At 34.0% G+C, this 54,817-nt stretch overlaps 1 protein-coding gene across 1 annotated transcript; it reads left to right on the top strand.

Moving 5' to 3' along the window:
* Positions 1 to 17,191: 17,191 nt before the first annotated feature.
* Positions 17,192 to 53,657, top strand: LOC114344844 (2-Hydroxyacid oxidase 1). The gene is made up of 7 exons (XM_028295680.2): positions 17,192 to 17,452; positions 25,232 to 25,383; positions 34,737 to 34,857; positions 35,065 to 35,199; positions 44,268 to 44,502; positions 44,558 to 44,786; positions 53,475 to 53,657. The coding sequence occupies exons 1-7, from the start codon at positions 17,304 to 17,306 to the stop codon at positions 53,540 to 53,542; spliced, it is 1,089 nt and encodes a 362-aa protein (XP_028151481.1). The 5' UTR covers positions 17,192 to 17,303; the 3' UTR covers positions 53,543 to 53,657.
* The last annotated feature ends 1,160 nt before the right edge of the window (positions 53,658 to 54,817 follow it).

Genomic DNA, 54,817 nt, shown 5'->3' with positions numbered 1-54,817 from the left:
TGTAAATTCGGAACTTATATCAAGATTTTCTGCAATTTTATTGACAATAATTTTCATTTAGTCTCTAACCAGATTTTCTGTAACTTTTCATTTTTTCTATAGTTTCCGACAACATTTTTACACAATCTGACAAATTTATAGTTACATGTTATAACACCTTCGAGACTAAATTTATATGAAATACAATATCAAGCCAAAGAACTACACCGCATATAAATTTATAATTTTTAAAATTTTTTGCTAATCCTCGTGCTTGGACTTTAGTTTGTGGATCTTTGTTGATATCTTTTATTATTTCGAATAAGGTATCCTTATTTTCGAAGGATTTCGAAAATTGAAATCGTAAAGATTTCAATGCATGTATTCTACTTGACCATCTAGTAGCACTCAAAGGATTTATAGTTAGTTATGAAACATGTTTTTACAGAACTTCCCAACGTTTTGTAGAACCAGAAAAAAGTGCACAGCTATTGTATAATACAAAAAAGGTTGTTGTTTCTGTAGAAGGAGACTATTATGCGTATTGGCTGCGTCAATTATGACTAAGTTTAAAGAGTGGCAGGCGCAGGTCACGTAAAGCGCCCTCGGATATTTTTCAAGTAGATATTCTATTTTGCAAATCCTTTCTTATTCCTTTCATATTGGTTCCGTTATCATAGCATTGTCCTCTAAGTAATTTTAACTCAAAGCCCAACTTTTCCCAATTTGTCAAAATAACTTCTGTTAAGCCTTCACTGGTTAAATCACTAGCTTCAAAAAAACCAATAAAAAATTCTTCGATATTATATTTGTTCTAACAAGAATTAAATGCGACAACTCTTATCGTCAATGCGAGCTGTTCAATATGACTTAAGTCTTGGGAAGGTACAATCGGCGATTATCGAAAAATATTGTGCGATTTTTGGTATTTCGGCAATTCCGTTTAAAATAATATTACCAGCTAAACTTTTCAAATCATCTTGTCTACTGTTGCTTAAAAATCACAAATCATATATCAGACTCTCTTTGAACTATCCTGATGTGTTCTTCCATTACTGGACCAAACTCAGAGAGCAATATTGTACTAACTTAAAAAAGTTTCCATTATTAGGTTGAAACAAATGATCAGTTGTTCCACAAAAAGCTAAACATTGTGAGGCCAAAATTCTAATTCTTTTCAAAACTTTTCTCCAATAATGTTGAATTATCCATTATTATATTAGATTTTACTGATTATGCCGCCCCCCTAGTGATGCCGCCTGATGCGGCTGCCTCACCGCATCATAGCACGGCACGGCCCTGGACCCAGCTTAGCCCGGGCCTCCTCTTCCAATGGCACTTTAGGTTTTATTACGCCGAAATAACTAATTTCTTAAGTAATAATTTAAATTTTTTATGTTAAGGTCTCGGGGGCCCCGGCTTATCCCCCTCAACTCTATGTTGAGGTCTAGGGTGCCACTGTAAGGTCTTTTTAAAATTGTGGAATCGGCTTTTAAAATACATATTTTTATTTTCTTCGTTAAAATCTATGCACGGCCAACCAAAGGAGGGCCCAGCGGGGGCCCCGGGGCACTGCCCTTTCCAAGACACGTTGAATGTTACGTGGAGCACTCCTGAATCATTATTTACAAAGTATAAACTTTGTAAATCATGATTTGGGATTTACAATCTATACATTTTAGATCATAGTTTGGGAGTGCTCCTTGTAACATTCAACGTGCCTTGGTTTGTTTATTTCTGGTGCATCTTTATTGTGATCTTCATTGGTAACTATATAATATTCCTGGAATTGTTCTATCTTACTGTATTTGTCAGTGTTCTAGGTTTTAAAGAGTTGTTTGTTTTAAAATAAAATGTAAAATTTTATTTATAATATAGTAGGTAAGTATTAGATTAATAATATAAAAGAAATGTATTTCTAAGTTGCTCAACCTCTGTCAATACAGTCTGAATACAAAATCTCTTTTATATAAGCTTTACAAATAAAAGTATTACCAACTTTAGTTGTTATTTGATGTGATTGTATAATTTTTTGTTTTTTTTTGTCAATCATTTTAACATTCTTCTTTGAATCGGTTTTGTATTGTTGATATTTGACTTAGCTATAATAAAGGCATTATTGGCAGCTACATTTAAAAACCTGGGAGGAAACAGCCTACATCCATCTTTTTGTTCAACTACCAAAATTATAGTTAGCACAAAGTTACTCACAATCGTCTACCCCTATTTTTGTACAATGTAAAATGTTATTAATTCTGCTTTCTCCAAATCTTTTGAAGTTTCATCTATTTTGTCGTCGTGAAAAATACTTGCACCTGCCCTAAATCTTCCTTAGATTCACTTTCTTCTTGTTCCGACTAAGAAACGTGGTCACTACATTGATCAACATACTTACTGTCTGTGCCAGCAGTTTCTTGTGGATTCTCTTTATCTTCCTCGTCCCATAGGTACAGTATCGGCGATTGTGTGTGTGTGTGTGTGTGTGTGTGTGTGTGTGTGTGTGTGTGTGTGTGTGTGTGTGTGTGTGTGTGTGTGTGTGTGTGTGTGTGTGTGTGTGTGTGTGTGTGTGTGTGTGTGTGTGTGTGTGTGTGTGTGTGTGTGTGTGTGTGTGTGTGTGTGTGTGTGTGTGTGTGTGTGTGTGTGTGTGTGTGTGTGTGTGTGTGTGTGTGTGTGTGTGTGTGTGTGTGTGTGTGTGTGTGTGTGTGTGTGTGTGTGTGTGTGTGTGTGTGTGTGTGTGTGTGTGTGTGTGTGTGTGTGTGTGTGTGTGTGTGTGTGTGTGTGTGTGTGTGTGTGTGTGTGTGTGTGTGTGTGTGTGTGTGTGTGTGTGTGTGTGTGTGTGTGTGTGTGTGTGTGTGTGTGTGTGTGTGTGTGTGTGTGTGTGTGTGTGTGTGTGTGTGTGTGTGTGTGTGTGTGTGTGTGTGTGTGTGTGTGTGTGTGTGTGTGTGTGTGTGTGTGTGTGTGTGTGTGTGTGTGTGTGTGTGTGTGTGTGTGTGTGTGTGTGTGTGTGTGTGTGTGTGTGTGTGTGTGTGTGTGTGTGTGTGTGTGTGTGTGTGTGTGTGTGTGTGTGTGTGTGTGTGTGTGTGTGTGTGTGTGTGTGTGTGTGTGTGTGTGTGTGTGTGTGTGTGTGTGTGTGTGTGTGTGTGTGTGTGTGTGTGTGTGTGTGTGTGTGTGTGTGTGTGTGTGTGTGTGTGTGTGTGTGTGTGTGTGTGTGTGTGTGTGTGTGTGTGTGTGTGTGTGTGTGTGTGTGTGTGTGTGTGTGTGTGTGTGTGTGTGTGTGTGTGTGTGTGTGTGTGTGTGTGTGTGTGTGTGTGTGTGTGTGTGTGTGTGTGTGTGTGTGTGTGTGTGTGTGTGTGTGTGTGTGTGTGTGTGTGTGTGTGTGTGTGTGTGTGTGTGTGTGTGTGTGTGTGTGTGTGTGTGTGTGTGTGTGTGTGTGTGTGTGTGTGTGTGTGTGTGTGTGTGTGTGTGTGTGTGTGTGTGTGTGTGTGTGTGTGTGTGTGTGTGTGTGTGTGTGTGTGTGTGTGTGTGTGTGTGTGTGTGTGTGTGTGTGTGTGTGTGTGTGTGTGTGTGTGTGTGTGTGTGTGTGTGTGTGTGTGTGTGTGTGTGTGTGTGTGTGTGTGTGTGTGTGTGTGTGTGTGTGTGTGTGTGTGTGTGTGTGTGTGTGTGTGTGTGTGTGTGTGTGTGTGTGTGTGTGTGTGTGTGTGTGTGTGTGTGTGTGTGTGTGTGTGTGTGTGTGTGTGTGTGTGTGTGTGTGTGTGTGTGTGTGTGTGTGTGTGTGTGTGTGTGTGTGTGTGTGTGTGTGTGTGTGTGTGTGTGTGTGTGTGTGTGTGTGTGTGTGTGTGTGTGTGTGTGTGTGTGTGTGTGTGTGTGTGTGTGTGTGTGTGTGTGTGTGTGTGTGTGTGTGTGTGTGTGTGTGTGTGTGTGTGTGTGTGTGTGTGTGTGTGTGTAACTCTTCCTCAGTTAATGATTTGTCAGCCATTCCATATAGTAGAAATAAATGAAAGATTTGTTCAACAAAATAACACAAGCATTAACAAATCGCACTATGAGTGCAATACTATCGTAAGTCTTTTTTTGAGATAATCGGGGAAAATGTTTCATTAATAGCACTTTATATGAGGGCAAAACTATTTTAACAAAAAAATTAATTTTCATGGTATAATTCCCAAGTTAAGATACTATAGTATTCGCGTATAAGGCTTATCCTTTTTTGTGCAAGACTATCACATTGGAAATATGATAGTCTTACATCTAATTGCCGAACGCGGTAATAAATTTGGTTATCTTATATCAAAATGTGATAGTATTACACCCACTTACGAATAACGACATTAGGTCCTAAAACCAAAAAAACTTAAGTAAAATTTTCCATTTTGGTGGGAACTTTTTATTTTTTAATTTAATTCTCCATTTCGCACTATCGTTTTTTCCGATTATAGCGACATCTATCCATAATTAGAAAAAAATGTTTCGAATAAAAGTTGCTTATTTTTAGGTAAATAATCCTAATCTGCAATAAAAATATGGGCTCCTATTTAAGATTTTAAAGTAACCCCCCACCCCACCGCCGCGGGGGTCCTGTTTGATCCCATTCGATAGATTTTTCAAAATATTAAATAAGTATATTTTGCAGTTTTTCGATCTGATGTTTATTTTGCGAAATATCGCGAGATTTGTATATAAAATTACCCCCACCCCTCTCCGTGAGGGGTCATATTTTGAATCATTCGATATATTTTTGAAAAATATTGAACACGTATTTTTTAGTTTTTCGATATGACGTTCATTTCGCGAAATATTCGCTTTTTTTGTGAAACTTTTTGGCCCTCCCATTTCCTTACGCCCCGATCAATTCGTCAGATTTTTGAAATATACACTCTTTTGCATGTACTTAACTTACCTTATCTTAATCTGACAATTTCGAGTGTTTTTAAGGATATAATTTTTTTTCGGGCCCCCTTAACGAACGCCCCTGTGTTAAGAGCCAATATATGGTAGAGGTACATCTGCAGGGTACCAGGTTTCTCCCAATATATAATCTGACGCGCTCGAGTAACTGCAAAAATCTCCGCTTGGGCTCCCCTACCATTAGGATCGTATATGCCAAAATTTGTATTATTACTCGGGTGCAAGAGTATCTTAACTTATTAAATTAGAATCGTATATGGCAAAATGTGTATTATTACTCCGGTGCAAGACTATCTTAACTTCAAATATATCATTATCAGTATATTATGTTATTATTTTAAAAACACTAACTAAAATGAGTCACTCTAAATGTGTTGTTTTAATTCACAATACCATTCTATCATTAATACGGTTGATGTAAAAAAAGATAAAAATTTGAGCCAAACTAAAACATTCATTATCTCCACATTTAGTTTTTTTGAGTTGCAATACTCTTGCACTCATAGTGCGAAATATGTAATTCAATGACTAACTGTGTTACTATAACTAAATTAAGATCTGGTCAAAGTTTTAGCGTAAAGTTCTTATATTTAAACCACAGATTTAATGTACAATTTAGTCTAGTCAGCGACAGACCAAACGAGAGCACTGTTTACAGTTTAAATGTCACTAATTACCACAGGAATCAAGGATGTTTTCTTTAGTATTAATAAACTTGATTAATATAATAAGAGTTTGCGAGAGTTGAAAACACTAAACAAGATGCGTTTAGCTACGATGGCTACAAGTGGATAGGTACTATGAAACTTATACGCGAGAGTTGAAAACTCTAATCAAAAAGTGTCCGCAGCTACGATGGACTGGACTCAAGGGCGCCCATATAAAAATTTTTAGGGGGGGCCAAACGTGAAGATGTTGCACATTACATTTTTATATTTCGGATGCCAATATACATATACAGACGAGGGTTCGCTTATAACGAGGTACATTAGGTGTCCCATGAAATTCCTATTGAACTATAACGCTCTATAACGAGGCATATTTGGTTACAACGAGGAAAATTGAAATCGAAGAATACGTGTCTTTACCTGTTTTTAGCGTTGTAATGGCTAACATCTGTCTTATTATCGAGGCCAGTGCTGTAATAAACTCGGCCACCTGTAATAAACTTCTGCCTGTTTATCGACCGATATTGAATATTATAGGAAATTTACAATTTATGACGGCGAAGTCTCATTGTTTACTGTTCAGGTTGACCATCGACACCTAATAAACTAAATAAATAAATCAAAACAAGGCGTCATATTATTGTTGTTTGATATAACGAGATCCGCTTATAACGAGATAATTAGTCCACCATTTCAGTTCTCGATATAGAGGGAGTCTACTGTAGCTTAAACCATTTAAAAAACCTAGTTTGAACCCTGTTGCGAGAAATTATTCATACATTTAAATCCTAGACCAAGTTTTGAAATGGAAATGTCATGGGTACCACAAAAGTTGCGCTTCTCTTTAAAACCCGTTTGAAAAGAATACAATGCCTGCAAAGCTCTGCCTTCAACTTTGGCGGGTAGACTAACCATGAGTATGTGTCGAACCAAGTTTTTACTTTAAAATCTTAAAAAGGAGCTCCCTTTATTTTTGCTGATTTAGAATCCTTATGAAAAAATAAGTCACATATATTCCAAACATTTTTAGAATCGTTGATAGATGGCGCAAAAAAATCGCATTTTACGATTATAGCGCCATCCGTCAACAATTCTAAAAAAGTTTCGAATAAATGTTACTTATTTTTTGAGGAGGAAACTCAATCTGCAATAAAAAACAGGGATTCCTATTTAAGATTTTAAAGTTAACTCTCACCCCCACCTACAGAGTGTGGAATGAAAAATCCTGTTTGGTGTCATTCTATAGATTTTTGAAAAATATTAAACACGTGTTTTTAGTTTTTCATTTGGAAGTATATTTCTCGAGATATTAAACCGTTTCTATAATTTTGCTATGGTATCACGATATTTTTGGTATTGTTTTTTTCCGATTATAGCGCTCTCTATCCACAATTCGCAAAATGGTTCGAATAAAATTTAAAGACTGAAATAGTTTTGTACACACTTATGACAACAGGTAAAAGGGGGAGAAGTGTACTTTTGAAGTGTGTAAAATAAATAATTCTTAGCTGAGCGCTTTCGGCTTATAAAGCCATCTTCGGAGCTATGGTCAAAACCATAGCTCCGAAGTAGTCAAAACCATTTTAACCATAGCTCCGAAGATGTCTTTATAAGCCGAAAGCGCTCAGCTAAGAATTATTTATTTTACACACTTCAAAAGTACACTTCTCCCCCTTTTACCTGTCGAATAAAATTTGCTTATTTTTACAAGGAAAATCCAATTCTGCAACAAAAATTAGGGGTTCCATTTAAGATTTTAAAGTTACCCACCGCTCCACATACAGGGGTTGAAGTGGTGGACTTGTTTAGTGTCATCGCATAGATTTTTGAGAAATATTTAACACATATTTTTCAGTTTTTCGATCCGATGTTCATTTCGCGAATTATTCGACCTTTCCGCTACTTTTGGGACACCCTGTATATAACACTCATTCGTCATGAAAGATCACCTGTTTTTCATTTAAATAAAATTGTTCTGTTCATCATAATGTACACTTTAAAATAATCTACTTACTAAAAAAATACTTATGCAAAGCAAAATTTGACATGTTCAATCAATTTTTAAAATGATTTTTCAATATGAATTTATTTCTGCTTATGAATAATATGGTTCTATTTGGTGTACAGAAAACTTAATATAGAAAACAAATATAATCACTTCACAGATTTTACACTTTATCTTTATAGTGCCAGTTCTTAACGACAAATGGCTCATTAGTGATTATCGGTCAGAGATCGGATTTCTTGCTGATATGATTTTCTTTGCAGTATTATAAATAATTCATTTAATTTGTAATTTTGGGTGTCGATTACAGTATATATTCTGTTCCCAAGTTTCTAATCTCTTTCAATGTTTTCGTTAATAGCATACCGTGACTGTGCGAAATGTGTATTATGCACATTCCATATACATAGACCGCTGTCGCAGACACACAGATTTTCTGTTAAACTATTAATTACCCAATATGTGAATTTTTTTATTAATAAATATGTTGTTTCCAATTTATCTCTCAAAATTATCCAATAATTTTTTGACAAAAATACGTTTATGTAATATAAATTTAATTTTTGTTCTTTCCCGAAAAGCTAGGGGGGGCCACGGCCCCCCCTGCCCGTGTGTATGGGCGCCTATGACTGGACTTTCATGCCAGCGCCACTGAAATAGTGTGAACTATTATAGCCAATCCAGTGATTGCTTATTACATTAAAGCATTGTCACTACAGTGTTACCGATCTTACAACTTTTGAATGACTGGAATAATGTGAACGATATGATCCAGTCCAGGTCCAGCACTATACGACGTACTGAATTAACTCACTGGATTACTGGACATGAATAATGTGAACCGCACAATGAAGTGGGAATTTTTCAGGTAAGGGGCTGTCGGTTAATCGCGTGAGGCTCGAAAAGGGGGGGGTGGGGTCCATAAAAAATCACGAAACATCACAAGGGGGTGGGGAGTGTAGTAATACCATCACGTGTATTTATTTTTTCGTCGGAGGTGTTCAAAAATCGAAAGCGGCATTGGTGTGACTGATAAAAAAAAAATTGAAGGCACTCGTGGGAGTGCAGACAGAAGTGAAAACTTCTTATAGTATATAAATTACGAGCTCAATGCTTTTACCCCATCCTAAAAGAAGTGCTGTACCTATATCATATACGATATACGCGATGCGTATGCCCTGTGCTATTTATGTATACATACACATAATTTATATATGTACAAAATTTATTTCAGCGAAGTGATGACCATAAAGAAATTTTCAATTCAAAAATTTATTTCGTCGAAGCGATAACGGTCGCTAATTTCATAATTTTCCCCATCCAAAAAGTGCACAACGTCCCTCAAGAAGTTTTCACTTCAAATATTTATTTCGTCGAAGCGATGATAGTTGCTAATTTATTACTTTTTTACATCGAAAAAGTGCACAACGTCCCTAAATAAGTTTCATTTTAAACATTTATTTCGTCGAAGCGATTACGGCCCTAATTCAATACTTTCCTCCATAAAAAAGTGCACAACGTCCCTAAAAAAGTTTTTACTTAAAAAATTTATTTCGTCGAAGCGATGACGGTCGCTAATTTAATAATTTTTTCTTATCCAAAAAGTGCACAACGTCCCTCAAGAAGTTTTCATTTCAAAAATTTATTTCGTCGAAGCGATGAAGGTTCGCTAATATAATATTTTCCCCATCCAAAAAGTGCACAACGTCCCTCAAGAACTTTCCACTTCTAAAATTGATTTCATCGAAGCGATGACGGTCGCTAATTTAATACTTTTTTTCCATCGAAAAAGTGCACAACGTCCATAAAGAAGTTTCACTTCAAATATTTATTTCGTCGAAGCGATGGATGACAGTCCCTAATTCAATACTTTTCCCCCATCCAAAATGTGCACAACGTCCCTAAAGAAGTTTCACTTCAAATATTTATTTCGTCGAAGCGATGACGGTCCCTAATTTAGTAATTTATCCCCATCCAAAAAGTGCATAACGTCCCTAAAGAAATTTTTGACTTCAAACATTTATTTCGTCGAAGCGATAAAGGTCGCTAATTTAATATTTTTCTCCATCCGAAAAGTGCACAACGTCCCTCAAGAAGTTTCCACTTCAAAAATTGATGTCATCGAAACGACGACGATCGCTAATTTAATACTTTTTCCATCGAAAAAGTGCACAACGTCCCTAAAGAAGTTTCACTTCAAATATTTATTTCGTCGAAGCGATGACAGTCTCTAATTTAATATTTTTCCCCATCCAAAAAGTGCACAACGTCCCTCAAGAAGTTTTCACTTTACAAATTTAGTTCATCGAAGCGATGACGGTCGCGATGACGGTCGATAATTAATACGTTTTTCCATCCAAAAAGAGCACAACGTCCCTAAAGAAGTTTTCACTGCAAATGTTTATTTCGTCGAAGCGATGACGGTCGCTTATTTATTACTTTCTCCCCATTCAAATTTAATAATTTTTCCCCATCCAAGAAGTGCACAACGTTCCTAAAGAAGTTTTCACTTCAAAAATTTATTTCGCCGAAGCGATGACGGTCGCTAATTCAATACTTCTTTCCCATCTAAAAAGTGCACAACGTCCCCAAAACAAGTTTTTACTTTAAAAATTTATTTTGCCGAAGCGATGACGGTCGCCATGACGTTCGCTAATTCAATACTTTTTCCCTATCTAAAAAGTGCACAACGTCCCTAAAGAAATTTTCACTTCAAAAAGTTATTTCGTCGAAACGATGACGGTCGCTAATTTAATACTTTTTCCCCATCCAAAAAGTGCACAACGTCTCTAAAGAAGTTTTAACTTCAATACATATACGTACAAAATATTTATTTGGCCGAAGAGATGATGGTCGCGATGACCGGTCGAAAATAAATCCTTTTTCTCTATCGAAAAATAGGTTTTACATTTATTTTAAATTTAAATACTTCTATACAATTTATGTATAGGTACACGTAATATAGAAAAGTACAAAATTTATTTCGGCGAAGAGATGACGGTCGCTATGACCGTCGCGAAATAAATCTTTTTTCGCCATCCTAAAATAGGTTTTACATTTATTTTAAATTTAAATACTTCTATACAATTTACATAAACATACAAATAATATATATAGCATAAGTGATGACGGTCGCAATGACGGTCGCGAATTCAATGCTTTTTCCCCTATCCAAAAATCGCACAACGTCCCTAAAGAAGTTTTCACTTCAACAAGCAATTTACATTTCGTGAGTTCAATCAGAAAATAGATAATATTACTATTATTATACGTATACAGGGTGTAACAAAAATACAGGTCATAAATTAAATCACATATTCTGGGACCAAAAATAGTTCGAATGAACCTAACTTACCTTAGTACTAATATGCACATAAAAAAAGTTACAGCCCTTTGAAGTTACAAAATGAAAATCGATTTTTTCGAATATATCGAAAACTGTTAGAGATTTTTTATTAAAAATGGACATGGGGCATTCTTATGGCAGGAACATCTTAAAACAAAATTATAGTGAAATTTGTACACCCCATAAATATTTTATGAGGGTTTTGTTCCCTTAAACCCCCCAAACTTTTGTGTACGTTCCAATTAAATTATAATTGTGGTACCATTAGTTAAATTAACTATTTTTAAAACTCTTTTGGCTCTTAGTATTTTTTCGATAAGACAGTTTTTATCGAGTTGCGGCTTCTTTTTTAATATGTTTACATAAAAATTTTATGGGGTTTTTTTTCCTTTAAACCCCCCAAATGTTTGTGTATGTTCCAATTAAACTATTACTGCGATACCATTAGTTAAACACAGTGTTTTTAAAACTTTTTTGCCTCTTTGTATTTTTCTGATAAGGCACCTTTTATCGAGATGTGGCTTCTTTTTTAATATGGTTCAAAATATACCTAAAAATGTAAATAAATAAATTTTCATATTATTACAAAGTCTCCATAATCGTACTTAACCATATACAAATATGTGGTGGATTTGACAAATATTCAAAATATCTCGATAAAAACTCGACTTTTCGAAAAAGTACTAAGAGGCAAAAAAGTTTTTAAAACATTGTGTTTAACCAATGGTACTACAATAATAATTAAATTGGAACGTGCACAAAAGTTTGGGAGGGTTTAAAGGAACAAAACCCCCATACAATTTTTATGGGATGTCTAAATTTCACTATAATATTTTCTTAAGATACTACTGCCATAAGAATGCCACATTGCCATTTTCAATGAAATATCTCATATAGTTTTCGATATATTGGAAAAAATTGATTTTTATTTTGTAACTTCAAAGGGCTGTAACTTTTTTTATGTGCACATTTGGACTAAGGTAAGTTAGGTTCAATCGAACTATTTTTGGTCCCAGAATATGTGATTAAATTTATGACCTGTATTTTTGTTACACCCTGTATTATGATAATATACGTACAAAATTTATTTCGTCGAAGCGATGTCGCGATGCCAATCGCGAAATCAATCCTTCTTCCCCCTTCTACACAATTTATGTATACATACAGATAATAAATACACGTACAAAATTTATTTCGCCTAAGAGATGACGGTCGCTATGACGGTCGCGAAATAAATCCTTTTTCACCATCCAAAAATAGGTTTCACATTTATTTTAAATTTTAATACTTCTACACAATTTATATATACATACACATAAAATATATATTGTACCTACAAAATTTATTTCGCCGGACAGATGACGGTCGCTATGATGGTCGCGAAATTAATCTTGTTTCCCCATCGTAAAATAGGTTTTATATTTATTTTAAATTTAATACTTCTGTACAATTTATATACATACACATAATAAATTAATATACTCGTATATATACAAAATTTATTTCGTCGAAGAGATGACGGTCGCTATGATGGTCGCGAAATTAATCTTTTTTCCCCATCGTAAAATAGGTTTTACATTTATTATAAATTTAAATACGTCTACACAATGTATATATGCATACACATAATATATAGCATGAGCGATGACGGTCGCAATGACGGTCGCGATGAGGGTCGCGATGACGGTCGCGAGTTCAATGCTTTTTCCCCTATCCAAAGAAAGTGCACAACGTCCCTAAAGAAGTTTTCACTTCAAAAAGAATGTGTGTGTACTTTGTACGCACGTAAGAAGTTACTTATATTATATGATTATATGATTATAAACGAAATTAATATACTTTTTATTTATATTTTATTTAAATATTAGACTAATTTATACTTACTACTTCTCAAACATTTTTATTAAAACTGTGCCAAAAATTAAAATAATAAAAGAATAAAACACACACAAACACATTAAAAATGCCACAAATGATTTCTGAACATTAATTGTCGGAAAAATTTTTAATTAAATACGTATTTTCTGAAAATAAAATTATATAATAAATATACTTACAATCATAAAATGTATAAAAAAAATAAAAAAATAAAAGTTTCTATTGGGATTCGAACCAACTTAACACGCGGCTGGTATTTGCGTTGTATTGGGGTTCACTCGCATTAAAAGCTTCGCCACAGAGACAGTTTGTCATTATGTGCGAAGATCGACTAACTAAACGGATTAAACTTTTGACATTTTTAACTTATGTAAATCAAATTATTTTGATTTTGAATTGAAATGATTTAGAATTGAAAAAATACAACAAAACATAGAGTAAGAAAACAATACATTAGGTGAATATTGATAGAAATTTTAATGGTAATCAAATTATGTAAATAAAAGTATTACATACTACTTATGTATTTTGGTATGTTCAAATAGGTAGGTATCGGAGCCCGTATAACGACTAATAAATTTCGCAATCACTTGCATCGTGCAAAGTGGCTATGTTCAAATATCATAACAAAATTTGATCAACTATTTATAAAACACTTACCAGTGTAAGATTCTTTAGCTTTGAATAAGCGAGATCTGCGGCACTCATACTAGTCACAGTTTGATGGGCTTTCACATTGGCATGCAACAATCATCTCTTCTATGTAAATAAGTCCAAAAATATAATATGAAAACTATTTAAAAAGGCAGTATAACCATAACAAATTTTAAAACGCAACAACCATACATTATAACCAAACCACAGTCCCACAGCTGTGCCACAGCTGCCATATTGGATAATTTTTGTCATGTCATTTGAACATCCAATCAGAACAAAGTTATAATGCGCATGCGCCCGGTCGCTAGGTTTTACCATATAAAAATTCACCGTCATTACGCCCGTAAAGAAGTATAACTTCAAAAATTAATTTTTCATTCACAATATTTTACAATACTACAACACATTAATTTTCTTTCCTTACACCTAAATTTCTATAATAAATAGTTTTATTAATATTGGATGCTAATGTTAAAAGCGACATGAGATACCTACTCTTCATGGTAAATTATCTTAAATTCTTAAGATAAGAAGGGACGCTTGCGAAGTGTCTTGTTTCTTACCATGTGTTTCCAATAGGAATACTGACCCTGTCGCCGTCTCCTATTATTTATGAGGTTTTAGTCTGTACATGATGTAATAAATTATCTGATGAATTGGTACTTGGTAGTCTTGTCAGTTATTCTGTTTTGGCACTGAATACATGGGTAAACAGGGTTGCTAGGTCAGTTTTAATTCTTCAGTACCTAGTGTTAATTTTGTATACTAAGATTAGATGATACTTACAGATACGTGTATTTTATAAATACCTAAAAATAGATTTTTTGTAGATACTAAAAAATACACGTGATATAGGGGTGTGGGGGTGGTTGGCGCCTTAAACCTCACCATGTATCACCAAGGGGGTGGGGGGTTAAAAAATGCCAAAAAAGACATCACGTGATTAATGAACCCTAAGTTGATGGAAATAGCTTGCTTGAAGGTTGGCAACACTGCTCAAACACTCACTAGCCACGTGTCCTTGAGATTATATCTATTGGACGGCCCCACTATCTATAAAGCGCAACCTCCAGGCAACAGGCGACAGAAGTTTTCGTTTGTTTTTATTATAATCACCATTATCAGTGGCGTAGCTAGGGTGGGGCGGGGGGGGCGGTCCGCCCCGGGTGTCACCCCTTCAGGGGTGACACCCGAGAGACCCGATCACAAAAGAATAATGATTTAAATCATTAATGATTTAAATAATTAATTTGTGACTTTACTCACGTATCAATCTAAAGTTCGATATTATTTTGTGAACACACGAAACCACAGTATAAATAGGGACACTAGAACTGCTCTGAGAAAAATTGGAAGTAAAATCGTAAAAAGAAGTAAAGAAGTAAGAAGTAAAAAAGGCGCATGGCGAACGCGCAAGGTTCCCAGTCGCTAGACCGCTAGAGTACCACTCTCGCATTGCTACGTACCGGTTAACTTTCGGTAGTACTTCTTGAGATCAAAGTGCCTACATGTAGAAGAAATTTTACTGTTCCTCTTTATTCTGTGACGAAACCGAGAGAAGTCGAGGTCTAAGAAGCATTTCTTGGATTTTTTTCAGTTAAAAGGAAAAAAGCAGTTAATCTAAGTAACGAAATTCTCAAGAAGCTTGAAATTGATGGTGTAGAAATATTATGAAATACCGTTCACAGGGATACGATAATGCAGCTGTTATGAGCGGCGTACATGGAGGAATACAAGCTATTATTAAAGCAAAAATCAAAAAGGCCATTTTCCTCGGATCTATTGATCATTTAATTCATTTATGTGGTCAGCACTCTTTTGCACAAAACACATCTTGTGTAACATTTTCCAGAACTGAAGAAGCAATTTTTAAGTTTTTTATGTGTTTCCATTAGCTGCTAGGAAGTGCTTATTAAACACAGCAAAACATCTGTTAAGCGACTTTCCACAACGCGTTGGAGTTCTCAGTCACTGCGCACTATGCTGGCTGCAGTTAAAGTATTGGCAGAACATTTTATAGTGTTGTTCCTTCAATTTACAAATTCTCTCATCAACAAGAAAATTTATACACCAGAGGTGCTGCACATAGCCTTATGCCCGCTTTGTATAATTAAAGGCATTGATCAATCAGCGACCAAAATAGGGGCACTTCGTCTTTATATTGAAAAAAAAAACGTAATCATATTATAAAATAAAGTAATACATAGATTTTGCAACGACAAAATATGAGGACGACGACATTTCTACCTAAAAACTCTACACTTCGAGCCGAACTTCAAAAAGATAATATTATGTTGAAATGTTTTGACATTCAATGTTGAACTCGAAACCAGATCAGTACATTCATATGGCTTCATTGTTCGAGGCTGTGCAGACACACACTTTGCTTTTCCACGAACAGTAAACAGTTGAAATCAGCTGTTTCAACATTTTGTGACTTTTACCATGAAGAGGTATCAGAAGAAGACCTCCTTCTAGAAATACCAAGGCTTAGAAGACTTTTACAAGCGGCCAATATTACAGCATCTAAAAGGTTAGCTGTAGACTTTTTAAAATTCATTGTGGAATGCGATTTTATGGAATCTCTCCCAAATTTGGTCGCCTTAAAATTGTTTATGACCATTTTTGCATCGGTTGCTTCATGTGAGAGAAGTTTTGGGAAGCTAAAATCAATCAAGAATTACTTGCGAGAAACAATGACGTCAACAAGGCTAAATAACCTCGGTTTATTAACTATCGAACGGAGCAATTAATGTTAGGAGAATGGAGCGGTCAATGTTAGGAATAACAATGCGAGACAAAATCAAAAACGAAGAAATTAGCAGAAGAACAAAGGTGACTAACGTCATCGAAAGGATAGCCAGGTTGAAGTGGAGATGGGCAGGACACATAGCCAGAACGACAGATGGGCGATGGACGAAGAGGTTACTGGAATGGAGGTCAAGAGAAGACAAGAGAAGCGTCGGTCGACCGCCTATAAGATGGACTGACGACTTAAGAAAGCTAAAAAAAACTGGATCAGAGCGGCGCAGGATAGATGGAGATGGAAACGAGGGGAGGAGGCCTATGTTCAGCAGTGGACTTTTGAGGCTGGATGATGATGATTAACTATCGAACATGAAGCAACACAAAACATAAATATAGAAAATGTGATTTCAGAACTTTTCGCTAGTAAAGCTAAAAAAATATTTTAATTCATTCACATAGTGTAAAACAAAAAAGAAAATAAACTATTATATAGAACTGCCGGGAACTAGGTAGTGGTAGCTCGAGATAGGAGACATGCAGAAACTTAAAAGAGGCCTATGTTCAGCAGTGGACGATAGCGGTTAGACGACGACGATGATATACTATTTACTGCAGTTTCGTTAACTATAATTCTTAATTTTTTCATTATTCAAAACATACGGTTATCGGATTTTCGTTGATTTTAACAATCTTTATTTTTAGGATTTGGGGTGACACCATCGATTACCGCCCCGGGTGTCACCCACGCTAGCTACGCCACTGACCATTATACATATTATTTATTATTTTCTTATAAGTACATTGACTTCCATATTTCATATTTAAATTGTTTCGGTCTAGAAATTAACTATTGTTTCATGTAATTAATTTTCAAATCATTCATGAAATTTACATAAAATTTGAAGTACCTAACAAAAATTATTTCTGTCCAAGTTTCCCCTACACAAATTAATAAATTATTTACCATAAACGTGACAATTGCAATGCAAAATAAATAATCATTAAGATAACTGCTAATGTACAGATTGTTTTTAAGATAAGGCAACAAGCGGTATAAAACCTAACGTAAATATTCCAAATTTAGTTGTTGTCGAGAGAATTGATTGCTTACTTAAAAATGTCTAACTCTGTTGTATCAAATCTTGTGTGTGTAAACGATTATGAAGAATATGCTAAGAAGAAATTACCAAACATGTACTTTGAGTTCTATTACAGTGGAGCTGGACAACAAAAAACTTTGAAATGGAATAAAAATGATTTTAACAAGTACGTAGTTTATTTGTTTTTACAATTAAATAAATTAATATTCAAGAGTTTTATTTATGCAACGGCTTCGGTCTTCTATTAATACGGCCGATGCCGATAGTATAGTGGTATTTAAATTGTTGTCAGATCTTCAGTTTTTCTGGGAATCTAACGAAGTTTCTTATTTAACCCTTATCCGGGCAACACATTTTACTTACGTAACCGGGCAACTCGGGTCCGTTGGGCCCACCGCTGTTCTTTAATGTACTATTCATATTTACCCATATATTATGCCTAATATTCATTTTTGATTTTTTATTAAAGTTAAATTTAAATTCTCTAGATTAAAAAAAAGGTGCTACTCTAGTACCTATGTGGTCTGCCTTGAGGGTGCGATCTACCTGAAGGATTTGCACAAAATAATGAAATGCAAAAAAACTTTTGTAGAAAAAATATTTAAAAATATTTTATTAAAATCTAATAGGCCATTTTATTTGAAAAGAGGGATTGGTATTTACGCATACCCTGGAAAAGGATTACGGTGTTGTTGCCCTTCATTATTGTGTGAAAACCCTTCTGAGAAAAGAGTATAAAAGAGAAAATATAGTAGGGCCATAAAACTTACTCCAAAGTATATCTACATTATGATTGTTGACAATCAGGTGCCCTGCAGTTAGTAGGAGTCCAATAAAGGCATATATCTCTGTAGAGTCGCAATATGTCCAGTTCTCTATCCCCAGGACTTTTTCGGCTTCTTTATTTGTACACTTCACTATTTCGTTCACAATTTTTTCGTCCACAAACAAACAAAAGGAATCAACAGTATTATCCACACTTTGACCAGGGGCTAGCATTACTTTGTGCACTTTGCTTTTTATTATGTCGCAGGATCGCATACGTCCTGTCGGTTGTGGTTGACTCTTCCAGTTAGTTCCATCCGTAGTTTCAAAAATTACACACTCTGAAATCTGGGAACTGGTAGTTACACATTCTTCTTCATTATCACTCAATACTACTTGCTGATCATCCTCTTCACTTGCTTCCGAAAGATGATCTTCAATTTCAGAATCACTTTCAATGCCAACTACTTCAGGAGATTCTTCATCATCGGAATCCCATAAATTATTAGCAATATCTTGCAGTTCTGCAGCTGATAATGGTTTTCGGGACTTTTTATTCGCACTATCTACTTTCACTGTAATTCAATATAATTTTACTGGCTTAGTAGTTGTCGACACTAACATCGGTATCAAACGACTGATATCAGATGCATTATTTATTTCAAAATATGTATAGGTACCTACTTAAAAATACTTTTACATTACAACAATCATTATCAGTTTTTACAATTCATTTAGAATATATATAACACCTATTGTAAGCATCTCTTTGATGTTCACATCTAAAATTGAACACCTCAGTAATATTCAGCTTGCTCGTATGATTTTTAGATTTAATAATATTTATTTCCACTATTGAATTTGATGGTACATCCTCAATCCATGTCGTTTAGCTTCGACTCATTTAGGCTGGCTGCTTTCGTTTTTTCCTGCTTTTATATTTGACTTCCTAATGTATGCTTTATAATATTTTTCATGCGCTTCGATACTTGTAACTAACACTTAACACCACTTATTATTTCGTGTTTTCGATCAACTCTTTCAATACTAGTATCAATCAAAGTTTGGATACTTCGCGCTTTTAAAACTCTCCATGATTCAGTTTTCAAATCCTTAGTACGTTCAATAAAATACTTCTTTTCCATTTTTAATACTTGAGTTAATTTAAAAATTAACCGCAAGAAGAATACGATATTATAAAGATTTCACGACCTCCCCCTCTCCTCGTACTTTCAAAAAATGTTTATGCAGCAGATGTTTGAAAACAAATAACAGCAGATTAAACGTAGAAAAGCTTCTGAACTAGTTTAAGTATAAGTAAGGTAGGTATTTTGAAATAAATTTCTCAATTCGAATATATATCTTCAAGTCCCATTTTACTTTGTCTGCAGCGGGTCTATAGAGTTCTATTGTTGTTTTTCCATTCCACTGCTTTAAATTTTCCAACCAGGAGGGGCGTGGTCTCCACGGTCCTTTTTTGTTCCTTTCGCTTTCCCTTGTATAACCAATCACATCAACTCATATTTTTCATTTCTTAGTATGTGACTAAATTACGCACACTTTGCACCTCGCTCTTTAAGGGGGTATGTTCACGCCGCAGTTGGCGTGGCTCCATTTTTTATTGCAGATTTTGTTTCCCTACGTAAAAATAAGTAATTTTTATTCGAGACATTTTTTCGAATTATGGATAGATGGCGCTATAATCGAAAGAACACTATTTATTAGCGCCATCTATCAACAATTCTAAAAAATGTTTCGAATAAATGTTTATTAAGATTGTTTAAAATTATTTAAGATTTTAAAGTTACCCCCCATCCCACCTTCAGGGGATGGAGTGGAGGATCGTGTTTGGTGTTATTCGATAGGTTCTTGAAAAAAAGTTCTCGAATAAAAGTCTCGAATAAAAGTTGCTTATTTTTACGTAATCGCGAACATTTCGCGAATTATTCGATCACCCTGGGAATTAATCGATCGTCCCAGGCGACCAGCTCCACCCTGGGCACCAGGTACCTCGGAGACCATCGTCGTCATGAAATTTGTGTTCACTGTCCTCCAAAACCCTCAAATTTAAAAACTGAACTCATTTCCGTCAATATTTCCTGAGTTTTAAATTTTCTCATTTTCCATCTCTTCGAGATGCACTTTGAAAATGGATTTTCTCATGTAAAAATTTTTTTGCCGGAGATCCATTTAGTTCAAAAAATTGCCTGACACTTTCTCGAATCGAATGCAAAAAGTTGCATAACGATTCATCTTACTGCACAAAATTCCTAGGTTTTGGGCTTTTTAGTGCTTCGTTGCTTCGCCTATATACAGGGTGAGTCACGCTCAACGGGACGGAGCTTACTGGGGAAACGGCTAAAGATATTAAAAATTCCTTCCGTAGGAATACGTAGGTCAGTACCGGTTACAAATTAAAATTTGTGAAATATATACAGGGTGTCCCAATTTAGCTTAATGATATAAAGTCATATATTTTTAAATGGAACAACCTATATTTCACTTTAATTTTGAATTCTACTGAACAAAATAATATTATTTTATTTAACATTCCCTATACCTATTTTTGACAGGTTTCGATTTATTTGGGGTTTTCTGAAAATGTACTATTCACGAAATTAATTAATTACACATTATCGCATGAATTTTAATTAACGTCTTTTTGTCAGTTAATTGTCAACTGTCCATGCTTTGTATCAGAATAATTCCATTTGAAACTAATCTACAGAGTGTTCGCAATCTGAAGTGTCAGTGCTGTACAATATTTTGTATAATTACTTTCTTAACTTAAATGGGACACCCTGTATTTTACTTTAATTTTGAATTTTAATCAAAAAAATAATATTACTTTATTAAACAATCCCTATACCTATCTTTGATAATTTTCGATTTATTTGCGTCTTTTTGAAAATGCACTATTCTTGAAATTAATTAATTACACTTTATTTTACACTTTATTACATAAAGTTCTACTCTAACTTAAACAAAACACCCTGTATTTGAATGATGTAACAATTATTATAATCAAACTATTATAAAAATTTTTATTAATATCTAGTATCTTCAGATCTATTTGCATTATATTACCTGGAACATTAAATGTCGTTAATTACATAGCTCATTATACATTATAAATAATGCCATGAGAAAACAAAAGGTACCTAGCTGTCAAACTAATAGTCAAACTGTAATGCTTTCAATTAATAGAAATGGCAGATTATTCAATTGAAGACCGAGTAAATATGATTTTAATACTTGATGAATGTGATCAAAACAGTTTGTTAGCATCAAGAGTCTATGCTGAGAGATTTCCCTTAAAACGTCATCCTCGTAAAGAAGTATTTGAAAGAGTCTTAACAAGGTTTCTGAAACTGGCAGTGTTGTTTATACTAAACGAAAATTGATCAATCCCATAACTGAAGATGAAAATACCGAATTAGAAGTTATTCAATCAGTTATTGAAAATCCAAATACAAGTACCTACAAGGACGATGGCCAGAGAGATTGAAGTAAGCCGAACTAGTATACGCACAATTCCTAAAAAATATAAATATCACCTATACCATATTCACATGAATCAGAATTTGTATGGAACTGATTTTGAACGTAGGTTAGAGTTTTGTTTATGATTTCTAGACAAAACGGGAGCAGATCAACATTTTTTTAATAAAATTTTGTTCACTGAAGAGTCTACTTTCCATAATAATGAACTCGTGAATCGACATAACTTTCACTATTATAATACGGAAAATCAACATGAATATAGATGTATTGATCGACAAAACCGATGGTCCCTTAATGTATATGGTGGAATAATAGGACAACATGTGGTAGGACCGTATTTTTTAATGGCCATTTAAATGGGCAAAAGTTTTTAAGATTTCTACGAAGAGACTTTTGGATACATTTGCAAAATATCCCTTTAAATATTAGAAGAACAATGTTTCTGCAGCTAGACGGTTCTCCAGCACATTACACGGGTAATGCTAGAGAATATTTAGACAGAAAATTTCCCAGAAAGTGGATAGGTAGGGGTGGTGCTGTCAATTGGCTCCCTAGATCACCTGGGTTAACATCAATGGACTTTTTTTTGGGGATATATTAAAAGTTTGGTTTATCAAATTCCACCTACAACCGCTGAAGACATGAAAACGCGTATCCGTAATGCGTTTGCAACAGTTACTCCAGAAATGTTAAGAAAAGTAAAACAAAATTTTGAACACAGAGTGAGGTTATGTATTGAAGAAAATGGACACCATTTTGAACATTTAATGTAAATTAATTTTTTCCAGTGTGTTTTGTTTAACTTTATGCAATACAGTGTAATTAATTAATTTCAAGAATAGTGCATTTTCAAAAAACACAAACAAATCGAAAATTATCAAAGATAGGTATAGGGATTGTTTAATAAAGTAATATTATTTTTTTGATTAGAATTCAAAATTAAAGTAAAATACAGGGTGTCCCATTTAAGTTAAGAAAGTAATTATACAAAATATTGTACAGCATTGACACTTCAGATTGCGAACACTCTGTAGATTAGTTTCAAATGGTAATTATTCTGATGTAAAGCATGGACAGTTGACAATCAACTGACAAAAAGACGTTAATTAAAATTCATGCGATAATGTGTAATTAATTAATTTCGCGAACAGTACATTTTCAGAAAAACCCAAATAAATCGAAACCTGTCAAAAATAGGTATAGGGAATGTTGAATAAAGTAACATTATTTTGTTCAGTAGAATTCAAAATTAAAGTGAAATATAGGTTGTTCCATTTAAAAATATATAACTTTATATCATTACGCTAAATTGGGACAACCTGTATATATTTCACAAATTTTAATTTGTAGCCGGTACTAACCTACGTATTCCTACTGAAGTAATTTTTAATATCTTTAGCCGTTTCCCCGGTAGGCTCCGTCCCGTTGAGCGTGGCTCACCCTGTATAAATTTTAACATTGTGTCATACCACCTTAAGATTGTTTCGTCTTCAATCTTGTTTTTACTGACGATCATATTTTTTTTGTTTTTGATATTTCGATACAATACTTTTTTATAAAGACGTCCATTGATAAATTTAAATTTTGTGACATTGCTTACAAAACTAGCTGTTCGTTGAACGTCTTTAGTAGTTCTTCTTACCCATGTTTTTTACATACCCAAGTAACACCGAACGGGTTTATTAAGTCTTTCAAGGATGCTTTAAAACTGTAGAATAAAACTAAGATTAAAACCATTTGGTTTTTAAGTAAACCTTAAGGTTGCAATAAAACCCCTTTCAGCATAAAAGGGCCCACACTGAAATAGGTCAATAAAACCAAAAATAAAAACCTTCTTAAAACTTTTTTTTCTTAAGCAACTGGTTTTAAAGCGGCTGTGAAGGTGCTTTTAAAACCATGTTAAAAGACGCTTTAAGTGCAGGCAGTTTTATAGCAAAAGGTTTCTTAAATAGAGACTTTTAAACACAATTTACCATATTAATGCCCGGTTGCACCAACAGATCTTAAGCTTAAGTCAAGAATATCATAAGAATTAATATAATATAATTATAATATATTACAATAAGAACACCATAATATAATAATAGATATAATTGATAATAAGGTAAGAATCTAAAATTATGGTGCAACGTACGTGCTACTCAAGGAGGCCCTATCTATAAGTAGAGCTTAGCTAAGCTGGAGCTTAAAATCTGTTGGTGCAACCAGGCATAAATGATTCTTTAAACCCATATACTCCATATAAGCCAACAAATTTTTACATGTGTTATGAAAGGTGGATAAGTATTTGTAACCATAAAATAATAAAAAGTACTTGGTTATTTCGGACTGTCAAGGTAGAAAAACACTTGCGACTCAACTTTATTGATAATGTTAACAAAAGTAGGTCTAAATAACTCACGCGCCCTAAAATTTCTGACTTTTGGCGATTAAAAAGTAAAAATAATAAAAAAAAATTATCCGAAAAATATTAATTTGAAAGAAAAATTATTTTATCTTCGATTTTATTGTTTTAATGTTAAAATAAATCGAAGTTTTGTCTTTAAGACGCTTATTTATAATTTGTATGTAAGCCTTATATTGTAATCTATCATGGCTTTCAGCATCCCCAGAAAGCAATATGGCCGAAATCCAAATAAAACTATTTGGTATATCGAGAGAGAGAATGGTTAAGATCAAATGGTTTTATTTTATATCTTTCCAAAAGCATATATCCTACATAAAAGCAAGGTTGCCTTGGAATTAAAACCGTTCAGTTTTAATGCTGCTGTCAATAATGCTACTCGGTTTTAATGTGAATCTAACCTAAAATCGAGGCGACGTAGTGTTCTGTGTGTTGTATTTTTCTTTTAAAATGACCAGTTCGTTTATATTTTAAGTACTTGCGACTTATTTCTTCCATACCTACTGTACTTCCACTTTTTACAACACACTACACCACTGTTTGGTTCTAAAACAAATGGCCGTCCATTTTGGACATGAAAGAAGAGGGGATGAGTTTAGTTTTATTATTTCTAACAAGAAGCATAGTTTAGTCTTTACGATAACCAAACTGATTCAGTTAAGAACGTATGGTTATAATATAGCCTACTAATTGCTTTTAAGAAAGCAACTTTAAAGAAAAATAAAAAAATACTTTTAAGACATATGCTTTACTGACATAATAGTCTTGAGATCAAGTAGTTTTAATAATAGGTTTTATTAGTCATATTAGGAGAATCTTCAAAACTGCAATAAAACTAAAAGGTAACAATCTAGAATCTAATCAAACCAAACAGTCCGGAAGTTCTTCATAAAACTGATTAGTGTTAAGTGAACTGAGAATAAAACATTTTAAAACTACAATAAGACAAATTATCTATTAAGATTAATTAGTCTTATTTGATACTTTAAAATTAGTGACAAATGCTTAACAGTTTTAAAGTTCTGGCAGCATATGCATATCTACAAGGTAACTTTAAAACCATTATCTTCTTATTTACCACAATAATACCTTTATAAACCTTAAATAAAACTAAACTGTTTTTATTGTGCTACTTGGGTAGTCAATAGCTTAAATATTTCTATTGCGATATTCTTGATTAACTCTATTAATCCCTACGATTTTTTTCTTGACTTTATTCCTATTTCTTTGCGTCATACTAATTCATGTACCTACATATATTATAATTTTTAGATATCGGATTAGACCAAAATATATGCGTAAAGTAAGCAACAGAAATTTATCAACAACTATATTAGGCAAGCCTGTGGCATTTCCCATAGGGATATCTCCCTCTGCTTTCCATAAAATAGCACACGTGGATGGAGAATGTGCTACTGCGAAAGGTAAGTTGTTGTATAGGGTAAGAAAAGGTATATTGGCGATACAAGTAATTTGGTGATAATTTTTAATCAGATTACCACACAGTTCCCTATGCAAGCACATTCATAACACAGCACTAGTAAGTTGTTACGAGTGTAAGCAGGCGCGGATCCAAGGGGGGGTCAATGGGGGCAATTGCCCCCTCCTTGAGACCTCGCCTGGTGTCTACTGGCACTGTTTTTAAGAAAAAGATTACGATTGAACATAAATAGTGAATATTGTGTCCTGTTGATAACTGAAAAACTGAAACATAAATATGGCAGAATTCCTTGGGATGAAAATTATAAGAGTCTTTGGAACATAATAAATGAAAAAGTCCCACAATAAATCTGTTTATTGCCATCTATTCAATTCAATGCCAGAGACCAGATAAAAATAGTAATTGCCGGTGCTATCTTATGGTAATTTGATAATTTAATAAAACCCCCAGAATAAGAGCCGCTTTTAGAAGTATTATGTAACAGAGACCTAAAATTGGCATTAAGGATCCGACTACTTTGCTACTACGTGTTCTCGGTCTTATTGTATGGTGTCGAGTCTTGCGACTGTGAATAAAATCGATTTAAATCGCCTTGAGGCTCTCGAAATGTGGTGCAACAGAAGAATTTTAAGAGTTTATTGGATGGAGAAGATTCAAAACTCCACAATACTAAAATGTCTCAGCAAGACTACTGCGATTAAAAGAAGCATCAAGAACAGATAGCTGGATTATTTCTGACATTTAATGAGAGGTCCCAAATATAGGTTGCTAGAAAATATTATTCCAGTGAAAATAGCAGGCAAACGCAGTCCAGGACGAAGAGGAACTTCATGGTTTATTTAGGGTGGCAATAAATATAATTAAGATACCTGTGAGTCTATGACGGTAATCAACATTCTGAAAGGATATGGTATATGGAGAATAAGAAAATAACAACCCATCCCGAAAAAGAATGCTGTGTACGCCAGTCATAAGAAAATTTTTATTTCATTGCCCCCACCTTGCAAGGTTGCTGGATCCGCCGTTGAGTGTAAGCAAGATAAACATATATTACGATTTCGCAATGCGCGCACCCACTTTTAGTAAACAGACTGTTTTGACCGTTGCGTTGTGCGACAGTCGACAATGGAACCATTTCTTATTGAATGTGAGAGACTTATATAACTATAGAGACTAAACTAAAGAGAGACTATAAAACTTTATAAAACCATTCAATAAAATAATTATCAATAAAAAAAACTTCATTAAATTCGTGATTTAGAGAAGGTAAGTTAAATTCCTTAAATTGCGGTGGTTTCATCAAATTTTCTAACCACTATCACCAATATACCTTACCGTGTCACCAACTTACCTAACATAATTTTGTATGTCAATTTGACCTATCATTTTACTATCATTAATATTTATTTTTTGTTAAATTAACTCTTCTAAACATTTACTTCAAATAATAAGTAACATAATAAAGCAAAACTTATTTCTTGCTTAGTTGTCAAATTCCTATATTATTAGTATTTTTCATTTTTATTACCAACGTACCTTTCCTTTCCCTACTTCATCCAAATTTGTATTGGAAATATTTCTTTTAATATACGGGGTGCCAAACCTCTGGGTATCTTTTATTAAGGCTAAACTATGGGGTATACAAAAAAATATTTATAACAAGACTAATTTTTATCAAAGACGTCTATAATTTAAAATTATTTTTGATTATACAGAGTCAGTCGGAACAACGGAATGAACCAAACTTTTGTTTTTAAATGGAACACATCAGAGGCAGATTTGAAGTTTTGCCGCCCCTGAGCTATCCACAATTTGTCGCCTTACCCCGCGCCATTTTTTACTTTTTTACCAAAATTTTCCGCCCCCTGAATTCTGCCGCCCTGCGCTATAGCCCATTCAGCCCATATGTAAATTCAGCCCTGAACACCGTACGTAAGTAAAACACTTCTTACCTCTCTCTCTTGTCGTTTCCCCATTACTGAGGATCGTGATTTCTTCCAATATTCCTAACAATGTTTCTCCATTGGTCTCTATCTTCAGCTGCTCTAAGAGCTTCGCAGAATGAGTTTCCAGCTGAATTCTTTATTTGGTCGGACCATCTAGTTGGTGATCGTCCTTTTGATCTTCTCCCCGGAACGTTTCCAGAAACAATTAATCTCTCCAAACTGTCGTTACCTCTGCGAACCACGTGACCAAAGAATTGCAGTATTCGTTGCGGACATATTGTGGACAGTCTTTTTTTAATCTTGAGTTGGTTTAGAATGGAAACGTTTGTCATATGAGCTGTCCAAAGTATGCTCAGCATTCTTCTCCAGCACCACATCTCAAAGGCATCAATTTTTTGGCGCTCGCATGCGCCAAGAGTCCAAATCTCTACTCCGTATAGAAATATTGAGAATACAAGAGCATTCACCAGTCTCATCTTGATATTTTGAGAGTATCTGTCTTTCCAAACTTTAGTTAGGCGACTCATCGCATTTTTTGCCATACCAATTCGTCTCCGAACTTCTGCTTCACAGTTATCATCTTTAGTTATACTAGACCCGAGATAGACAAAGGTGTTTACTATCTGGTATTCTTGTAACATGTTAGTCAGTTGAATAGTGTCGAATCTCTCGACCACCATATTTTTGTCTTAGCTTTATTGATTTTTAGACCAACTTTATTGCTTTCGTAATCAACTCTTCGCAGGAGATCAAACATTTCTTGCTCATTTGTTGCTATAAGTGTAGTGTCATCAGGAAATCTTAAATTTGAGATTTTCCTACCAGCTACTGTTACTCCACCGGCACATCCTTCTAAAACCATCCTCATGACATGTTCACCATAAATGTTAAGTAAGTCAGGTGACAACACGCATCCTTGTCTAACATTTCTCTCGGTCTTGAATTGGTTTGAGAACTTATGATCTAGGATCTAGTCTTACTGTCGCTATGTTGGACTGGTACAGATTTTTAATAAATGTCACCAGGTACATTGGTGCGCCCATTTCTATTAAAATTGACCACAGATTTATCCAGCTTACACAATCAAATGCCTTTTGGTAGTCAACGAAATATATAATCATAGGTACTTGAAATTCTTTAGACTTTTCAATGAGTTGTGTCAGGTTCAGGATTTGTTCCTTTGTACCTTTACCCTTTACAAACCCCGCTTGTTCCTGAGGTATTTGGTAATGTAGATAGCTTTGTAATCTGTTTTTGACGATGTGTAACAAGATTTTACTAGCATGTGTTATTAGTGACAGTGTGCGATAGTTTTCACATCTGGTAGTAGTTCCTTTTTTGTGTAGCGGGATATAAATTGAGGTACACCAATCAGATGGCCATTTTCCTGAATTCCAAACAGCGACACAGATAGAATGGATGATATGTAATCCTTTGTCACCTAGTAACTGTAGTATTTCACATGGTATTGAATCAATGCCTGGGGATTTATTTCTCTTTAGTGATTTAATTGCATCTTTGACTTCAACGAGTAAGACTGATTTTCTGCTGATATCTCGTTATTTTTATATAGCTCGCCCCAGTAGTTTCGCCATGTTTCCAATATTTCGTCAGTATCGGTCTTTAAATTACCTTCCTTATCTATTACAGACCACGTTTGAGGTTTAAATTCTCTGGTAAGGAGTTTGATCTTCTGGAATAAATCCCTCGGTTCATTTCGACAGCCGTTCCTTTATCTCTCTGCATATTTGAGAGATGTAATCAGCTTTGTCTTTGCGGAACTGCTTTCTGATTTCTTTCGATAACGCTCTGTATTCATCGTTTGTTCCGTATCTAGTTTTATGTTCTTTTCTGCGTTGAATCTCAGCCTTCATCACTTCTTACCTAATTCTTAATAAAAAATCGACGTATTTTATCGACTCAAATAAAATTTTGATATTTTTCTTTGAATTTCGATATTTGATTAAGTAACTTGCAAAAAGAACCTTGTCGCCAAGACCAGCAAATCTAAAAATAATCGTTCTCAAAATCAGTATTTTGAGAACAATTTCCGAAGTGGAAATCTAAACGTCAGATAAACTTATAAAAGTAAACTTATTCCCAACAAAAATAATAAATTAGCGTTAAAGCAGGACATATCGTATACAGTGATGAGCGCGCTAATAACCGGCAAAATAGCATAAAAGATGGAAAACGTAGGAACTAGCCGAGCTGGGAAATTTAGCATTTAACCTATAAAGCCAAGCGTCCACAGACCCGCATCGTACGCAACGGATTTTAGTTTGCCTTACAATGATTGCCGATAATGCGATCCGTACGATGCGGATCAGTGGACGCGGTTACATAAGTTTCTGTACAAGGCAAACTAAAATCCGTTGCGTACGATGCGTCCGATGCGGGTCTGTGGACGCTTGCCTTAAATGTACATTATATTGATTGTTTCCCACCTTTTGACGAATCGGACGAGTTTGGCAACTACCACTGTCATAGTGACAATTTTAGTTGACATACTCCTCTGATGCGTGTAAAGGTGGGAAACAATCAATACATATAATATAAATTGATAGGTTAATATCGCTAAATTTCCCAGCTCGACGTTTCATTTCTTTTTATCTCACAACTTAATACGTTTTCCATCTTTTACGCTATTTTGCCGGCTATTAGCGCGCTCATCACTGTATACTAAAATTAATTTGGACCATTTTTATATACATTTAACTTTACAGCGACCTTCCTATTTTTATGAAATCTTGTCGAACAAAATGTTCTAATCTGAATGCAAAATAACAGTATACAGTCTACACTCTACCTTTTATATATCCTTTCCTTTAAAAGGAACTTCTCTCATTACCCTACAATCGTTTATATTACCTGTTAGGATTTCTCGGTATTAAAATAGTTAGGTATTTATGTACCAAGTGAGTAAAGTGACTCTTTATCGAACGAGTCTGATATTACGAGCAGAGGGAGCGAACCGAACGAGGCGAGTAACAGACGAGTTCGATATAGAGTGTTTACTGACGTAGTGCATACAAAATTTTATCGTCAATCATAAAAAACATTAACACTTAGTACTTAAGCTTAATTAATTACATCCTTCTAATGAAAAAAGAGTGTGTGTACTTTGTACGCACGTAAGAAGTTATACTTCTATTATTATGATTTCAACGAAATAAATATATTTTAAACAGTTTAATCGTATGTTTATTTAAATATTTAACTAATTTTAATACCTAAAATAAAATACCAAAATTTTAAAATAAGTAATTATGTGTTATGTCATTGTTTATGAAGTGTAGCCTGCCGCAGCGCAGTTGCCTTTCCCTTGATAAATAGTATAAAATCTAAATAAATATATTTGCTAACAAATTATCAGTAAATATATATCACCGTCCTGCATATAATCGAATTAACAAAAACACCATTTCATACTATATTAGCATTAATACAAAACTTAAAAGATTTAAGAATTTTTTTAAATTTTAGACGAAATAAAAATTTCGTTTGACAGTAATGACAGTGACAGAATGATTTGGCATGATGGCCGATTTCAATGTTTAATCGATAGTTGTTATCAATAGGGCTTTTCATTCACAGTCATTTGTTTCGAGCTTCTGTCATGTGTCATATAATATTAATATATCTACGTCGTACGTTATTGGTATATACCAATAATACAAACCAAAGACGTATGACGTAGATATATTAATATTATGTGACACATGACAGAAGCTCGAAACAAATGACAATCGATTAAAAGCCCTATATTGAATACCTAATTACTAAATCTGTAAAGTTTTGAATTAGGTATGTTTTATGAATATAATTGGAAAATACTTCAGAATTTCACTTTCTCACATACATTTAACAATAACGTAAATTTTGTACAATATTTTTAATAAGTAAAGTAAATAAATTTTAAGTTCACTCGAATAAATAATCGATTACTGCCATCGACCACTTACATTCAATCTCAATTAATTTGATTAATCGCGGCAGGTAAAGTAAAATTCTTATTTCAGTACAATAAAGTGTTACTTTACTGCCGCAAATGGCGGCAAATGAGTACAATAATGAATGAGTTTAGTGACGGTTGACGATAAACAGTCATATTTTTGTCGTTGTCGTTGAGAAAAATGGCGGATGGATCGCACATGCGCAAATAAATTTAAATCCTGAAATAGCCGATGCTTTCGCTTCTTGTTGGTTGGGGTATTCTTTGACTCTACCAACAACCTGCTTCAAAGCTAAAACGCTTATCTTACTAAAACGGCATCCGATCGATTGTAAACAAGAGTAAAATGTCGCCGCCTTTAAGTGATCTGCAGTATATGATGTTTCCGCGAATGTAATCGTCCCCAAGATCGCTAGGACTAACTCTACTGGACTATTTTTTGGTGGTACCTAGATTTGACCAATGCGTTCTTCCTATTATAACATACGAAGCAGAAACACTCACGCTCACAAAAACAACAGCACTGAAAATGCGAGTTGTACAAAGGCGCATGGAAAGATCGATCCTCGGTGTCACAAAAAAAGACAAAATAGGGAACCTAGACCTAAGGAAAAGAACAGGTGTCACTGATGTCGTCGAACGTATACGCTCTGAGCTTCGCCGGTGTCGCTCCTAGCGGATTACTTATTCAACTTTCACCGGTCATTTTTAAATTTATTATTTAATTGTTATCGCTTAATATTAATTAAAAGTAAATAAATTGTAATAGATTTTTTTAAGATTTTGTTAATCATTTTGACGTTCTATTGATGAAATATTAATTTCTTACTTCGGATACTTTCACAATTATCGTGTAAATGGCGCTAAGATTAATAGATTAATTTATAATTACATATTACGGAACATTAAAAATACGTAAATTCAGTATTTAAAACTTAAGTATATTTAAGGTAAAAATATATACCACAGCTTTGACCAACTAATATTTTTTATAATTAATGTTTTTAATTTTAATTTTAAATTAATCACTTTGACATTTATTTCCGGTAAACCTTTACAGACTTGTCACTACTGGCGCTCGCGAATTTATAAATATCCCCTCTACGTACAAGCTCACAGCGTATAGCCAAACTGAAATGGAATTGGGCAGGTACGTAGCGAGACTAAAAGACTCAAGATGAACCAGAAGACTAATTGACTGGTGTCCAAGAGAAGACAAACGCAGCACAGGATTACCACCAATACGCTGGATGGACGACATTAAACGAATGTCCAAGAAATGGCAACAACACGCACAGAACCGTGGAGAGTGGCGAAAAATGGGAGAGACCTATGTCCAGCAGTGAACGGAAGAGGATCAATGATGATGATAACCTACATAAACAATACAAGAAGGAAAGCACAACACGGAGTAATGAAAATTCGTATACAAAATGCCTTTGAGACCGTTGGACCTGGAATGCTACAAAATGTTCGCCAATTCTTTTTCCACCGTATACAATGGTGTCTTGAACATTATGAGCAACATTTTAAACATTTAATAACATATTAATAATGTATTTATGAATATAGGTTATCGGTTAGGTAATAGCCCGGGAGGTAGTGTCAAATTTGACCGGAGCATTTTAGCATGGCTGTTTTCTATTTATTTAGTTAGGTGTTCTAAGGCTTATTTACAAATGATGTGTCAGCTGGCCCATATCCGGGGATTTTAGGCAAGAAAAGGTAAAATGTGAAACTTGATGGAAAATCGCTACAACTTATATGTCAAATATTTATCTACGTGACTTAGGTGTATAATGGTGTAGAATACCTAACTACTGGTTTTCACCCAGGGGACTCGGGTTCAACTCCTGGCGTTGGAAATTTTTTTGTTTTTAAAATTGACATTTTGATTTGAAAAATAATTATTTTTTGATAATACCACGTTTGTATTATTTATACGACACGATATAAAAAAAAGTCTGTAGGTATGTCTTTTATTGAATCGTAAACTATGAATTTGATAATAGATATTATGATTGACCTTAATAAGCAAAGTTGTTATACATGAACCCCTAAAGCTTTCTTGATCAAATGCATAGTTTACGATTCTATAAAGGACATAGATACAGAAAAACATTCATTTTTATATATTATAGAGAACAGGGAAATATTTAGATGGTTATTAAAAAATGGGGGTTGGTGATAGAAAAGTGAAAAATTAGGGTTGTATGTATCTTTTGGTTCTACATCATATAAAATTAAGAAAAAACAGTTTGTCCAAAAAAATCAAAAAGAATGTCGGGGTAGATATTTCTGTAATAAAAAAGTAGATTCGTACTAACTCAGGAAGCTTCAGGGGTTAATGTACAACAACTTTGCTTATTAAGGTCATTCATAATATGATAAATGCATAGTTTACGTTTACAATTCTATAAAAGACATACAGACTGTTTTTTATATTGTGTCGTATAAATAATAAAAACGTGGAATTAACAAAAAATAATTATTTTTCAAATCAAAATGTCAATTTTAAAAACAAAAAAAATCTCCAACGCCAGGAATTGAACACGAGTCCCCTGCGTGAAAGCCAGTAGCTAGGTATTCTAGTCCATTATACACGTGAGTCCCGGAAATAAATATTTGACATATCAGTTGTAGCTTTTTTCCATCAAGTTTCACATTTTACCTTTTCTTGCCTAAAATCCCCGGATTGGGCCAGCTGACACATCATTTGTTAATAAGTTTTAGAACACCTACTTAAATAAAAAGAAAATAGGCATGCTAAAATGCTCCGGTCAAATTTGACACAAACTCCCGGGCTATAAATATTATTTTGAAACATGATAATTCAACTCATTTTTACTATCGTCTAGTTTATTTATTCCTTGGTATTTTTATATATTATGTTTATAAAACAAAAATATAGTTTTTGTAATTTTTCATTGTTATAATATCACTAGGCAAACAAAATTTATTATTAAAAATCTTTAAATACATAAACTCTATAGTTATTCTCTAAAATATTTATAAAACAAAAGACACTGGGTATGTGTATTATTTTAAAATAAAATTTGTAATATCTTCTACAAAATTCAATACTAATATGAAGGTTGTTCCATCTATTAAAAAAATGAGAAAATGTTGTAAGTATTTGAAAATATTGATCACACTGTATATTACATGGCTAGATGTCAAAGATATTAGATTATTTAAAAATTACACTACACCAAATAATAAATTTTGACATGTCATTACCTTGGAAATATAATCTACAGCCCTTTAAATATTACCACATTTTAAAATGTAAGTGAAATATTTAAAAAAATGATTTTTGATATTTAAAAAAATGATATTTAGGGTGTTCTATCTACAAAAAAAAACACAACGTTGGTTTATTTCGTTATTCCGACTGACAGTATACTAAAAAATAATGTATGCTATTTCTGTTAGCTGCTCAAGATTTAGAAACCATCTTCATATTAAGTTCACACTCTAATTCTACATTTGAAGAGGTCTCGAAAGCATCACCGCATGGAAGAAGATGGCTACAGATGTATATTTTCCAAAGCAGGTAAATTTTAATTGCAAAAATTAAGCAAAAACACTTATTTGCATAAAAAATAAAAAAAAGATTGAAAGGATAAAACGAAATAATCAGTTATAATTATTTATTCTTTTATTAGAATCTTTACAAATAAGTTAGAAGTAGTTCTGATAGTACACTAAATATTTTTAATACTTTTATTTCTGTGTTTTTTAACAATTTTACATATTTCAGGGAAATTACGAAAGATTTTGTAAAAGAAGCAGAAAATAACGGATTTGAAGCATTGGTACTTACCGTTGATTTTGCTGTATTTGGTATCCGACTAATCAATTTAAGAAACCAGTTCAGGGCACCACCTAATGTAACGTAAGTACAATAATACACGGAAGAAAGTCTGCAAACAAGACTTTTTTCCTTTAAAGTTTTGCAATTAAATTGTTATTTTTGGAAATATTTTTGTGTATTTTTCAGATATAAATATATCAAAATCATGCAACTTCAAAACTTAGATTAATAAAAATTAGATTTAATTATAGAATGCTACTTAGAAATGAAATAATAAGCTGCCCTAATAATAAGCTGTGATAACGTAATATGATAACATACAGACTATGATAACATAAACATAAATATAATATAGCTCATTATGTGATAATTTGGTGTACGAAAAAATAAAAAATTAAAGGCACTCGTGGGAGTGCCGACAGAAGTGAAAACTTCTTATAGTATATAAATTACGAGCTCAATGATTTTACCCTATCCTAAAAGAAGTGCTGTACCTATATCATATACGATATACGCGATGCGTATGCCCTATGCTATTTATGTATACAAACACATAATGTATATATGTACAAAATTTATTTCAGCGAAGTGATGACTGTCGCAAATTCAATACTTTTTCACCATCCAAGAAATGCACAACGTCCCTAAAGAAATTTTCAATTCAAAAATTTATTTCGTCGAAGCGATAACGATCGCTAATTTACTACTTTTTCCCCATCCAAAAAGTGCACAACGTCCCTCAAGAAGTTTTCACTTCAAATATTAATTTCGTCGAAGCGATGAATTTTTCCTTATCCAAAAAGTGCACAACGACCCTCAAGAAGTTTTCACTTCAAAAATTTATTTAGTCTAAGCGATGAAGATTCGCTAATATAATATTTTCGAAATCCAAAAAGTGCACAACGTCCCTCAAGAAGTTTCCACTTCAAAATTTGATTCCATCGAAGCGATGACGGTCGCTACTTTATTACTTTTTTACATCGAAAAAGTGCACAACGTCCCTAAATAAGTTTTACTTCAAATATTTATTTCGTCGAAGCGATGACGGTCCCTAATTCAATACTTTTCCCCCATCCAAAAAGTGCACAACGTTCCTAAAGAAGTTTTCACTTCAAAAATGTATGTAGTCGAAGCGATGACGGTCGCTAATTTAATAATTTTTTGCCATCCAAAAAGTGCACAACGTGCGTAAAGAAGTTTTCACTTCAAAAATTTATTTCGTCGAAGCGATAAAGGTCGCTAATTTATATTTTTCCCCATCCAAAAAGTGCACAACGTCCCTCAAGAAGTTTCCACTTCAAAAATTGATTTCATCGAAGCGATGACGGTGGCTAATTTAATGCTTTTTGCCATAGAAAAAGTGCACAACTTCCCTAAAGAAGTTTTACTTCAAATATTTTTTTCGTCGAAGCGATGACGGTCCATAATTCAATACTTTTCCCCATCCAAAAAGTGCACAACGTCCCTCAAGAAGTTTTAACTTCACGAATTTATTTCATTGAAGCGATGACGGTCGATAATTTAATACTTTTGTTCCATCCAAAAAGAGCACAACGACCCTAAAGAAGTTTTTACTTCAAATGGTTATTTCGTCGAAGCGATGACGGTCGCTTATTTATTACTTTCTCACCATCGAAATTTAATAATTTTCCCCATCCAAAAAGTGCACAACGTCCCTAAAGAAGTTTTCACTTCAAAAAATTTATTTCGCCGAAGCGATGACGGTCGCGATGACGGTCGCTAATTCGATACTTCTTCCCCATCTAAAAAGTGCACAACGTCCCCAAAAGAAGTTTTCACTTTAAAAATTTATTTTGCCGAAGCGATGACGGTCGCGATGACGTTTGCTAATTCAATACTTTTTCCCTATCTAAAAAGTGCACAACGTCCCGAAAGCAATTTTCACTTCAAAAATTCATTTCGTCGAAACGATGACGGTCGCTAATTTAATAGTTTTTCCCCATCCAAAAAGTGCACAACGACCCTCAAGAGGTTTCCACTTCAAAAATTTATTTCTTCGAAGCGATGACGGTCGCAATGACGGTCGCCAATTTAATACTTTTTCCCATACAAAAAGTGCACAACGTCCCTAAAGAAGTTTTCACTTCAATACATATGCGTACAAAATTTATTTCGCCGAAGAGATGACGGTCGCGATGACGGTCGCGAAATAAATCCTTTTTCCCTATCGAAAAATAGGTTTTACATTTATTTTAAATTTAAATACTTCTATACAATTTATGTATAGATACACATAATATAGATACGTACAAAATTGATTTCGTCGAAGAGATGACGGTCGCTATGACGGTCGCGAAATAAATCTTTTTTCCCCATCATAAAATAGGTTTTACATTTATTTTAAATTTAAATACTTCTATACAATTTATATATAGGGGAATGGGGGGCATGACGGGGTCTCGAGGTAAGACGGGGTACCACACACAAACAAGAAACTACAGGTTGGTGAATATCATGCAGTAACTCAATAGGAAGAGTCATTCGACTAACGGTCCCTGCAAGAGAAACTGTGAATGAGAGTGTACGCGTTTTTTTTTACAAACGGAAAACTGTTTTAGCGACCCGTTGATCTAATTTTGTGCAAGGACAACCATCGTTATTTTAAGGTAATTATGATCACCTCATTAATGTCTTTTTTATCGTTGTTTACTAGTATTCTTATTTTGATAATGGCATATTGTTTGTGTGAATACGTTAAACATTTAATTAGTGAATTTTTTTTTGTTCAAAGTTACCTTTTGAGGCAAGATGGGGTATTGGGTGCGGGGTATGATGGGACATTGGTGGTAAGTCTGGGTTAATTTAAATTTCTTAATAAATAACATTGGATTATTATTTTAGATAATACCATGGTACGTACTTACAAGAAAAAAACAAAAAGAGGAGAGTGGTCGAGAGATGCTATGAAAACAGCCATAGATAAAGTGACATCGTCAGAACCCTGGGTAGGCTGCCAGATCTGTGGATGTTGAGCTCACAATGCTTGTGCTAGGGTGGACAATGAAGATCTGGAGCAAATACACATTTTTGTTTGTTTTGTGAGAATTAATTAGCATCACCATCATGCCCCAATTCCATTACCCCATCATACCCCATAGTAGGGGGCAAGATGGTTTTTCATAATGTTCTTATTAATGGCTAATTGTTGAAAAATGTGATAGGTTGATTTTCCAAAGATTGTACCAAATAATAGTTAGATTAATGACGTAACGTGCCATCAATTAATAATAGTAATAAACGTAGTAATTATGTTGTATTTTTGTTATTTTCCTTAGCTACCCCATCATACCCCCCCTTCCCCTACTGGTGGAAGCCAGGGCCCCACTTGAGCTGGTGCACCATAGGCGAGAATGTGAAGATACCCGCATAAGCGCTCTAGTATTTGACGACAAAATAAAGTACAAGAAACCGAACGCACTAAAATTATCGTCCATTCTTATAGACCTGGATACCATTTCATTAAACTCTCATGCAAAAATCAGACTGGTGTTTATCACCAACTGGTCATTTTAATGAGTGGAACACGAAGAACATGTCAAATGACAGGAATAATGTTCGTTAGTAATAGCAGTCTGATTTTTGCATGAGAGTTTAATGAAAGGGTAACAAATCAATTGGATGTTCTGTCTGACAAAATACATGGGACGTTTTCGTAATCTGACGTTCCAAATTTTTATACTGTTCCACAATTAAAACTTCCCCTGTTTCAGTGTTCCCGTGCATCAAAGTTTGTCCGACTAGACACCGTTAAGCTATTAACAAAATTTCAGCTTGCTATTAATCAACTTTTTTTGGTACGCGGGATTCAGGTCTATTATCATATGGCAAGCAAGGTAATGGAGGAATCCCGTATGCCAAGACAGAACTAATGAATACTGAGTGTCGTTGAACCGGTTTGAGATTCATAATTAGCTTTTATTTGATAATAAAATTAAAAACCACAACCACATATTATAAACATCCCCTTGATCAACGATAGAAAATTATAAAAAATAATAAATTAATTTATTCCAAAAAATATAGCTTGTTGCAAAACTTTTTAGCAATCACAATTAACTACAAATTATAATTCTCAAAATATTTAAATATCTACTTAAACATTTGTGCAAAATACTTCTACGTGTTAATGGTACTTTGTAGAATCAATCGACTATTGGCACGTGTAAAACCTACTCCTTATTTCTAGAAGTAATTTTACGTGATAGTAGATACTGTGTCATTTATTAGATTATTTGTTTATGAAATATGATTTAGGGTAGGCGGGGGTAAAGACCCGCACGGGGTAAAGCCACGCATTAGCTTTTTGAATTTACCAGACAATATTCTAGAGCCGGCCGTTAGGTGGGCGATCGGTAATGATTAATGATACGGTTCAGTGATTCAGTGTGTTATAAAATTTCGTGCAGACAGGAAGTGTATTACGTGACAAAATGAGGTTAGTAGATTTTTCGTAATTTTGATCTAATAATTGTATTTATTTAGGGTAAATGTTGTTCATATAGCGATAAGATTTACTAAAAGAGCGATTTGTCAGTCGTTATTGTGACTATTTAGATTTATTTTCATATCATTGAATTGTATTTTATATGCTGTATACTTGTTGTAGAAGCAATTTATTGAAATAGTTCACTATGGGGCAAAGTCCCGCAGTTAAATAGAGGCAAAGCCCCGCATGCAGGGCTTTGCCCCATATTGCAATTTAAATTTAGTTACATCTTATGTTTTGTATCTAATCATTTTTTTGTTTCTATTTCAGAAACTATAAAAGAAAAACCCAGTATGCAGCATTAACGGAACACAAACTAGTTGAGGCTCGTGCGTTAGTTGCAAGAGGTGTATCCATTAGACAGGCCGCTAAAGAAATAGGTTTTCACGAATCGACTCTGAGAGACCGACTGAAAAAAGGAGGCGGGGACAAACTTGGGCGATTTCGAGCCACATTCTCCTCATATCATGAAGCAGAAATAGTACGCCATTGCATTAATCTTGACAAACGATTTTTTGGCCTTACTTTGAAATCTCTAAGATTTCTTTTATACAAATATGCTGAGGAAAACAATATTCCTCATAGGTTTTCCTCTGAGACAGAGCTAGCAGGAAGAGATTTTACTCGTAGTTTTATGAAAAGAAATAGGCTATCCCTGCGAGTCCCCCGAAAGACAAATGTTGCCAGAACAATGAGGTTTAACAAGGATCGATTATCTCAATATTTTGATAATTTAGAGGCTGTTATGAAGAAATTTGGCTTTGGTCCAAATCATATTTTTAATATGGACGAGACGGGAGTTCAAACGATTCCAAATATCCTTCCAAAACATCTAGCTCCAACGGGAAAAAGAGAAGTCGCCAAGGCAGTGGCAGTAGAGCGAGGTCAAACGGTAAGTGTTGTGTGTGAAGTCAATGCTTTGGGAAGTTTTGTACCTCCTTTTTTCATCTACTCACGAAAAAGAGAGAACAGGCTTTTAATTAAGGGCGGCCCATTAGAATGTGACATGGCTGTAACCGACAAGGGATATACTTATAAATACTCCGACATTTATGAAGTGGCTAAAACATTTTCAAAAATACACAAATGGAATGAGAACCCAATTTTGTTAATTTTAGATATTCATGTATCACACACGAATCTACAGGTGGTAAATTTTGCAAAATCAAACAATATTGAGTTGCGTACCTTGCCGCCTCACAGCAGTCACAAAATCCAACCGCTAGATCGATGTTTTTTCCGACCCCTAAAGACTTATTTTGATGCAGCTGTGGTCTCCTGGAATGTCTCTCATCCAGGAGAAACATTTAGCGTTTATAATTTTGCAGAAACATTTAAAATAGCATTTGAAAAAGCGAGTACTCTTAAAAATGCAGCTGAAGCCTTTCGAACTACTGGGATCTATCCCTTCAACAAAAATACTTTTTCGGAAGTTGATTTTCTACCTTTCATCAGAGGTCACAGATCAACCACCGGATGAAGAGCCAAGTAATGATGATCGACTGTTAATATTTAATAGTGACGAAAATCAGTTAGAAGATTTGCGTCCTGTTTCGGATTCAGAAAATATTCTTCATGGTCAACCGTCTACTTCAGGTTTAATTGCCCCTGGAGCAGACCACGATGTATTACAGGAGTCCCAAACTGAAATTACACCCTCTATGAAGGAAGACGATTCTCAAACTAAAATAACAACTCCCAGAGATATAATTCCTCTACCTAAAATGAAAATTAAAAGAAAAAGAGTCAGAAAAGGATTGAAATCACAATTGCTGACTTCAAAACCTACTAAAGAGCGTTTAGAAAAGGAAGAAGCTGAGAAGGAAAAACAACTTGCTGAAAAGGCAGCACGAGTTTTGGAAAGACAAAAGCGCCTAAAACAAAAAGTAACAAAACAACTTTTTCCCACTATGGTTGCGAAAAAGAAAAAGAAGGAGTCCAAAGAACAATCATCTTCGGAATCCGATGCTGACTATTCCATTCACGATAGCAGTTCTGAGTATGATTTTCTATCCGAGGAGGAGGCTAATGCCCAAGAAGAAGAGATTGGTAACTCACTGCAGGGCAATTAATCAACAATGATGCCAAATGACTATGCAGTAGTTAAAGTTCAAGTAAAAACAAAAAATTATTTCCGTCATTACGTAGTGAAGATTATTTCTGTCTATCAAGGAGGCTGTGATGCAGTATTTTACAGGTGTTTAACAAATACTTATAGTTCACAGAAACCAATGAAGAGTCTTTTATTGCTGAGGCGGATATAGTTTTAAGATTATCGAAGCCTACTGAGATGAATTCTTCAAGGTTTCATAATGTTATTGTTTTCTCGGAAGATCTGACTTGTTATAATATTATACTAAAATAGTTGCTATGTACTTTATAAGAAATTATTTTTTATTTTTGTAAGCCAAGAATGTAATTATAGATTAATAAAAGCGTTTTCATTTAATTATTTATGCATCTATGAACTTTTATCACGATAAGGGGAAAAGCCCCGCACCGCGGGGATTTGTCCCATTTTATGAGGCAAATCCCCGCAAATACATTTTTGAATAAATGTATATTTTTATGGTTAACTAATAGTCAGATAGAGCCCATACTTAGAAACTATCTTAAATAAGAAATTAGCCAAATATTTTCATATTAATTTTTAAAAAATACTTATAGTCCATTCTTTCACGGTTTTGGCTCTAAATTTTAAAGAACCGCTTGGATTAACATGAAATTTAACATACGCATAGCTTACATGTCAAAGAAAAAAAGTGATATTGTGCCGATGTGTGCTTTTGCCCTGGGGGTGACTTTCACCCCCTCTTGGGGGTGAAAAAATATATGTCCAAGACAAGTCCGGAAATGGGTAAATTGACTAATTTTAAGTAACTTTTGTTCTATAGAGCTTTTTCGCCAAGTCAACACTTTTCGAGTTATTTGCGAGTGAATATGTTCATTTTTCAACAAAATAACCACATTTTTAGACGGTTTTTCGCAAATAACTCAAAAAGTAAGTATTTTGTCGAAAAAAACGTTCTTAGCAAAAATATAGCCTATAAAGTAAAAAAAAAATGGTGTCCGCGTTAGGTCTCTGGATCTCGTAGAACCAGAGTTATAGCCAATGAAAAATAGATTCATATTCACCAAATTTCAAATAGAATATTTCGACGTGAAATATCCAAAAAATTAAGCACTTTTTGGGGAAAACCCAATATAACTTTTTTAAAGTATTTAAAAAAAGCTTTATTTCTGTTTTTACGAAAAGTTTCTAGCATTAAATTTAAGCAAGTTACGCTCAAGATAAAGTTGGTCCCTTTTGTTTTTGCAAAAAAAAAATCGGGAAGACCACCCCCTAATTAGCAACTTAAATGAAATTAATCGTTGCCGCTCCACAAATTATTTTACTTATATTGTGTTTATATGATCTGTAACTTTCATCGATTCAAAGTGCTTATTTTTGAAAAAATTTGGTTTCAAAGTAAAAATTTTAAAAATTTAAATTTTGAAAAATTTGCTTTTTTTCAAAATAACTTAAAAATTGTTAGAGATACCAAAAATCTCGAAAAACAAAAAAAGTCAGATTTGCTTTTCTGAATATCATGTATTTTTTTGTTTTTCTGTTAGACAAAAATTGATCAAGATTTGGTGTTTCTAAATTTGCATACATTCGTGATCAGTGATTCGTTCAACCCGTTTTAACTACAGCACTTTCAATAATAAGGACTTTGAACCGATGAAACTTACAGATCATATAAACAATATATACACGAGTCAAGAAACTTGTGAAGTCGTTACGATTAAGTTCATTTAAGATACTAATTAGGGGGTGATTTTCTCGATTTTTTTACCAAAACCAAAAGGGACTAACTTTATTTTGAGCGTAACTTGTTTAATTTTGATGCCAGAAATTTTTTTTACAAAACAAAAATGAAGCTTTTTTTAAACACTTTAAATAAGTTGTAATGAGTTTTCCCCGAAATGTGCTTCATTTTTGGTTATTTCACGTTAAATTATTCCATTTGGAATTTGACGAATATGAACCTATTTTTCATTAGCTATAACTATGCTTCTACTAAATAAAAAGACGTGATATATAAACTATTTTTTTAAATTTTATATAGGCTATATTTTTGCTAAGAATGCTTTTTCGACAAAATACTTATTATTGGAGTTATTTGCGAAAAACCGTCTAAAAGCGTGGTTATTTTGTTGAAAAAATGAACATATTCACTGCCAAATAACTCGAAAATTATTGACTTAGTGAAAAAACTCTATAGAACAAAAGTTACTTAAAATTAGCCAGTTTACCCATTTCCTGACTTTGTTTGGACGAATATTTCTTAACCCCCAAGAGGGGGTGAAAACCACCCCCAGGGCAAAAGCACATGTCAGCACAATATCACTTTTTTTCTTTGACTTGTTAGCTGTGTGTATGCCAAATTTCATGTTAATCCAAGCTGTTCTTTAAAATTGAGAGGTTTTGCAATATTTTACCGTTAAAGAATGGACTATTATCCGACATCTCACTACATCGATAATAGTAGATATTGCGGGTCTTTGCCCCCACCTACCCTTACACCTTACGTGATAGTAGATACTATGTCATTTATTAGATTCTTTGTTTATGAAATATGATTTATTACCCTTTTAGGTCGATACTTCTTGACAAGTATAAAGAGAACAAGACTATAACAAACTTCGTTGATTTTTCTGATCCAGATGCTGACTGGAGCTACATTACTTGGTTAAAAACTATAACTAAATTACCAATCGTAGTAAAAGGTGTACTAACAGCTGAAGACGCTATTGCAGCAGCAGATGCAGGAGCTTCCGCTATTATTGTATCGAACCACGGTGCAAGACAATTAGACAGTCTTCCCTCAACGGTATGTCATAATACTAATAGCAGCAAAATCGTAGCTTTAATATAATATATTCCAGATAGAAGCATTACCAGAGGTTGCAAGAGCAGTTGGGCATAGAATTGAAGTGTACATGGATGGAGGAATCAGAGATGGCACTGATGTATATAAAGCTATAGGGTTAGGAGCTAGAATGGTATTTGTTGGTAGACCTGCATTATGGGGTTTAACTCACGATGGAGAAAATGGAGTCAAGAAAATTTTAGCGATCCTAAAAAGGGAACTTGATAATGCAATGGGAATCACAGGTACCGCGTACTTTATTTAAAATAGTTTTGTTATATTTGCCCATTATGGCCATTTGTTAATTTACCTTTTTGGGAAGCTTTTTTTCGTCTTCTTTTTCTTTTCCATGAAATTTAAAAGATTTTGCTTGCTAGTGAGTAAAAGATATTTTACACAACATATTTTTATTTCATTCATCTCTTTCTTAGTCTGCCCCGTATTCTGAAGTCTACTGACTTCCGTTCATTAATTCCTAAGATTATCTGTCTCTATCTTAATTTATTTATCCAGTTCTAGCCGACCTTAATAATAAGTTATTTATAAAATAAGACGCTTTTTGGCCTAGTAATATTTTTCTCTTATTTATTAATCTGCCTACTTAGGTACTACAATTTTTGTTACTCAATCGTAATCCGTGTGACCTAGCCATTATATTCACTTATATTTCTGCACTGTATATAGGCCTTTCCATTCTTTGTTTTTTTTTATTTTTGCTCTTTATCTCTGCCGATTAGATTTTTTTTAATACTATTTTAACAATCCTTGTTTTTTTCATTTAGTTCATTTTGGATATTCACAACTCAATTCACCCGTATGTCTCGAATTTGGATTGTAATAAGTAATATATGGGAGAGTTGGATAAAACGGGATAGTCGGATAAAACGGGATACCTAGCCTAGAGACCCAACTAGTGCTGCTTTCAATCGAACAACGACGGAAACTTCGTTTCGGTCGTTACCAATCGTTACCAGTCGTCATTACATCATTCTCAATTCGTTTTACCTCCAAGGCCACTATTTGAAAAAGTTGTTTTGGCTAGAACCATTTAACTCTATTTTTTTGGTACTTTGGACGTTTGAGTGCGTTGTTTTCTACATTATACTGCCCACATATATAAAAATATAATTCCGGCGACTATTACATTTAGGAGTGGTCTGTTCACCTCCGAATAACTAGTTATCGGGAAGTTTATCTGGCAGACTAGGTACATGTAAATCTGTCAGATAAACTTTCCTAATTAAGCATTTATTAACGAATATGTTCAGTCTATCTAATTTTACTTTCAAGTTTGGGCCGCAGCCATATTTGTTTGGAAAAGAATCTGAGTTGGACAAAACGGGATGTAGTTCCTTTATGTCCCGTTTTATCCACCTATACAGGGTGAGGCAGATAAAGGGCCTATTAGAAATATCTTGAGAACTAAAGCTAAGAGAATCATGAAAATTGGAACACAAGGGTTTTGAGGTATGAACTATTTAATGAAAATATTTTCTTCTCTTTGCTACTTCCGGTTATACCGGAAGTTGATAGTAACTTCGTTTTTTTAAATGGGACACCCTGTATATTTTTACATTTTTGGATCCTCCTCGATTTCTTCTTTCTTAAAATATAAAGTTTTGTGATATTATACAGGGTAGGTTAAAAGATAATTACGTTTTCTTATTAATTTCGTAGCAAAATTCACACCCTGTAGCATTGTAGTTGTTTGACATAATAAACTCTATTAATGTTCAAATGATTTTTAATATAATCTTCTATTGTTAAGAGTTATTGGTATAGTTAAATTTTTCATTTTAGTGTACAGGATTGGTCGAAACTCGGAATGAGTATTTTCTGGGTTTACTTAAATAGAATACCCTGTATTTTAGTGCTGTAATGAAATGTAATTTTATGGCACTTTTTAATTTCTTAAGCATTCCCTATACCTAACTGCTTTAATTTGTGAGTTATTGATGATTAAAGCCAAACATTAATTGCAACACAAAATAGGTGAAATTGTATTAGGTTGGCCGTGAAAATATTCAGTCACAAATAATTTTTTAGAAATAAGTACATATTAATCTATACTGATACTTAAAATTACCAATAGTGGTTGAGGTATCAAAATACCATCGAAGTTAAGATTGTTGGTGCGATTAACAATTAAGCACAAACTAAAGCAGTTAGGTATAGAGAATGCTTAAGAAGTAAAAAGTACCATGAAATATCATTTGATTACAATAGTAAAATATAGGGTGTTCCGTTTAAGAAAACTCAGAAAATACTCATTCCGAGTTTCGACCCACCCTGTATACTAAAATTAAAAATTTAGCTACACTAATAATTGTTTACAATAGTAGACCATATTAAAAATCATTTGAACATAAATAGAGTTTATTATGTCAACCTACTACAATCCTACAGGGTGTGAATATCGCTACGAAATTAATAAGAAAACGTAATTATCTTTTAACCGACCCTGTATAATGTTACAAAATCTATATTTTAAGAAAGAAGAAATCGAGGAGAATCCAAAAATGTAAAAATATACAGGGTGTCCCATTTAAAAAAACGAAGTTATAAGCAACTTCCGGTATAACCGGAAGTACCAAATAGATGAAAATATTTTCATTAAATAGATCAGTCTTCAAAACCCCCTTATTCGAATTTTCATAATTCAGTTGTCTTTAGTTCTCGAGATATTTCTAATAGGCCCTTTATCTGCCTCACCCTATATTTTTGGCCTAATAATTTTTCTTAAATAGCGATACGAAGCGTGTTCCTATGTCGCAGAATAGGACGACATAACATATTTTTATGTGACGTTTGTTCTGATATACGTACCTAGTCCTAAATAAAAGGTTTTAATTTCCATTTTGCAATAAAACATAAAAAACGCCTATTTTTACGTCTCTGACTACTGAAGATATTCTTCTTTAAAGTGTAAATTTTGCTTTGCTGTTTCATGCCTACTATATTTTTTAGTTAATTTTATACAAAAAATTAAATATTGTAAACCTATCCCGTGTTATCCAACCCTGGTATGCTAAAACGGGATGTGTAGGACTTTATTAAATATTTTTTTTACTATCTTCCAGTCATTAAAAATGTTTTTATATGGCTTAATAAATTTTATGGCTACAAAAATAAATAATGTGATGATTTCTTTAACATATTTTCAGTAGTAGAAATAAACAAGAATGGTATCCCGTTTTGTCCAACTCTCCCATATCCTTGCTTTGATCTTTGTACATGTCTTTATCGGTTTTGGCTTCAGTGAGATTCATTAAACAGACCTATTTTATCCCTTTGTTATTTACTTTTTCTTCAGTCATGAATTTTGGATGTCCATGGTTGACTCTAGTTAAAATTTGATGTAGGTATATGATTTTTAAGAAAGTTTTTACAGTATGCAACTATTGTTTGGCAGTATTTCCATTCTATATTGAACTCGCCTTCTTTGGTAGTCGTAACAATTTTAGCATTGCTTGGAGAATTATTGTTAGGTACATTTTATTGAATTGTGCCATCGCAATGTCCAGATTTTTTCATTGAATAACTAAAAGCAGGTTACCTTTGGTTTGATAATTTCAGGTTCTACGCCTCCGATTAGACTGTTTATCGAGGAATTTCCTTTGGCATTGAAGTAATTTTTATTCTCCTTTCGTAATATCATAATAGGCCTAGATCCCGAGTACCAAAAAATAATAATAATAGTCTCCCGTTTTATACCGCTCACGTGGCTTTGGGAGTATAGCAGGGTAGTCTGCTATATCTAGGGCCTACGGTATACAAGGAAGGTAACAGGGCCAGTGCTACGCTTCAACCGCCTATTAATACCCCCGGTTTTACCCAAGGTACTCATTTTATTCAGGCTGAGTCGACCTGGGGCCTATAAACATTTTAAAAATGTCTAGTTGTTCTTGCCGGCGGCGGTAGGATTTGAACTCCGGACCACCGGCACGCTAGCCTAGCACACTACCACTCGGCTAAGCCGGCCCTTTAAGTACCAAAAATTAAGTTGATTAATAGCAAGCTGAAAATTTATTACAGTTTAATGGTGTCTAGTCGAACAAACTTTGATGTATGGGAACATTGGAACAGGGTAGTTTCAATTGTGGAACAGGTTAAAAATTTGGAACGTCAGACTACGAAAACGTCCCATGTATTTTGTCGGTCAGAACTTCCATTTGATTTGTTACCCTTTCATTAAACTCGCATGCAAAAATCAGACTGCTATTTATCACCAACATAATTCCTGTCATTTGACAAGTTCCACGTGTCAGACTTATTAAAATGCCCAGTTGGTGATAAATACCAGTCTTTTTTTTATTGGCTTTAGGATTAGACCATGCGGCCAGAAACAAAGTAAATAGTACATACATAATCAGCCGTGTGATGAATTACCGAAGTTATTTTTAACGTTTGCGTTAAAGTTAACATAACTATAACATATAACTATCTCCATAACTATAAAACGTAAATTCGGTGTGATGAACTGATGGATCATCCACCGTTATAGATGAGTTAATTTCTTAGACGTTATAGGACGGAAGAAAATATTAAGTTGTCTAAAAAGAGAACCTTATATAGAATCAGTACAAGTTGGAGCGAGAAAGAGAATCACGAGAAGTTGGTATGCCTACATACCGGCTGCCGATGACAGAACAGCTGTTCGCTGATCGGTATGGTTCGGTGGTGAATCGTAAAAGTAGATAGAAAGAAGTACTTATACTAAATTTACATTCAAGATGCAGTAGAAATAAACAAACCAAGACACGTTAAATGCTACTAGGAGCACTCCCGTAAATTAAAATTCGGGAGTGCTCCTAGTAGCATTTAACATGTCTTGGTTTGTTTATTTCTAGCACAAGGTCCTGGGACAACCTGAACCCATATAACAATGATGTTCGTATCATGTTCTAAGCATATACTACCAACATTCGTCGGAGTATATTCTTTTTAGTACAAGCATAGCATGTACCTTAAAAAACATTCTAAATTTCATGTTCTTTGCATATACTTTAAAGTATATTCTCGTACCGAATATACTGAGTACATTCGTGTACGTAGTAACTCGGAATATTCGTAAAAGTTTATTCTTAGAATATACCTTTATCGAATATTCTTATCACATACTTATAAGTACATTCTTAACACATACTTTCATACATACATCCTATGTATAGGAAGTATAATATTAGCCTTATAGATTATCAACTTCGTTATATTTTAGAATAATTAATAAAATTTATGTATGTAAAGTTAACATAACTATAACATATAACTATCTCCATAACTATAAAACGTAAATTCGGTGTGATGAACTGATGGATCATCCACCGTTATAGATGAGTTAATTTCTTAGACGTTATAGGACGGAAGAAAATATTAAGTTGTCTAAAAAGAGAACCTTATATAGAATCAGTACAAGTTGGAGCGAGAAAGAGAATCACGAGAAGTTGGTATGCCTACATACCGGCTGCCGATGACAGAACAGCTGTTCGCTGATCGGTATGGTTCGGTGGTGAATCGTAAAAGTAGATAGAAAGAAGTACTTATACTAAATTTACATTCAAGATGCAGTAGAAATAAACAAACCAAGACACGTTAAATGCTACTAGGAGCACTCCCGTAAATTAAAATTCGGGAGTGCTCCTAGTAGCATTTAACATGTCTTGGTTTGTTTATTTCTAGCACAAGGTCCTGGGACAACCTGAACCCATATAACAATGATGTTCGTATCATGTTCTAAGCATATACTACCAACATTCGTCGGAGTATATTCTTTTTAGTACAAGCATAGCATGTACCTTAAAAAACATTCTAAATTTCATGTTCTTTGCATATACTTTAAAGTATATTCTCGTACCGAATATACTGAGTACATTCGTGTACGTAGTAACTCGGAATATTCGTAAAAGTTTATTCTTAGAATATACCTTTATCGAATATTCTTATCACATACTTATAAGTACATTCTTAACACATACTTTCATACATACATCCTATGTATAGGAAGTATAATATTAGCCTTATAGATTATCAACTTCGTTATATTTTAGAATAATTAATAAAATTTATGTATGTAGGTAGTATTGGACGAATTTCATTTTGTATGGTAAAAAAGTTTAAACATTAATTGTATTAAGCAGCGTTCTACGTTAAATATTTACTTGATTTCTATCTAAAAACGAATCAAAACATAAACCTAACCTTACAGTCCTTAACATAACTACAGAGTTATCCCATAACTTGAAGTTTAACGTCGCGTTATAAAGTGACAGGGCCTCGATTTTTGACCCTTTGCTTCGTATCTGTTTAGTATACGTAGCGAATACGTTCAATAACGAAGCGAAGGGTCAAAAATCGAGGCCCTGTTGATATATCAGATAACTCAAGAACTGTCAAGAAATAACGCAAATAGTTAAGTTAAATATGATACATCACACCAATTCGAGGATTATAACTTAACTACAGGATAACTTTACGTTAACGATAACTTCGGTCATCCATCACACGGCTGAATATTTCTTATCTAAACTATCTAATTAGTAATCTAAGTAAGGTTATCTAAGTCTGACGAACCTTTTTGTTAAGAATAGATATACAGTACAACCTGCCATATCCGGACCTGTCATATCCGGACCTCCCCATATCCGGACGGTTCTGCGCCGTCCGGGTCTACCGAAATCTACCGAGAAAGGCAGTCCTGTGCTGTTGGACAACGCACTAAAAGAAGAACTAAAAGATGGCGAAATAATGTATTATAGAATCTATAAAACGTGTCTATCGACGAAAGTTATTGACGGTATTGACGAGAAAACGTTTCAGAGACTGTAAAAGAAGTAGTGGTCTTGATATCCGGATTTTTTCATATCCGGATCGGTCTGTCGCCACATTGATCCGGATATGGCAGGTTTGACTGTAATAAACATTTTATTTTCTACCAATAATAGAATATTTAATAATTTTTTTAAATACCAGTCTGATTTTTGCATGAGAGTTTAATGAAAGGGTAACAAATCAATTGGAAGTTCTATCCGACAAAATACATGGGACGTTTTCGTAGTATGACGTTCCAAATTTTTAACCTGTTCCACAATTAAAACTTCCCCTGTTCCAGTGTTCCCATATATAAAAGTTTGTCCGACTAGACACCTTTAAGCTATTAACAAATTTTCAGTTTGCTATTAAAGCTTTTTGGTACGCGGGATCCAGGCCTATAATATTTCAATCTCTGTCTGGGGTATGCATTTTCTTACTCTATAGTTTTTTATGCAAGTTGAAGCTGTCATGTGTATTTGTTTTTGATGTCGTCTATTTTCTTCAATTTTTCTGAATACTACTACGCGTCTTTTGCCTCTCTTATTTTTCTTAGTATATTTTTTAACTGTTTCCTTTTACTTTCGTTCATACTTTCATTTTATACTTTGACATACCTATTACTAAAGATTGTCATTAACTTCTTGTTTCAGTTGCTTTACCATTCTTTTCTCGACTTATTTAATTTATCATTATTGTGATGTGGTTTATTTGTATCGTTTATAACTAAACTCAGCATCTGAGGATAAGGGGGTTGTGATCAGAAAAAACAAAACTACTTAGCACACACATATCTGTAGGTAGACCACGCCTTCTAGCTGTCTTTACACCTGAATCTTGGGGCATCTGGAAGACGCGATACGTGTTCTACTGTCCTTGTTACAACTGAATAAGCGTATTTTAGAGAGATTTTGCACCTCTTAAAATAACCGCTGATTTTGGCTCCGCTATGGTTAACTTTGTTAAGCATAACGATTACGGCAACGTTAAAAAGCAGAGTTTTTGCAGCCTGTCAAGTAGGTTTTTCGTGTAATCGTTATCGTTATTTAAACATAACCTCACTTCACAAGGTTATTGTAATTTTAAGCATATACTTGAACAGTCTTTGATATTTTAATTTATAGGTCATCAAAATTAGAATATATGTATATGTAATTTTACTGATTTTATTACATTCTGGCAACAAAGCAATTCAACCATTACTATAACGATAACGATAAGCACTACTTTAAACCTCCGTAAATTACGGAATTCCGTATGTTTAATAACGATAACGGATCATATATTCGCTACTGCGCAGACGTAGTATAACGATAACCATAACGGAATTGCAAAACAAGAGGTGCAAAATATCTCTATTACGAAATCCCAGTTTGATACCTAAAAGCCGATGCCGCACTGCAAGAAGTTTGGTAGGATGGTAGATGGTAGATACCTGCCTGGCGACCATCCAGCTATTTATATCACGAATAACAAAACGACGGTAGCCACAGTGGCCTCCCACTGCCATCTAACCATCCGGTGGTTCGCCAGGCGTCTATCCACCAAAATCAGTAGTGTTTGATATTCCATCCGGGCACATCCGGGTATCCTGGTTATGGAGGAAAGCGTAATAAGTTCTGTGTATAAAAGAAGGGCAATTTGGGACCCAGCAGAACCACTATTTGACGAAACATGGCTTCAAATATCCGTTTTATTTATTCTTTGCAGGTGTATTAAAACAAAATCCAATATTCAAGTCAGGTGAATTTAAATAACAATTTGTAACTTTAAGTCGATTTTTCTCTACTTTCTGAAAAGTGTGGTTAGTGAGTTTTACCTATAATAGGACGATATGCTAAAAAACAAACCACGTGTAACGTAACAAATGAAAAAAACGATTCCTCAGCAGGATACTGACTTCTTTTCACTCTTTCACTGCGTCCAGGATGTAGCGCTCCTCCACCATTCACCTTTAAAATCCACCCTTCAAGCGACCATATATCTAGCATTCTGCAGTGCGGCATCGGCTTAAAAGAGAGTCAATATTATAGTGTGTATGCTACATATGTAACCTTTTCTTTTTTTAATAATTTTATTAAATATATTTTGTAATAAATTGATTACTTTATTTTTTTTTGTTTTAGGATGTTCAAAACTAACCGATATAAATCGAGATCGAGTGGTTCATGAAAACTACTACGCAAGGCTATGATGAGATTTTATATAAACATTTTTGATACCAGTACAGATACAACAATCGTCAACACAAAATTTACAAACATCTTGGAAAAAAATTCTTAACTTAATTTAATAAATTTTAGAAAACATATTTTTGTTTTAATCCATTACTGTTGAAATTTAATCATTGTCTAAAGCCAGTCACTCGCGGTACTGCGGTTCGACAAGATCGTCGATGAGATAAATTTTGCACTACTGCAGCAGACAGACCAGTCTCTCGGTGGTCAAATTGTACGATTTTGTTGGTCACACACGATCAAATTAACATAGTCAATTATACTAAATTCACAATCAAGATCTTGATTGTGAATTTAGTATAATTGACTATGTTATTCACTGGCGAAGCGTCCATGTAACCACTGTTACCATTGGTAACAGTTAAAAATCTTACAAATAAATATTTTATGACGATGAATAATTCCATTTACCTATATTTTTACCAATAGAAATATATTATTATATTATGTGTATAGCATTTAATTCAGTAAATAGCCAACTACTCGTAGACACACGAAAATATTGGCGAGTTTATGTGACTCAGTTGCACTTTTTATATTCTGTTACCATTTGTGGTTCTGTCTCATTTGTGGTTACAATGAATGGTTATCTAGCTGTCGCTTGGGCTGCTCGGGACCGGCTAGTGTCTGAAAATTTTGAAGGAGCGACGGGCGTAAGCGCGCTGTGTATATCAGTAGGGCCGGAATGGGACGTTTCGGCGTCGCCGTTTCGGCGTGGCCATTTCGGCGTGGCCGTTTGGGCGTAGAGCCGTTTCGGCGTAGGCCGTTTCGGCGTAGGCCGTTTCGGCGTCGGCCATTTCGGCGTCAGAAATTTTATTTTAGTTGACTAAATACCTACATTGAGGTTTATTGGTCAGGCAATTTTTTGGAAAAAAATCTTTTAATATAGTTATTTAAATACATTGGAGTTCATTGGTCACACAATTTTAACATTAATGGTCAAGTAGAAAAATAAACTAAATATATTTCTTTTATAAACATTTTGTTATATTTTATTCTGCAAATACCTATATTGGATTTTTTATTAATGCATATTAATAATAATTGCTGTTCTCTTAATTGTCCCAGAGCTAATTAGATGATAACTGACATTTTTCAACTTTAATTAGACATACATTATATGGTATATAGACGGAGAATTTTAATATTGTTAAAATATCTTTTTTAAGCAAAAATATTTGCAGAATGTATATTTTTATAACCCTACATGGGGATGGCCCGTTTCGGCGCCG

The sequence above is a fragment of the Diabrotica virgifera genome, chromosome 1 (genome assembly GCF_917563875.1).
Source record: "Diabrotica virgifera virgifera chromosome 1, PGI_DIABVI_V3a".
NCBI classification, from domain to species: Eukaryota; Metazoa; Arthropoda; class Insecta; order Coleoptera; family Chrysomelidae; genus Diabrotica; species Diabrotica virgifera.
The sequence above is the reverse complement of the archived record's forward strand: the minus strand, read 5'-3'. Positions and strand labels throughout refer to the sequence as shown.

Bases quoted from the DNA above. Each gene is read 5' to 3' on its own strand.
- LOC114344844 (XM_028295680.2), top strand. From the start codon at position 17,304: ATGTCTAACTCTGTTGTATCAAATCTTGTGTGTGTAAACGATTATGAA. The intron at 35,200-44,267 runs GTAAGTACAATA...TTACCCTTTTAG, and splicing joins AGGGCACCACCTAATGTAAC to GTCGATACTTCTTGACAAGT. The intron at 44,787-53,474 runs GTACCGCGTACT...TTTTTGTTTTAG, and splicing joins TAATGCAATGGGAATCACAG to GATGTTCAAAACTAACCGAT.